This window comes from Pinus tabuliformis, chromosome 9 (genome assembly GCF_031772625.1).
Source record: "Pinus tabuliformis cultivar Carrire ecotype Pingquan chromosome 9, CPIR1, whole genome shotgun sequence".
NCBI classification, from domain to species: Eukaryota; Viridiplantae; Streptophyta; class Pinopsida; order Pinales; family Pinaceae; genus Pinus; species Pinus tabuliformis.
This window is the reverse complement of record NC_142307.1, coordinates 1,417,159,455-1,417,231,543: the sequence shown is the minus strand read 5'-3', so window position 1 is coordinate 1,417,231,543 and position 72,089 is coordinate 1,417,159,455.

Sequence of the window (72,089 nt, the reverse complement as noted above, 5' to 3'; positions counted from 1 at the left end):
AAATATCATTTCATTTCATTATAGATGTCCTACAAGTCTGAGGGCATCGTTGGTCAGGCATGAGCATGTTGAGTATAAGCAAGAGTCGAGTGTGTGTGAGCTTCTTGACTGACTACTCTGTGTTGTTCTAAAAGCCAAGAGAGTGGATCTCGATGCTGGTGGCTAGTGTTGGAATTCGAAAATAGACCCATCAATTAAATTGTTATGGTTTTCACACCTCCAAGGTCCATTTTCATAGTTTCAAGAAAAGATATTTGAAAATTTAACTAATTTTTAAACTGTATTTGATGAGCCATTCACCCCATGACAAAAAATTTGGCTGTCAAATTCCATCTTTCTAGAGAAATTTCTTTGCCATTGTAGACCCGTCGTTGACGTTGAAGATCCCATCGCCTGGAGGTTGCGGACCATGTTGCACAAGTTCATACATTAATAATAGGTGGGGGGTTTCCTAAATTAAGATTAGGTATCATTCTAGGTCTATATTTTTAGGTAGGGAAGTAATGAATATGGAGTAGGGAGGGTAGGTTCTTGGTGCTCCCTACCGAAGAAGAGTAGTAGAAGAGCATTCTTCGTTACTTTTAAGGGGGACCTAGATTGTTGCGTCCCATCATTGTTCCAAACTCTTGTCCTAATATGTTCACTTTCACCTCTTACGGGCGTGCCACATTCGTTATGCCAGTATGTCAATAAACCATTAATGCTATCCATTAGTTGTGAACCTAGTGGTAGTGAAGTGCAAGGGCCTGGGCTTAGGTCCCATTACAAGCTTAAGACTGCTACATAATTTCAAAGTTTCCATACCATATGATGTAACTCATGTAAAATCATATAATATAATATAATTAAAATCTTGACAATGAAATTTGATTTCATGGGAATAAGAGAATTGCTATAAACCAATGAAAGGGAAATGGGGACTTGGGTACGACAATTTAAATATTTAACTCAGTTTTGTTGATCTTTTCCCTGATTTTATGGAAATGTGACCATGTCTAAGACATGTTTGACAACTCTCATATGGAAAGCATAGCTTCACATTTGAGTCATCCCTTCACATTGGATTATTATTTGTTTTAATTTTTTCCCAGGAATTGTTGGTAATGGTTTCTTTAATTTCATTTTTCTTATGGAATGTTATAGTACATAATTTTGAAGTTTTCTATGTAAGTGTTCTAGATATATAATTAATGTTTTTGTATTTTATTGTTAGAATTATATTTTTACTACGAGATCTTGTATATATAAGGATTGGAATATATGAAGTATTAACATTTTGTAATAGGCATATAAGATATTTTAAAAATATTAATTACCCACAAATATATGCATGTTAAAGATTGTTCTTAATAGAATAGAGGTTATCTTTAAGTTGCTAGCCTATAATAACATTGTAGAAGTTTTAAAGTTTTGGGGTGTAGCTTAATATCAATTTTTGGTACTTTGGTAATGTGTCCTTGACTTGTGAGACTAGGATATGGTCTAAGAAACCATGACCTAAGATCATTTAAGCTATCAAAATCACCCAATTTCGCCCAACCTATACCACACCAACTTTTAACATGACTATATTTTTTTTGGGCTCCTCCCGACTACTGCAATTTTCAAGCCTTGACATATAAAGAAAAACCTTCAAAATCTAATAACACTAATAGGATTTGATGGAGTATCTCAATAGTTAAGAAATATCATGGCATCATTTTTAGTTGTGTAAGAACTAATTCATGCTGAATCAATTGATGGTAATATTTTCATGTGGGATATGACTTAACCCTTTGAAGATAATAGAAGATTATTTAAGCACTAACACTATTTAACTTGTAGAAGTGCTTTGAAGTAGAGATTGATGTTGATAGGCATGCTATGGAAGCATTGATTACATGCAATATCAACAATGATTGATTCAATATATAAGTGCATAAAATAAAATAAATGTAACCCCAAACACAAGTTATCACATGCAAATGTTCAATTTTCATTTTTTTTCACAAACACTAGGAAAAGTTTTATTAAATACAAAGATTGTAGCCAAGCCTAACAAAGGTGGAGTACAAAGACGGTTCCCACCAATTAGGAAAATTTCAAATGGCCCATTATGTTTCTCCAATGGAAATAACAACCATGATTTACCAAATAGTGTAGATGTCCATAAAGAAAATTTAGAAAAGCTAGCCTATGATAGAGTATTATTTGCTTCATATGATATACTAAATTGCCTATCTGTAGCTAGTTTTGGGGGGGTTTTTGAATGGTGATGAGTTTCCTTTATGAATCTTTTTCATGGTTCTTGGTGTCATAATGGTCTTCAAATAATCTCCTCAAGGGGAAGTGTAGCCAATTGAAGCTAAAGACAATTTATACCTATTGAGCTTGAAGTTGATAATGGATCTCTTGGTTGTCTTATAGGTGATGGTTTGTGGTCCCATGATTCTTCCTTGACTACATTATATAGCATGTCCAATCTATATTTTTGTTGCATTAGAATGCCCAATGTAACCTTGTACTTGAAATTGTTGTTTTCTTCCTACTTTCCAAGGTGTCGAAGGGAAAGCCCCCAAATAATCAAGGGTTAAAATATTATGTACAGAGAAAAATAGATATAACACATTCTTTGCAATAGATAATAGGGTTCGTTTACTTTTATACCTATCTAAGGTGGTTACTAGAGAAGAACATGAGAACCAAGGTTGAAGGAGACTTTGACGGGGGATTATCGTTAATTGGAATATCAAATCACCCTGCAATCTAATGTGATATCCCCTGACTTGAAACGTTTATTGTGAATTTGTAATTATGGTTAAGTATGACTGTATTTTTAATTTTGAAATACTTATTTGAAAAATAATTTATCAATGTGATAAACTGATAAAGGTTGAATGAAAATTTTGTAATTATAGTGTTAATAAAATAATTATCTGAGACTATTACTGGAATTGTACATGACTGAAAGTGTTATGGTTGCAAGTTAATTGTTGATATTGATTACCACTCATTAAGTCCTAGGAATTTAATCTAAATGATTAAATTATAAATGATCATGGAAGTAATTGATCATTAACTTCCCTAAAATATAGGAAGTTGTCTTGGAAAGTGGGGAAGTGGAGCTCATAAATGAGCTAGTAACTACATGCCACCTGTTGGGTGAGGTGGAGGTAGTTACCAACTACCAACTAAATGGTAGAGAGGGTAATCCACTTTTGGTCACATTGCTACAGAAAGGAATCACAAAGAGGTAATATGTGGAGGAAAAAAAGAAAGGACAAAGTGAACTTGTAGACATATGTGCTTGGGGTGATACTATTAAAGAAAGTATTGAAGGTTGGGAGGAGCCAACTATTTACTATATCAGTTCCACACCTATCTAATCAATTCGGTGTCTTAAGCTTTTATTTCATGAGTAATGTTCCTAATGATAGGAAGGAATATGGCAATCTTTTGTTTTAGTTTTATATGCATTTGTGTATGTTTTAAAATATTTATACAGAAATAAATCCTTGTAGTGTTCGTATAAATGAAATAATTATTTGTTTTGAACAATTTATGCATGCCTATATATTTTATGAATGTATGTACAAAAGTAGATGTACATTTATATTGCAATGAAAGAAAATTGTTACAACACAAAATTTCATTATATTCATATATGCAGATGCAAGTAGCTAAAAATTTTGCTTTGTACATATTGATGTAAAGATAAATTAGGAAATAGTAAATACCTATATTCTGTATTAATATAGAGTGGAAATCATTGTAGCATTAACAATGTTCAGAATTGAAGTATTTTAGACTTAAGAAAGAAAGTAAGTATATATGTATATATATATTTTAGAAATATAAGTGTGAGTTGTATTATGACTTGTAGTATTTGAAAGGAGTAAGTAAAAGAATTACAATTTTTAGAAGAGTGAATGTAAGACCTCGGAGAAAATAATAGATATAAAAATTTGTAAAATGGAAAATTTAATATGGTGAAAATGAATGATTATTTTGTAAATAAAATCTACAAGACAGAGAAATTAACACAAAAAAAGAGCAAAAACAATTATTTTATAAAGAATTTGAGAAAAAAACAATATGAAAGACTGTAATTTAGCTCTATAAACTCAATACATAAACATTCTAAGTATACGTTCATAAGAAGAACAAAAGGTTTTATGTAATAAAAGTGTAGTGTAGGTCGATATGACCTCATTAAGTTACAAATTAACGAAAATTCAGTGTCGGAAGGAACCCATAAATAATTACAATAACAGGTATATAAGCCTGTAACTTAAAATCTTCCAAGAAGAAAGAAAAATAAAATTTAAGATCTATAACATATATAAATCAGAAGACAAATCACTGAGAATCCTATCGGAAATTCTCAAAGGAATAATCATGAACACATAGAGAAAGCAGTCGAGGGTTTCGAAATCCACCGACTTGGAATGACGAATTTGAAAGTTCTATGAGAAAAAAGGAAAAAACCCATGGTATTGCTTTGAAGGAAAAAGTTCCCATAATTTCACTTTAAATGCTTTAGTACCTGTGAAAAATAAAGGATATACAACTACAGTTTGCACATCAACATATAAAGAATTGAATACATTTTAACTAGAATAAAGATAAATTCATAAGGATTGTTACCTAAAAGGACCTCCAATTTGGTGCAAGTTCCAGAAATATGAACATGACGAATAACTTATATTAGGGTCTAGAATAAATTGTTTAAACCTAGTTAATACATAGAAAATGAAATCCAAAAAGGGATACTAGTAATTAATAGATGAACGCATATATTTATATAGAATTAAAATCCCATGAACTGAATAAAAATCCACAAATTGTAACAATAAATATAGGATTATTAATGTTTGCACAGTAACATGCAAATAGCCAAAACCACTAATTGAGAAAATTCCAAGTGTTGGTAAAAGAAAATAAAAATAATATAAATTATACTGGAGGGTTAAGGTTTAATTTAAAAACCATGTATAAATTCTTACATTAGAAACTAAAGGAGGAGGGTAAACACGATAATATGTACATATATAATGCATATACGTAATCAAATGTACATGATGAGAAACCCTCCACAATAACTGTAAATTTTACCTTGCACAAGCCTATGGTGAATAGAGGTATTCTTATTAGAATTGATGTTAATTCAAAGACCCAATTTTATTGGGATTCAAAATATTTGGAATCATTTATTGTCACAATGAAGGGCTAGGGTTTTATAGTTTTAAAACTTGAACCACAAAAATAATATGAAAAGGGAATGTGAATGAAACAAAATGTTAACCCAACAAAAGAATAATTTATTAATTAAATAAGTTACTTGAGAGAATAAAAGATTCACAGATTAATACAAATACAAAATAAGCATGATCTAAAGATTTCGCAAGTAGCCATATGGCAAATTTTAGCCACGAAAGCAGTTGCAAGAATTTTCTACAAAAAATACTTGTAAGGAAGGATAAAAAAAAAACTTAAACCGTGAAGAAAAACAAACCAAGAATAATTCCTGAGTAATGTTGGACCGAAAATGGAATATTAGTGCCTTATTACCTTATATCTAGTAATTAAAATGCTAAGATACTCTCGTAGAGCGAGCATAACCAACACATTTTGTTGGAGGAACAAACCCTAGAATAAACCGGAAAAACCCAATTATATATGCAAATAAGAGAATGATTCAGTCAGTTCTCTAGAGTTGTTCAGTTCAAACTTCAATCTGCATTCTCCCAGTCTCGTATACCAGCCATTCTCTATTAAACACATACCCAATCCACCCGCATTCTAGCATTACCGCTTTTCCCATTCAAGCAATTCTGTCGCATTGACCAGAAGTATTAGGGGGAAAAACTCTACAACATTGACAAGAAGTACCAGGTAGACCAACATTATTCCAAGATACCCATCCACATGGAAAACATAATAACTACTAATACCATAGTGGCTAATATTCTATTTTGACTTATAACTGTTTGCTATATACGTAACATCAAACCGCAACTCCATGTCCCGGCACTACACATTCCCCAATTCTCCCGCCTGGAAATAATGAGCATAAGATAAGTGAGAATACACAGCATTAACACAAGAATGGTCCAATAGGTTAGAATTATCACGCTAACAAGCACCAAGAGAATTGAGAGAATAGTCCTAAGACCAAGCACAACTCTGTAAGAGTATAAACACACTAGATATATAAGAGTCTTCTGATTAACATAGAAATATAACTTACAATGGAAAAAAGATAACCTGAAAAGAGAACTCTTTCTTTGAATGAAATAACTCTATTTATAGTTTGAGTTCACGTCTCTCGGCCTTCCAACTCCCTGAATATTGAGCCACCCTAGATGACGCTTAAGCTTCTAGTTTTTCACTTATTACAAAATTTGACTTATTCTCACTCTTACTATTTCAACAATTGTGAGAATTACTACATGAAATCAAGAAATTACAATATTGCTTACACAAGTGAGGCTTCATTTTAAATTCTTGACCCAGTGACATACACTTCAATCACTCGAATTCCCATCTTTCACTTTTTCTTGCATGTTTTCAGTGCTTGATTCTTGAGATTGCCTTGCGTTTGCAATTGGCTGGAAGTTGCATTGTCTTCACATTCGCTGTTTAGCTAGAAGTGATATCCATCACCTTATTCACTCCATCCTTCTTCAGGTACGAGGCTTTCTTATCAAAAGACTCTTCTTTGAGTCTAGAAATTTCCCCTTGCATCCCTCCTTGTTTGCTTTCTATTTATTGGTCATACCTATTGTGCTTTATACCTACAACATTTCTTAAGTAGGCTATTTAGTGCTTCTTCCCCAACCTTCTTATCCCATCTGTAAGTGTTAATAAGGAAGGTTATGTTCTTAAGGTCCCAATGTAAGCTTATAATAAGGAGGCTTATCCTTTTCTCTTTCTATACTAAGCTAAGAAGGAAGAGCTCTTCTCTTTCCCTACGAAGGCTAGTAAAGCTTCTCTCTTACCCTTTGTAAGCTCCTAATAAGGCTAGTTAGTGAAGCTTCTCTTATTTTATGTAAGCCTCTAAGAAATAAGCTAAGATTCTCCATCCTAATGCCAATAGAGACTTGTTCCTTACGAGACTCTTTCTTAAGAGAAGATCATACCTTTTCGCACCATAGGTGGGTTCTGAGGATACACTCCCGACAGTCAACAAAAGAAATAATTGTTGAACTAACACTCATTCTCATAAAAATCAAAACTCAGTAAGAAATTGGAGGTGGTTGCAGAGCGGCAGAGCTTTTCTTCAGACCTATTGAATGCGTAGAAGAATGAGTGACTAGTTGAAAGTCAATTAAACCTCATAGAAAAACCCTATTTCATCGCCACCGTATATCTTTATGGATTTAATCTACACCATTGATATGAATGAAAGGACTAGGTCAACATCTTAGTATCATATCATAACATGTCCACAGAAAAAGACCATATGTCATCATATAGAAAACTCTAGAATAACTATGTAAATAATAGACCACATGGCATATGTAAACAAATATTTAAAACATATATTAATGAATATGAACCAACAAAAATGTATCTCATGACATAGGTATATGTTATATGATATCGAATGTTGAAGTTTTGTAATGGTATATTGTATTGTAAGCGTGGTCAACATAACATGTCCACAGAAAAAGACCATATGTCATCATATAGAAAACTCTAGAATAACTATGTAAATAATAGACCACATGGCATATGTAAACAAATATTTAAAACATATATTAATGAATATGAACCAACAAAAATGTATCTCATGACATAGGTATATGTTATATGATATCGAATGTTGAAGTTTTGTAATGGTATATTGTATTGTAAGCGTGGTCAACATGTGTGTGTAGGTATGCGCTAGGTGCAATATATTTAAAATAACATAGGTGAAGTATTAATATTATTAATAAAATATTGTATACCATACCTTGAGATAAATCAAGAGGAGGTGTGTGTGGATATATATATATATATATATATATATATATATATATATATATATATATATAAAAGAAGGACTTAATATATTTTTAAGGAAAGATAAAGTCAAATTAATATAGGACATATGTATTATGGTCATAAAATGTATTGATAACAAGAGGTCATTTTGAAAACACTAAATGTAAATTTTTTGGTTGAATCAAGGGTTTAGTAGGTAAGTGTACCAAATTTCATCAATTTCACCATATGGAGAACAATAATTACAAACAGGAACATACAATTCCTTTTTTACTAGAAAGTAAGGGGTATGGATATAAATGTCCAAGTAAGTAATGGTTTAATGAGATAAGAAATTATGCCCAAAATACAATTTTGTGAAGTGAAAATCTCTTTAGGAAAGTAATTCAATCATAGATGACAATCAAATTTTAATTTTGATATAGATAATATAAAAAAAAAGGTAGAACTATTATTATTAGACAAATAAAGAGGACGAGTCCTTAAATATAAAATTACAAGCTAGTAATACAGATCTATTATTACTGATTAAAAAAAATTATGTGTTAAATGGAGTATATTACAAGTGGTATTAGAGTTGTGGGCTAAAACATTGGGCCTCTTATGGGTTCTAAACTGAAATAATTACTTTCTTGTGTCGTGATCAGATAATCAAAGAGCTATTAGGAAAAATTGAAGAATGGTTGAGAAAAAGAATGAATGAACTTCTTCGAGGTCACCTAAAGGTGGTGAGGAACTTGACACTGAAATTGGAATGATGAGATGAGGATCCGGTAATACATATACTCAAGATTTTGAAATCCTACAAGTACTGTGTAGCCTGAAGGCATATTTAGATAATATAGAGGCCAATCAAGAAAAATGGTCCAAACCTAAGGATGAGAAATATGATATTAATGGCTACTTACTATGGAAGATATAAGATAATAGAGTCAATAGGAAAACAAGATAAACTCATAAGAAGATATCTAGGAGTGAATCCACTGATAATGATTCTATAACTTCTAGTGAAAGTAATACCCATGAGTTTGATGATGTGAAATAACATAAATATGATAGTAGTACATCAATGGACAAAAAGAAAAGAACTAAATCTCAATTACAAGGATAATTCACAAAGATTAGATCTCCAAAATTTGATGGAGAAACTAAAGAAGGAGTAGAATCATGGCTTCTAAATATGTCAAAGTATTTTGAGGTCTACAATTATCCAAACAATTTGAAGGATAGATTGGCTACATACCAATTAATTGGTAAAACAACCTTATAGTGCGAGGAGAATAAAGCCATAAAAAGGATCAGAAGAAAAATTATGACATGGAAATTTTTTAAAAAGGAATTTAAAAAGAAATACCTAACACAAATATATTTTTATGAGAAGGCTAGAGATTTCCACGAGTTAATGCCGTCACAATAAACCATGGATGAATTTGTAAATAAATTCATGAGTTTGCTGAGATGTATACCATATTTGAAAGAGGAAAAAGAAAAAATACAAAGGTTCATTAGATGCTTTCCTTTTTCATATAGAGAAAGGACTGAATTTGACAATCCAAAAACAATGGATGAGACTATAAGGAAAGAAATTTTTTGTTTTAACCAAAACTAAAATAAGGGTGACAATTCTAAGGTTTATATGGCCAAGAAGCATAAGAATTTTAGTACTAAGAAAAAATGGTTTAAGAAACCTATCTTTTCTAACCCCTTTAAAAGTAATGAAGGAGGAAATTACAACAAAAGTGTAAATCAACAAAAAATCTAGGACAAAAGGGTGGACAAGGGGCAAGAGATAGAAATAGGAATTTTGGTGAATCAACCAGACCACTGATCAAGTGTTGGAGCTGCAATGAGAACCATTTGTGGAGAGACTTTCGACAAAACCCAATAAACAAAAGAGAAATAATAAATAGTCAATGATATTTCCTACAATATCCCAAGGATTAGTTGTGAGTTGGGTGGAATACAACTAGACCACCAGTCCAATATGGTGGAAATCCAAGGTAAAATTTTTTATACAAATGTTTCAGTACTTCTTGACCTTGGATCTACTTTAAGTTATATTTCCCCTCCTGCAATTGAATTATGGACTAAAAAAGGGAAAAAAAAAGTAAGCCCTGGTTAATACAATTAGCCATAGGAGAAAAAAGAAAAGTTACAGAAATAAGTAAAGACTGTTTATTAAATTTTAATGGAACAAACACTCTTCTAAATGTAAACATTTTATCTTTGGGGTCATATGATGTTCTTGTTGGGATGGATTTCCTAGAACCTCAAAGAGTAATTTTAAACTATTTAGAAAAGTCTTTCACTTGTATTAATGATGAAGGAGAAGACTATATAGTCAAAGGAGTGTTAAGAGTTATTTCTATGAGGAATATTTCTACCTTACAATTAAAGAAATGTGCTCATAAAGGTTGCCAAATTTTTGTAGTCCAGATTGAAGACCTATCTAGTAGAAAACAGAAACCATATTTAAAATATTATTCTATTTTGGAAGAATATAAAGATTTTTTCCCTAAAGAAATACCATGACTTACTCCAAAGAGAGATATAGACTTCACTATTGATCTCATTCCTGGAGCAGTTCTGGTATCCAAAGCCCCATATAGAATGAGTATTCCTGAGCTAATGGAGTTAAAAATTCAGTTGCAAGAGTTGCTAGATAAGAAGTACATAAGGCCTAGTGTATCTCCTTGGGGTGCACCCATTTTATTCATTAAAAAGAAATATGGGACTCTTAGGCTATGTATAATTTATAGGCAACTCAATAAAATGACTATAAAAAAATCCTTTGCCCCATATTGATGACTTGTTTGATCAAGTCCAAAGACCTTAAATCTTCTAAGAAATTGATCTAATATCTAGATACCATTAGATTAGGATCAAGGATGAAAAAATTCACAAAAGAACATTCAAGAAAAGATATAGACACTATGAGTTCATGGTACTCCCATTTGGACTCACTCATGCATCAACCACTTTCATGCGCTTGATGAATAGTGTGCTCAACCCTTTTCTTGACAAATTTGTCATTGTATTCATAGATGATATTCTGGTTTACACAAAAAGTATAGATGAATATGATCAACACTTGCATATTGTTCTTCAAACATTTAAAGAGAATGAGTTGTATGCTAAGTTTAACAAATGATCATTTTACTAGAAACATATTCAGTATTTGGGACATGTAGTATCTGAGGAAGGGATTGCTATGGATCCAAAAATATTAGAGCTATTATTGAATGGCTAGTACCTAATGTTAGGTCCCTATACTATTAGTGTAACCCCTTATTGTTATTAGTACGACCCCCTTATTATACTGTTGTGCCCATGTAGTCCCCATATTATTATTATTGTGCCCCATAGAAGCCCACTATTGTTATTATTGTGCCCTTAAATTATTGTTGTTATGTCGGCTTTGATTATACTATGACCCCTTAGACTCCTATATATAGAAAGGAGGTATTGTCATTTGTATCATCCAAGAATTGTTCATTTGTGTAATGTAAAGGAGGTTTCCCCCTCAAAGATGCTTATTTTGAAGGTGTTTATCTATGGTTTCTATCTTTTTGTGAGCTGGTTTCATAACATTTGGTATCAAAGCTTTGGATTCTAGGGTTTTGCTGCTCCAAACAGGGCATTGTGGCATGTTTTCTATAACGTTTTTTCTGCGATGTTTCAGAAGCTAAAAAAAAACTCATTTGAGACGACATCTCACTGAACCTTGGGTCTGAATTTAAGATCTTGTATTGCTATATTTTCAGAGCTATGATATGAGGAAGTTAGGGTTTGTGCAAGCTCCAAAATTCCATCTCAAACAGGTCATTGTGGAATTTTCACTATAATTGTTTTCCTACAACGTTCCAGACTTTGAACTTAAACCCATTTGAGCCGAAACCTTGGTGAAGCTCGGGCCCAAATTTCAAATCTTGTTTTTTTATATTTTCAGAGATACTATCCAAGACATTTAGGGTTTCTGTAGGCTCCCGAATTACATCCCAAATAGGTGACCTTAGGAAAATTGTCATAACCTTATCTTTGAGCATCAGATTGAAATTTCGTAAGACATTACAGAAAGAGGACAGACTGTAGTTTTCTTTGTATCAGTTTCAGGTCCTAAGGTTGAAATAGTGACACGTGACACTTTGTACAAGTTCGCTCTACTGAACCAGTCTATAATCCAGTCATCGTGGGAGATTTGACATAACTCTTCCTTGCAGAATCCAATCTTGATAAGACTTTAGGGTTAGAAAGAGGACTCAGAGGACTATTGCAGGATGAAATTTCAAAACTTGGAGATTTGAAATTACAGAGTTACAGTCATTATGACCTCTTAGACTCCTATATATAGAAAGGAGGTCTTGTCATTTGTATCATCCAAGAATTGTTCATTTTTGTAATGTAAAGGAGGTTTCCCCTAGAAGAGGCATATTTTGAAGGTGTTTATCTATCTTTTCTATCTTTTCGTGATCTGGTTTCATAATAACTAAAGACGTAACTGATATCATGTCAATTATGGGAATTATAAGTTATTATAAAATATTCATAGAATGTTTATCTAAATTTACATACCCAATTACTTATTTTCAAAAGAAGGGGACAAAGTTTGAGCGGAACTATAAGTGTCAAGATATTTTGGAGAAACTAAAGCAACTCCTAACTACTACTCCAATCCTGAAATTAGCCGAATCCAATAAATATTTTGTTGTATGTACAAATGTATGTAAAGAAGGATTGGGAGATGTTTTAAAGCAAGAAATCCATGTAATCAACTACGAATCGAGCAAGCTAAAGGCTCACGAGAAGAACTATGTCACACATGACTTAGAACTATCAACTATCATTCATGCTCTAAAAATGTGGAGACACTACCTCATAGGAAGAAAATTTTAGCTAAAAATAGATAATGTAGTCTGAAATACATATTTGAACAACCAAATCTAAATTCTAGGCAAACAAGATGGCTATTATTCCTTAGTCAATACAATTTTGAAATCATACACATAAAAAGAAGAAAAAACAAAATTGTTGATGCCTTTAAGACAAATAAGGTAATTTTAATGTATGTTTTATAATGCAATTTTATAGTATGTTTGCATTGAACAACTTTATATTAAAATTTAAGTATCAACCCACATCCCAAGTAGCTCTTCTATACAAGATGATGATCTATTCATGAATGCAAAATTTATATATGTAGCATGTTTTATAATGTGAAATTTTAAGTTATATGATTGTTTTAGACATCTACACCATTATAAGATTCATGAATGCAATTTGTACCATGTTTTGTAATTTATAATTTTACTATTCATTAAACAACTTGAAAAACCTGCTTCACAAAACCTAATAATCGACCCAAATCCTTATTATCGGCTACTAACATTATAAGAATCATCATGCAACATGTACTAACTAAATTAAAATTTATAAACCTTGCTTCATGTTCATGAACTTACATGTAAAACCTTTAAGAATCAAACCATGCATCATGCAAAATGTAACATGTTTTAAATAATGTTTATTCTTGATTAAACTCAGAAACTATAACTTGAAACCTTACGTCAAAAAAAGAGTTGGAAGTTAACTAGAACAACCAAGCAAAGGTTGATCCATGAGAACTTTAGTGGGTAATAATGAAATCGAAAATGGCATGCATTCTACTTATCATTTAACTTGAAACATACATCACTTGAAAAGTTAGTATGGGGAAACTGTAACTATTACAAACGGTATCAAAAGTTGGGTTCTAAAACTCTACATATGTAAGCCATAGAAAGTACCAACTAAATGAAAATTTACTATAGTATGTTTGCTTTGAGAAAATTCATATTAAACATTAAGTATCAATAGCCCTTCTACACAATATCATGATCAATTCATGATTGCAAAATGTATACATGTACTATATGTTTTGTAATGCAATTTTAAGTTATATGATCTTTTTAGATATCTACACCACTATAAGATTAATGAATGCATAATGTACCATGTTTTTGAATTTGCAATTTTTGTAATTTTACAAATTTACAAACATTGCTCCATATTCATGAACTTAAATGTAAAACCTTTAAGCATCAAACCATGCATCATGCAAAATTTAACATGTTTTAAGTAATGTTTATTGTTGATTGAACTCACAAACTATCACTTGAAACCTTACATCAAACAAAATGTTGGAATTTAACTAGAACAACCAAGCAAAGGTTGATCAATGAGAACTTGGTGGGAAATAATCAAATCCAAAATGAAATGCATTATACTTATCATTTAATTTGAAACATACATCACTTGAAAACATGGTATGGGGAAACTATAACTATTACAAAGGGTATCAAAATGTGGGTAGTAACTTTATATTAAAAGTTAAGTATCAACCCGCATCCATATTAGTCGTTCTATACAATATGATGATCTATTAACGAATGCAAAATGATCTATAGTTATATGATTGTTTTAGACATATACATAGTTATAAGATATATTCAAATGCAAAATGTACCATGTTTTGTAATTTTCAATTTTACTATTCATTAAATAACTTTACAAAACAACTTTGAACAAAACCTAAGAATCATATACTAACATTATAAGAAGTATCATGCAAAATGTACAAACTAAATGCAAATTTACTTTCATTGCTTCATATTCATGAACTTAAATATATAAAACCTTTAAGCATCAAACCATGCATCATGCAAATTGTAACATGTTTTATAATGCAATTTTATAATATATTTACATGAACAACTTTATATTAAAATTTAAGTATCAACCCACATCCATAATAGGTCTTCTATACAAGATGATGATCTATTCATGAATGCAAAATTTATACCATGTTTTATAATGCAATTTTAAGTTATGATTGTTTTAGACATCTATACCATGATAAGATTCATGAATGCAAAATGTACCATGTTTTGTAATTTGTAATTTTACTATTCGTTAAACAAATTCACTAAACAACTTCACAAAACCTAAGATTTTGAAGCCAATTCCATATTATCTTCTACTAACATTAGAAGATTCATCATGGAAAATGTACATAAACTCCAAAATTATCATATTAAATATCAATTCATAATAAAGAGTTCTATTTAATATATTTCCAAATTTATATCATTATAAAAGTAAATATATAATAAAAGTTGTCAAATAAAGATATGCATCAAATAGATCAATTCATAATAAAGAGTTTTACTTTAAAAATGTCCAAAATTTATATCATTATAAAAGTAAATATAATAAAAAGACTTTCAAATAAAAAACTGCATCAAAGAGAATCTCACTGAAATATACAATCTATCAATAACCTCATGCTCTCATCAGAATCATGGGTGCCTTGCACAACATGTGTAATATGCATATATACATAATATTTTATACTTTAAAATTAAATTTTAATGTTTTACAATTAAATGAGAATGTAATAATCAAAACAAAATTATAAAAGGTTTCAAATTTCATGCAATACCTCATGGTGTCCCCCCTCCATTGTTCCCTCATGGTGTTCGCCATGCATTGCACCCTCATGGATACCCTGCACAATACATATACATGTATATATTAGAAATTTAAAATTGCACATGAAAATGCATAAACTCGCAATATTAAAAACATCAAGTAACAACTTCAAATTGTCTAGATGATCCAATCCCTGTAACAGACTCAAGTTTCAAATTCCATGCAATACCTCATGGTATTCCCCTTGCATTTCACCCTCATGGATGCCTTGTACAATACATGCACATGTATATATTAAAAAATTAAAATTTCACATAAAAATGCATAAACTCGCAATATTAAAAAAATCAAGTAACAACTTCTTCAAATTGTCTAGACGATTCAATCCCTTTAACTGACTCAAGTTTCGAATTCCATGCAATACCTCGTGGTGTTCCCCATGCATTTCACCCTCATGGATGCCTTGTACAATACATGTACATGTATATATTAAAAAATTAAAATTGCACATGAAAATGCATAAACTCACAACATTAAAAAAATTGTTAAACAACTTTTTCAAATTGTTTAGACATTCCTATCCCCGTAACTGACTCCATCGCTAATGTCCCCGGAGAAGGGAAATCGTCTCCACAAACCTAAAATTCATTTTTTTTTTTAAACCGTAAGATAGACATGTCATTTTTTAATGAAACTTACTTCAATTTATAAGAAAACAAAAGTGTAATATTCAATACTCATGACAAGCGAATATTTGACACATCTCCTAATAGGGAGGAACAGGGTGGCGCTCTATTGAAAACGTCAAATGGAATCGAAATCTATTAACATTTAATTATATATGTAATTATTTATTTTACAAATATGTCTTCACAATACCTATATAATAAAATTAGAATAATAGTATCAACATGAGCTCTTAAAAAAATAACATCTCTCAACATATCTTGATTAGAAACTAAACCCGGGACAGTGATATTATTAAAATTTTTGTTCAACAAACGACTAAAATGCAAATGGTGAACATATGATGCATTCATGTTAGATTATATTTGAAAAAATTTACAAATTGTATGTGAATAAGCATTAGCACATACATTACATTAAAATATCCACCCTAACCATTAACACATACCAGTTGCATGACCTCTTCCTCATGGCCAATTAGGTCTTGCCAACCATCATGAAAACCCTTTGCATATGCTTTAACATCTTCAATATTCATAGTATCTATCTCCTCATATGATTTATATATAAAATTAGCACATGCACCAACTTGTGCTCATTGTCGATTTACACTGACATTAATTCCAGTCAACGTAGTCAGTATGTTGTCTATAATGGCATCCCTGGATTCTCAACCAATCTGAGAAGTGGCATCCATCTCTGAATTCAAATATACCAAATGTGGAGGTTGAAATACCAAACGTGGTGGAGGGTGAGGCAATTCAATATCCCTTAATGCACCCTTATGTTCATATCTCCGACCTCTCCCAATACAATAAAATTTAGATGGAAGCTTAGTATAATCAAGTCTCGTACCAAAAAATAATTCTACATAAAATAATTTAGAAAAATAATGTGGAACCTAGTCATTCCATGGCAGCTTGCCATACACTACAAGGAGCCTATTATACAATTGGTGGGCTATTTCAGGATGCTTGAAATATTGGACCTTGAGCACCTTTCTTTTCGGCCCTTCTTTGAAATTAAACACAAATTTGGCATGTTCTTTTGTAACCTTTCTACTTACCTCAGCCCATTTATCGGGACCCATTACTACTTCCTTTATACACCTCATTATATCGATAAAGCAATCAATTGTTGGCCCAAGGTGCTTGTAAATATCAAGAAATGAGCTTAGAGAGTGCACAATCATTTCTAGGCTTTTTCGACTCTCTACAGGGAGCTCCAAACTTGCAAGATTTTTCTTCAATTTTGAAAAATGACCTATGCACCTCTATAAGGTACATTGTTGGATGTTTGTTTCCCAAGGAAGCTCATCAGAAATATCATATGGATAGGTGGTAGTTAGCGTATGGTCTTCTTCTTGAATTTCCCTGCTTCGCCTATATTTACTTTGATCAACATTTTCACCTCGTGCTTCAATATAGTTACATAAATATAAAAACATATTCAAATGTATTTATGCACATGTAAGATAGACATGTACATGTATATGTACATACAATTCATTTACATATACATATTTTTTATAACATATAATAAAATAAAGTATATAATTTACTAAAATTATGAGGATCATGATGATCTGATTGAGATTGATCACCACTCGGAGATGGTTCAACACCATCACGCCCAAGTACATGAGTTGATTGAGCTTGTTGACCACCAACAGAATGTTGATCACCTTATGCAATGACATAGTGAGAGACGCTTCTATTTTTTTTTTATAAATTATAACAAAATTATTAATTAAGTTAAATTGACAAAAATCTATTTAATATATGTATGTACATATGATTCTACCTATTTATCAGTTAAGTAAATGCACATAAACATATATATACCATACCACGATGATGTGAACGATGGCCCTCCATTGAATTATTTGATAATCTCTTCGACCTAGTGAGAGATGCTTCCAAAAAAGATGAAATTTATTTAAATTAATAAAGCTACATTGAAAAAAACCAATTTCATATGTATGTACATATGATTATAAAAATATATCATGATCATGATGTAAAAAATGATGGCCCTCACCCGGTTCATCTGATAATCTCCTCGATGCATGACCAATCTCGTCAACATGCATAAAAAGTTGCTCTCTAGTCGATGCATGAGACTCAGTTGATGCTCTATCTTAGTTACGCCTCAAATAATCAAGTGGAAACCGATCATGTGATGATCCAGGCCCTTGATATATATATATATATATATATATATATATATATATATATATATATATATATATAATTTAAAAACAAAAACCTTGAAGTTACCTCGTGCATTTAAAAATCTTTAAAATTGCTATTTAAAAAGATCAAGAATTCAAAAAATTAATGTAATTATCCAAGGGTTTCTTCAAAATTATTTTGTGTAAATTCTTAATTTAAAATATACTCAAGACTAAAAACACAAATGTTGAAGTGCACATTTTGAGAATTAAATACAAAATTTTCTAAAACATGTCAGGTTCACCAAGTTGTGCTTACATAGTGGGGGCACACTTAGTATAGTATTGAAAAAAACACATGGTCATTAAAAACACCACATTTATAACTACAAAACAAACACATATCAAAGATATCTTACGATATTCGTCAATAAATTTTGATGGAGAGCTTCTTGATAGCAATTCATCTTTCACACACAGATCTTGAATTGGCATTTCTCTATACAATAGATCACTATACATCCTATTAACATTTGCACAATGTCTTATGCTAAATTATTGAAATTTACTAACAATAGTTTTTTCTTCTCCATGTAGTTGTTTTAACCTCTCCTTTTTGACTTGGTACACGCCTTTCATCTGGTTACACACAAGTTTAGAATTGGTGAAGACTACAATTCCATTGGATCCATACTCCCTAGCTGTTCCTAAGCCTCCTATCAATGCAATATAATATGCTTTATTGATTGTTTTTCTTCTAGGTACACTCATTTTAGTTTGGAGGACTTTGTTCATCATAATATTTCATAGCGCATAATTAATCACTCCTTGCCCTGGATTTGGGATAACAATAACTTCTATGCATAATGTCCATTTTTCAACCATGTTTAATGGGTTTTCTGATCCCTGTAAAAAACAATTCAATAAAATGAATAATATATTTATTTATTGCAAATCCCTTAGATTATGGGAGAATTATGAAAAATAAATATCTATTGTGATTGAATAATGGAATATTACAAGAAGGATAGCCTAGAATTTTATATATGGCACTTGGATATGATTATTAACACCAACAAAGGAATATGATGAGGTCAAAAAATGATGAGGAAGAAATCATTATATGGACTTATGTGGATGCATCGAGTTTGGTATGCAAAATAGATCGTTAGGACTTCTTTCATAAGGTTTCCTTGGATGCATATCAGATCCTAATGTGTATATGTTGAGTCATATTCAATTTTCTAGTTATGCCGATAGGTGTCTCCTCTTGAAAATCGCGAGGGCAACCTTCATATACCCTTTTTTCATTGGGATTACATTTGTTCCATGATATGACAACAACATCTATCCTCTATCGACATCATCACCACACAATTGATATGAAGTGAGGAAATGTTGGAATTTATTACTTTAACATCCAAGACCAATGTTAGTGTGAAAATTCCTGGAAGATGAACAAAAGATCCTCACTTAAGTCACTAGGTGACAAGTGACCCTAACAACAATTTGATGGTTGCTATCATTCTAGATCTGCAATACAAATGGAAAATATGCAGTAAAAGAAAACAAGAGACAAAACAAATAGCAACAAAATAATGTATCCAGAATAATAACCCAATTGGAAAGACAATTTTAAATGAATAAATATTCATTGATAACACCTAGTGAAGGAGATATACAGATTGGTCTGTAAGTCCCCTTTCGTGGGATGGATCCTTTATTATCCTTGATTCTTCAGAAATAGAATCCCCTCTCTCAATTGTGTGAAAAACCCAAACAAAGTGAAGAACTCAAATGGGAGCTCAAGAAAATGACGATAATGTTGACAATGATAATGATCATGGTGAAGAATGGATGAAAACCCTCCTTTATATAGCAAAGTATAGAGTTAATCTCGAAAATGGAGAATAATAAAATATTATTGACCAAATTCAAATCTAACTACTTGGAATACTTAATTATATTTATTGGAGAGGGGAAATGAATTTAAAATGGTTAAATTCCTTTATTTAGAAACAATTAACAAATAAAATGATTTATTAATTATTTCGTGAGAAACAAGAAAGGCGTGAAATCAAAATAATTATTAAATAGTGATTTAATAATTATTCTAATAATAGAAATAAGGAAATTCAAATAAATAATGATTTATTTAAATATTCCTAAGGGATTTAGTCAAATGTGATAAGGAATAATTATTAAATAATGATTTAATAATAATTCCTAGAGAAAATTAAATAAATAATGATTTACTAATTATTCTCATGGGTTTTTTTTATTTCAATCAGAAAATAATCTAATAAAAGTGGTTTATTAAACTATTTTCCACAGTGAAAGTGATTTTACTATGGTAAAATTAAATCCAAATGGTGTATTTCGATCCACCTAGTTAGAAATGGGTAGGTGATCATTTTTTGGTGATATCAAATTGCCCCCACATGTATGAGTGTTAGGAGAAAATCGGGTGACCGAAATACATTGTAGATTATACTTCCACAAGACACCAAAATGTGAGTTAGAGAGAGAGAGAGAGAGAGAGAGAGAGAGAGAGAACTGAAGCAAGTCAAGGATGGACAAATAATGGAGGGGGTGAGACCTACAATACTGATAGAAGTCTCCTTTTATGTGGTAGTACCTGATCTCAAATGAGGCAGGGGAGGCATACCCATACCTATCTAGATAACTGAGTAAAAAGAATAATGGTGAGCCCAACAATGTGGGACTTAGCTACAAAGTACATGATACACTGGTATCAATGGGCCAGAAAATAATATAATGGATCCCATATACATAATGCTCCTAGAAAAACATAGGCCTAGACTGAATACGATAAAATCTGAGTACGTGAGATATAATGCTCTTGAAACTGACATGGGGAGGGGGGATCACAACCAAGGAAGCCTTGCTGAACAGGAAAGGGTTCTGAAAATCTGAATGGATCATCTGGAGGAGACATGCATGCTGTGGGCATTGTAAGTGGCAGAAGCCGAAACCATCAAATCTATGGAACTGCGTCTGAGGCTGGATCAACATGTGTTGTCATTCGGGCATTTGGGGGGCTACCTAAAGGGCCACCCCCTCATGAGGTCTGAAACATCATAAACACACTCGAGAAGCACTTGGATAATCATCTAGATCATCGAACTGTCAAGCGTATGAATCTCAATCGTGTGATAAGGAGTTGATGTTGAGCACATGAGAAACAACCCAGTCAAAGGGAAATAATGAGCCCCTTTTCTTGATCTAAGGCACCAAACAAAGATGAAATGTGGAACCAAGGTACACCACCCTCTAGACTACTCTTCTGGAATAAATGTGCTGAGGTCGACAAAAGAGAGCTCGCCTAAGTTAAGGCAATGAGGAATCCTGAACAAAGGCATGAGGGAATATAACAGAGTGACTGATGGGCTGACACCAGGGATGATGATGGAAGGAAACATGATGGATGGAAGATTACCGACTTCCTTTATCAGAGCATAATAAAAATTGTTGACCTGGCAGCAACTGACTCAAATCCGGAGGGGATTGTCAATGACTCAAATGGGGGTTCAACAAAGATGGAGTAGAAGGAATGAAGGAAAAATATGAGTAAAATGGAAGAAATTTGACATGATGACGAATGAAGCACTATAACAAGACACAATGGGGGCTCAGAACAAACTCCATAAGTACAAGGGTGACACATCTCAAATGCTCTAAACAAGGGTGACTCGATCATGCTGCCACATGGGGAAGGGCCAGTGGGGACCATAAAAGCATGAGTAAATGATGGTTACTCATGACTAAAATTGACATGAGATTCAACCAATGCAAAGGTAAAGTGGTACCAGAGAACAAGTGGCTCAAATGAAGAGATTCGGTTTTAAGAGCAGCAAAGTGAGGCTTCATGGAAAAAAATGGCTTCTGGGTTAATTGTCAAATTATCAAGAAAAAAGAGAGACCCATTATAGAACTTGCTAAGAGCTTTCCAACGGTGCTAATGGTTCATCAAACAGAGCTACGTTTTGGTCGCAATGGGCAACGGAAAAAACTATGGTTTTTCCTATAAAAGGGCTTTTTGCCTCCAATTCCAATTTATTTGAATAGTGAGTTGTGGAGAATTTGGAGAGGAGGAGAAGGCCCTAAATATTCTGTAGATCGTAGCGGACAAACTGACCATTAGAATTAGGATTTGCAACTTTCAGGTAGGTGACCTTACTTGTCTGAAAGTGACCTTAATTCTTCTTGGAAGGATGGTTCCTGGTGAAGGATTAAGGTAAGAGGAACAAAAGAATGAAATACTAGATAAGGTGTAGGATCATCCCCACCCACCAAGTCAAGCATGGGGACTAGGTGGTAAATGAAGCATCACATAGATTAAATTGTTTATATGTGTGGTATCAATGATCTACAATATGCGATGTGAATATGGCTCATCAGAGAGGTTGGTAGGACAAACTATCTAAGAAATGGAAGGATAATCAACCATACCCAGATCATTGGGGTCTAGGTCGAGACTTATGTTGATCAAGTGAGAATATGGCTAAGTGGGGAACCATAATGCCCCTAAGCATAGGATGCTTCCCCCCAACATATGTGATGGAGGGGACTGATCTAGTATGCAAAGGTGGGAATGATGCCCCCTAGTAGGAGGATTTGGTGGAGTTCCATTGTGTTCCAAGTGTTCAAATAAGGGATTCAAGCATCTTGGCCTAGCTAGTATGAGATCCTCCAAAGGATGATGAGAAAATGTAGGGGCATATGTGCCCCCAATCATGTATGGATGAATGGAGTATGCTATGGGAACCCTTGGATGTATTTAGAGTAGTGGACTCAAAACACATTTTGATGATGTGGCTCACCATTTATTTATGGATGGCTTCTTATGGGAAGAATGGATATATACAATTACAGAAAGGAAATGGTAGATTACCAATCTCTTTTTGTACTGCATATACGAATCAAATGGACTGAATTTTTGGGTTCGCATACATGGTGTCATTATACCAAACAATAGCTTCAGAGATAATGAACTGATGCTCACTTAGAAAACATGGTGGTTGAACAACAATGATGTCTAAGGGACTGGGTTGTTAAGGTAATATGGAGGGATGAGTAAGTGTATCATCCCAAGAGTGATCTAAAGTGATAAGAGACTCTACAAATTCTTTTGACCGAGGAAGAATAATGGTACTAGAGTCGACACTAGCAGATGCACTATGAGAGTTAGGGAGAATTTCTTCTCCTAGACTCTCAAAAATGGATGCCCCCTTACCCAAACATTGAGTGGTAATGTAATGGCCATAAGATGGATGTGGTTCGAGTCCATGGGTTTGAAGTAAGGGGTGGTTAAACCAATTGACCTCACTATGGATGAAGTCTTTGCACGGCACAACATATTGGTCATGGGTTTGTTGTAGAAGGAAGTACACACGATGGTGCATATCATCCCAAGGGTAATTGGGAGTGGTCATGGCTTCCATGATGTCTTCATCAGAGTGGAATATGGGAAAACTAGAGGAAGAAATACCACATGACGAGGAAGAGCTACCTGAAGCATATTCATGAGAAACGAGGTTCACATATGCATCGTCACGACTGGGAGACATATGACTAGTAGAGGGGACATCTACTAATGTTGAGACCAATGTGTCTATTGAAGGAGGTTCAACAGAATCATGAGAGGAGATATCTAGGGAGTTCTCAGGGAGCGATCTCATGAATGATGATAGGTAGAGGATGGGAGCAGAATTACTCGTCATCTCGACATCAGGGGGAGGGATCAGGATGGGTGATTGGGAGACCTTCTATTCTAGAGTATGGGTGGGACCAGACTTCGTAGGTAAAGGGGAAGTGGACTGATTATGAGTAGCCTCTATTTCACAAAGTACTTGAAGTGTATCATGAAAATATTCAAGATAGGGACAATGATGGGAATAATGGCCATAGTTATCACACAAAGTGCAAGGGTAGTTTGTGTGTAACGATCAAATTCTCTTAGCTGATGAAGGAAAGGTTACTTGGACCTCGGGGATGTTAGGAGAGAGAAAGGTATCAGTGACAAACTCTTTAATTTGAGGGAGTTCAGGACAATTATTGGTGGCATGACTGAAAAATCATACAAAGTGCAAGGAGGAAGAGGCTTTGGGGGCTTAGGGGTAGCTAGAGTTGCTGGGGGAGTCTTGTCTTGAGATCCATTCTTTCGGGCTTTGCCCCCCTCGCCAGATGCTTTCACAGTAGGAGTGGGTTCCTGCTGAGGTTGTTGTGGAACTGAAGAAAAAGTAGGGGTAGGAATGACCGGTTGGAGTCATGTTAAAGCGGTGTAAGGTTTCAAATGATGATGTGGAGTGTTTGTAGGGGGATCAGTGTACTAGACTGGGATCCCTAGGGTGATATTAGGTAGACTCAATGTAGCCATGACAGGTGTAGAATAAACTCTGGGAGGTGGAAACAAGAACGGTATATGACCAAAAGGGTAATGACCTAGAGGAACAACTCATGCATGGTTAAGGGTTGGGGGAACGAATCCGGGTAGAAAATGATTAGGAGATACACCAGAAAAAGGAGGTAATCCTTGATGATTTCTATTGTTAGGCGTGGTTGAGTCAGGCACAATAGGTTGGGAAGGTGCAGACTATTGTGAAGGCATAGCGACCTATTTGTGGGCGGCCTGGGATGCTTGGAGCATACAAACAGTCAGTGAGCTAGGCTTAGAAAGAGTAGGTAGGAGGCCATAGTAAATTATGAGGCTCATCGATAGGTAGATTATATGACCTTAATTTCACTCTCTAGCTTATTAAAATCAAATTGTCTCACATTTCTTTACATATTTTATTATATTTTGCTTAGTCAGAAGGGTAAAGGTGAGATGTTATGTCATGTCGCCTAATGTGCATTAATTACAGGATTTGGAGCAGTTTTTGGCTAATTTAAGTGCAGAAACTCGAAGTAGACAAGCAAGAGGGATTTTAGGAGATTGGATCTCTCTCCTTAACTCCTCAATCACTTGAAGATTCCTCTACCATATCTCATCATCTCGGAGTTACAAGAAACCAAGCCCACCAACATCATTGGTAGCCAAGCCAGTGATAATTGAAGAAAAGTTAATATCAAGTTTGGGAGTCAAGCCTCCCTAATTTTAAGGAAGATATTGGTAGCTTCAGTTGTATAAATAAGAATGCCTAGGGTCTCATTAGGATTCAAATTTTTTTGGTTGTAGCCAAGACTAATTTTCAAGCTAAAACATTGTGACTGATTACTCTTATGTATTTTTGACATTTTTATGAGAATGAGAAGCATTCCCTTGATCCAACATTTAGTTGACTCAGAGGGCTGAAGCTCTTGGGTTAGGGCCCAACCCTAGCACCAGAGGTTCCTCTTTTTGTATATGTATGCTTATATTACATTCATAGTAAGCTACTGGAGTGATTTTTGTTTCGTTTGATTTGCAAGTATTTGGATGATTATTTATTTCTTCCATTAGCGAAAAGATAGATCAATGGTACAATAGTGAAAGTAAATACTTCAGAAAATCTTGTGGTAGTGGCCTCTACCTCATCTCCCTTATGAGATCATGGTTTGAGGGTCCCACTCTCACAACCAAAAAACAAATTTATTGTTTGATCACTGCATAAATTAGGATTTCTTGTTGAATAGATCACTGTTTCTCAATTCCTAAGAAGTACCTGCAGTTGTCATTTTGGATTCTTGATTTTTCTATGGTTTAGAATCACTTTCATTCATAGACTTATCCATTAGCCATTAATAACTCTACTTTTTCCTAAATTCAACTCATCTTTTCCATATATGAATGAAGTTGTGCATAAATGAAGAAAGAATGTATGGTGTTACAAGAGTTTCTGATGTGCAGGGAGGCCTCATCTCACCAGTCTCATCCAAGTATTCTCCACCTACATTGTTGAAGTCTACCAACCCCTAATCCAAATTTCTATTTTATAGAAAAGTGGACATCTTCCTTGAGAAAATCAAACCATCTTGAAGACTTGGGTTGAGACTTAGGTAGTGTGCACCTCCTCTGTGCCTTATTCCCCCATTAGACACCTTTCCCACACTTTATTCCACCTTTCCTACATTCCTATAGCTTTCAACTTGTTTCCCGTAGTAAAACAGGACATCCTATAGTAGAACTAGGGCATCCTGGAGTACTACAGGAAACCCTGTAGCAACTTGTTTTAAGCTCAAATTGAGTAGAAATGATCATCTAAGCTTAGGTTAGGCCTCCAATTCGCTTCCAAACCCTCAACACCATTCTGGACCTGTTTCCCCATACCTCACTCCCCTATAAAAGATCAAGTTGGTTCAATTAGAATTTACATTCATAAAATTGAAAATCAAAAAGGCTTTTTCTGCAATTTCTATTTAGTACATGCATACAACAGTGACAGTGGTTTTAGGATAATTTCCATGCTTATTTATTCCAGATAACTAGATGTTAGATGCAAGGTTAAGTTAGGTCTGTTTGGCAAGAAATATGTGTAGATGCTTATCTAGATGATTTCATGCCACTTTATAGCACTTTCAAATTCATCACTTTCATTTCCTAGAGTAGGTAGCATTTTCTTTTTGCATTAAGAATAGTTTTCCCTTTGCTATTTGGTAGTCAGAGTCCTTCTAGTCAATAGAAGTCTAGTTTGAAACCCTAGTGTCTATCTCCCCAGTTGAAAAGTGACAATATTAGAACATTTCATCTACTGTGTATACAATAATTTCACCTCCAAGTTTGTATGAACCCCAGGTTGATGAAGTAAATTTGGTAGCCCTAGGAGTTGCAAAATCCTTGCTGCAATACTGGAGCTCATCACTTTTGGCGTCGTTGTTGGGGAGGTGTCTAAGTAGATTGATTTTTGCTTTCCTTTCCACTTAACATTCAGTAAATAGATGCAATTACTACTTTCCTTTTTGTTTTTCATTCAACAGATAGTTGCAATCTTTTCTTTCTTTCCATTCGTCCCATTCAGAAAATAGTTGCAAATCCTGCTTTCTTTCCATTCTGTAGGTAGTTCTGAAAAAACCCTTAAAAAGAAAAAAAAAAATTCCTTTCATGCCTCGTAGGAGTAGAGGCAACTTAGGAAAAAATTTTCCAAATACCCCCACCACATCTAACATTCAACCTTCCCTCTTCTTCGATGGCTATGAGCTAGAGGATCCATTGGGAGAACAACTAGAGATCTTTGAAGAGCCTATTAGGGAAGAAGAAGAAGAAACCATTCCACCAACCTACACCATGGCTGAAAATAGAAATGGGTTTGGAAACAGAAATGGAGCTGAAAACATAACTGAGGGTGTTTTTCCCATAAGAGCAACTAATGGAGATGCTAGGATGAAAAACATAATCCCGTCTGACCTTCCTCACTTCCATGGCTTAACCTCAGAGGACCCGAATACCATTTTTTTTGAGTTTTCTATCATATGCAGAATTTATGATTATACCTCTGGCGACCAGAAGTTGAAATTGTTCCTATCCACCCTCAAAGATGCAGCCTCACGCTGGTTCATGGTTTTACCTAGGGACATCATCACTACTTGGGATTAAATGCAACAAGCATTTAACAATAAGTACAGGGATTATTGTAGGTCCAAAGATACCAAAGAGGAAATCTTTAGAATGACCTTGGGCATGATGAGTCTTTGGAAGATTATGAGGAAAGGTTCCAACTCACTGACAAAAGGTCCAGTTGCACCCTCGATCCTGAATCACTTAAGCTAACCCTTCTTAGAGGGATCGCAGAGGATATCCTACAAACCCTAAACATGTTGTCATGAGGGGACATCTACCAGTTATCCTATGATGATATCAAGATCATTTTCAAAAATCATCCTAGGGAAGCCAGAAAGAGGGGCAGGGCTTGTCAATCTTTGGCTAGTTCATCCTCCTACAACACATCCATCAAAAGTGAAATTGGGAACATGTTGGAAGACTTGAAGAGTGAAATGTTGCATACCCTTGCTCTACAAATGGACACCATGTAGATCAAGAGGAATAAGAAAGATACTTAGCTATCTTTTTCCCTAGATACACCAGAAGGCGCCATAGAAATGAATGTCCATTGGATCTTATAGAGATTTTCTCGATATCTGAGGAGAACCACTCCACAAAATATTTCCCTTCTCTACCTAGATTGAAAGTTGTGTATCAATGAACTAAAGGTGTGATTGAACAACTCACTTATATCAACCAAAGAAGGCCTCAAGGAACTCAACCATACCATCAAGGCATGAAAGGGGTGTCTTATTGATATTAAAACCCTAACCATAATGCATCCATTCCCCCTTGGTGTCCTCTTGCTCATCCTTCATGGTCCACACCTTCTCTCTGATATTTTGCACCTCAATACCATTCCCAACCTATCAATCAATCATTTTAGCCATATGCCCCCTCACAACCTCAGTGGAATACACCATCCCAGGGGTGGAGGCCCCCATACAACCAATCTCTAGCCTTACTACCTCGACCTCCATCTCAACCACAAATCCTTCACCTTGCTCCACCTAAGAAATGTTAGATGCCTACTCAACCAAATCCGAACCCAAACAAAAAATAGGCACAATAGGTCTATAGTGGGGAAACATCTTACCCTTCATATGCTGTGGAAATTCAAGAAATAAACCTCAGGTATGGAAGAGCACTTCTAGATAAACAACCTCCATCTCCACCTAAGGAGATTGAAGACGAAAAGGAGGAGAGTGTTCCTCAAGCCAATCCACCTCCTTTTCCTAAGAGATTAATCCATCCTATCCAACACATCCTAGAAGAGACTGAACTTCTGAGTGAATTGAAAAACCTATGTGTTAAAATTCTGCTCCTACAAACTATCAAGGACGTCCCCATCTACAACAAGTTAATCAAGAAATGCTTCAAACTTTGAGGGAGGTGAAAAAAATACACCCTTACAATTAATGTCATTGGACAACTGTTTGACTTAATGTTGGGGTGATTGATTTGCCTAAAGTATCTACATATTGGAAGTCCTGTGGTAGATGTGCACATCGATGGTATCATTGTCCCCCATACCTTCATCGATCCTGGGGTGGAAATCAATGTGATGAATAAGGAGACTTGTTGTTGGGAAAAGTATCCAATACGGAATGACCCTATCCCACTCTAAGGGTGATAGTACCTCAGCAACAATCGAAGCAAAGCTATCTAAGATTTCTTCTTTATGAAAGTAAAATAAGAGAGAAAGAGATCCACTAACCGATGTCTTCCGCTAATGGTTGATCCAATCTTCTCTCCTTGCTGCTTGTTCCCAGCTCCTTGCTCTTTCACTGGCCCAGCTACACCAAGATCCTGCAAAATGGCAAGAGAGGGAAACTACAAGAAGCATACATTCATAATTGATTCAAGGATTAGAATAAATCAAATACACAAGCATAACAATACATCATTGAGACACATGTATATAGAAGAACCTCAAATGATTTATTAATGGAAGAAGTAAAGTTCAGGAAGTGATACAACCATAACAGGCCCAATCCAGCATCACCTCCCAGCAGAAAGAAATCTCCTCTTCACCTCCTTCAAAGCAAATCACCCAATAGTTCTAAACTCAAACCAACAGCACTTCCTTACATTCACAAGATTCCAGCCTCCCTAGACCTCATGAGAGAGTTCTATATATAGGAGTTTTGGAGAAAGGATGAGTCAGCTTGAGGCTGGCATGAAGCTGACTAGTGTCCTCTCCCACTTTAGTTATTCTTCAGTTCTTGAATCCACTTGGAGGTTCTTGCTTCCACTTGGAGATCTAGACCCTCTTACTCATCACCAGTCGAATTCCTTGATCCAAGTGTCATTTTGGAAGCTTCCTGGGCATTGACACCTTGAGGAATGACTGTGCCACATGTCCCAACTCGCCCAGCGCAGGTAGCCTTCTTTGCAGTTGACATTCAGCGCAGGTAGACAGTGGAGCAGTTGACATTCAACGCAGATGCTCAGTGGAGCAGTTGACATGATCCAGAATTAGCTTGTTTTTGAGTGTTTTCAGGTGGAGAACTGCTATTCAGTGCTGTGGTTTGTTGACCTTGTTCCTCTAGGGGTAGGAACAACATGTTTAGGGACTTTGGATCCCTTAGATTATGGACATTTCATGCTTCATGCTGTAAGGCACAAAAATGTCTATAACAGTTGCCCCCTAAAGTATGAGGTCGTTTATCGGGTGAAATGCTTTATCAGGAGGATCCGAAGTTCATTCAATTGCTGAGAGGTTGTTATCACTCAGAACTAAAAAAGATTTGATGTATATAATCATCTGCCCTAGTCCAATAGCAAAAGTCTGTGTTAGGTTGATTTCATTTTTTTTTTCCTTACTTAGGATTTGAATGTTAAAGTTCTTAACTTAAACCATACTCGACTCCCATTGGTTCTAATTCATCCATCATTGTTCCATAGTCATGTCTTATCCATGTCCGAGTCATCGTGTCTTTTAGTGATTTCGCAGCATAAATCCTATTGGCCAGTTTCGCAGCGCAATTATGGTTTAGCAATTTCGCAGCGCGTCATGATTAGGCCGTTTCGCGGCGCATTATTAGAATTTCAAACTAACAGCGCTGCGAAATCATGGATTCGTGCTTTTTGCAACAAATCTTTCCTGAAAGGTCAAGTCTGTTATCCGAGTCATCAGTTGTGTCCACTCATGTCAGTTTTTGTACCTCTCGTATCACGTTTGAACACTCATTTGCCACTATCCCACTACTAGCTCTGTCAACATGCACAGAAATATCATTCCTAAGGGATTTTACCGTGCATGTACTTAATGATAGTCGTAAGTGCTGCATGAGTGACAAAGAATTTGAATTTCAAGCGAGCCTGATTACAAGCGAGGCTGAATTAAAAAGAACTGAATTACCATTGAAACTGAAGCTATTAGACTCTGTGTGTGTGAAGATTTTGAAAGGAAAATGGAGAGAAAAGAGCACAGATCCGGCAAATGCCAGAGGACTGAACCTGAGGGCTTGGATATAGCGTTGAGGGATGAAGGTGTGAAGAAAGCATTCAAAGATGCTGGCTGCTGGAACTTCTGCAAGAAGCTACAAGGAGGACATGCGCAGGTAACCAAAGAATTTGTGCTTAATTTCACTGGGTTAAATTCAAAGATTGCTATGCTAGAAGTCCAAGTTTCTCCAGAAGCCATAGCTGCTGTGACAGAGATCCCACGAGGATGGGAAGAATGGTTTAAAAATTTTAAGTTTGATATGAACCCTTGTAAAGAGTTTTTAAAAGAGGCATATGTAAATGAAGACTTAACAAAAGCAGTGCCCAGAAATTATGTCAACGAACATTATGCTCTTCTTCTCACCTGCATTCAAAAATACTTGACCTGTGAAGGAAGGTACAATAAGGTCTATTCTTACCATTTCAAACTGCTCTTGCATTTCACGGGAAAAATCTCCATAGACATTCCTTTCTATTTGTTTCGCAGTCTGAGTAAAATGTGTGATAAAGTGCAGCTAAGGAAAGAGGACTGTGAAACCTCTTTGTTTCATCATGGTTTGATTAAGTTGCTAGTGTTAGATGGCCTCCAAAAGATAGGCAGAGACTGGAATTCGTTTATTTTCATGGCTGGATTTCAAAGCAAGACTGGCCTTACACCACAACCAGCCAGAGAATTAACAATAGCTGAGCTCCAAAAGGAAGCAAGAGCTAAAAAGCAAACCAAGACACAGCTAAGCAAACCAGTGAAGCCACCAATCATTCAGGATCAACCTCAGCAATCAACAAAGGGAAAAACTCATGATAAGAAGTCTGTTCCTAAAACAAGTAGAGCTGAAGCAGTTTCAAGAGTAAGGACAAGAAGGCAGATAAACAAAGAAAAGGGAAAAGCCATAGCTGTTGAAGAGAGCCCAACATCCAAGGCAAGCTTGAATGATTTATTACAGGCCATAGAATTCGAGCAGTCTGAACCAGTCCATATTGATTTGACACAGTCATCACCAGAAACTGCCAAGAAATCTAAAGCCTCAAAAAAGCTCAAGTTCGATGAGCCAGGTGAAGAATTCATTGTAAAACCCAGAAGACCTATTACAAGGAAGCAAGTAAAAGAAGCACTGTCAAAGATAGAGGCAATCGAGAGAGTTAGGCAAAATAATGCAAGCAGAACAATCATCACATCTCAAGAAGATAGTATAGCAGTCATGAAGAGCCAATTAGAAGCAGCCCAATATGAGATTGCCAAGTTAAAGCAAGCAGTTAGAAAACATGCAGATGTGTATACAAAATATCGTAAAGCTCTGTGGGGTGAGACTGAAATCTTTCGAAACCAGATGAATTCAGTAGTTGATAGCCATGCACAATTTCACACATGGATAGTACCAGCCATCAAAGAGGCCCAGTTTGTTAGAAAAATAAATATGCAATTAAGGGCTGAGAATAAAGCTCTGAAGAAGAAGATTGAAGACCTGAAGGTACAGCTGTACCAATTATCTGCTAAATGAATTTTCTCTTCAAGAGAGGTTTTGTTCCAAATTTTTGTCAAATCTGCTTAGCCTTATTGTTTTTAAAAGACATATAAATCCCTGCTATACATATGTAAACTCAGAGGAAGTTTTGGCAATCAAATATTTCGGTGATAAAGGTCTCGGGTAAAGGCATGTTGTTTTAAATAATTCAGCAGTTTCGTAGCGCGCTACGAAACTGCTGAAGGTGATGATTTTAACACAGAACAGGCAGTTTTGTATTTTGAGCGGAAATTTTGAAAAGGAAACGCCAAAAGGGTATACAAGATATCAGCGGGAACGACAATAGCCAATCAAAACAAGACAGGTGGAGGATTTAAAAAGGTGGAATATTTCAACCCATTTTTAAAGTTCTGTGATATTCCCGTTGTCACCGTTCAAGAGGTAGCAAATCTTTAGCATACACGGACCTTTTGCTTGCACACATGTCAATCGATGCAGCTCACAACACATCCAGAACGTGGCAGTGTTCCATATTATGGGTTATTAAAGGCTAGAAACATGCTTAGTACATTCGAGCATTTTGAGGAAAACTGGAGCCGAGAAGTAAGGGAAATCTCCTAATACTTCTGAGCAGTTGAAAGGTTCAGTGTTCAAGATCACTATGGAGTATTAAACATCCAGCTCAGCCAAGTCGAAAGAGGACCAGGTGTCAGAGAATAAGAAGAAGTCATTATGCATGCAAAATGGAGTTTGAGTCATAGTTAATTTAGAACTCTTAAACACTACAGTCAGTTCCTTATTGTATTTATTAGTTAGTTCAATAGCTAATAGGTGTCATTAGAGGCTGTTATCGAGTTCCCCTCATGCTGGAGGAGGAAGCTCGAAGTAGTTAGAATAAGGATTCTATATATAGCTGGAACATCTATGTAATGAGGGTTGGAGATTTTATAAAAATAGAGTACTGTTTTGGCTTATGTAGAAAAACAGAGTTCAGTAATATAATAAAACTGCTTTTCTTCTCAGGATTCATAAAGTGTTTCTATGTTCAAGATGTATGGTTTTGCTTTATCCCTGATCTATTTTACAGTTGCATAAATGTGTAATCACTCAGAATTCACTTATGCTGCTCTGATTTCCTGTACACATTCATGAACTGTGGTTTTATAAGAGTTATGTTTTGAACATTTAAATGCCACATGCCCTGACTTCTATGTAAAGGTTGTATCATTATTTGCTGAAGTTTTATTGACTCCATAGGCCCAATGGAAACTTATGTAATGTTTGTCCAACCTTCATATTTGTCACTGTTATTTCACAAGAGTTAGCCCTCTTATTTTTTTTAATCAAAATCAATAACCTTTTTTGAGAGAGCCCTCTCAGGCTAAGGAGGCTAAACCTTAGTCAAAAGATTGGTTTGAAACAGTTACTTGAAGTCTTCCTGGTCAGCAGCCTTCCAGAGTCTGATTTTGAGATAACAGAGGTGACCTGTAATAAAATACAATACAATACATTATTTTTCATTCTGCTTTCTTGATCTAGCTGAGGCGGGCATTCCCATGCTCAGCTTTATAAATTCATTTTGGTACATAGAACAGACAATCGTCTGATGGTAGACTGATAATTCTCTGCTGAAATTATCATCCTTTGAGTAGGATGATCATCTGCTGCAATGATGTACATGTCAAATGTCTTTATATTTCCTGAATATATATCGCAGCCCGGATGGATGAAACTAGATCCGGGGTCTTCAAACTCGTTCGATCTTCACTCTAAGTACAAGTCGATCCATGTGAGAATTGCGCTGAAGTCGAACAGGGAAAGACATCGCTTGATTACCGGTCAATGATGTAAACCGTTAACAAGCGCGAGAGGAATCACCGATAATGATAATGACCCTCAAGGTACTGCAGTACAATTCACGTGGTGTGAATAAAGGACTTGGCGTCGAACACCACGCAAAATCTTCTGGTCGAAGGTCATTGATGTATACCTGTCGCCGGAAGTGAGAAACTTGCCATTGAGGCATGCAAGCTTCAAAGTACTGAAGGGGTTGTTCCTAGATCAACTCCTTGGATAATGAGCTGATGTCGACAAGGAGCGATCCGTCAAAGGAGGGCCTTAATGAATCCCACATCAGTGACACGGAACGGAGCTAATGATTTTAATGGAGGTGAAAACAATCTGTGACATATGATTCAGGGTGGCGGTCATGAATGGATGAAGGATAATGTATGGCAGTGGATGGGACACGGTTGACTCTTTCTGAACAACATCTCTTGAACATATAACGACACTGATGCGATGGATCGGTAGCATTACCCCAAATGTGGATGGTTTGGCGAGACCATGGTGATGAGACCGGTGAATGAAACAACCCAACCCGATGTGGTATGGAGGAAAAGTGTCATGTTCAAGAGCGACTTGCTACCATTAAAGCTTTGAGGTTCTCCCAATTTTTCCCCAGTCATTTCTGACCAGTACCTCTTTATTTTTGTCAAGCTTGAGGAGGATAACATATGCTTGTTCTATAACCTGCCCTTCGGGCAAGCCCATCGCTATGTTTTAACGAGCCTAGCGATAGGGAAACTCGTTCTCGTCTAAAGACAAGTTTGTCGCTATTTAATCATTTTAACGAGTCTAACGACAAGGAAAACTCGGTCCTTTTCATTTTTAGAGAGTCTGAAAAGGTACAGAAAGTTAACTCCAAAATTCCTTTTTCGTCATCTAATCCCTTAAGTCCGAAAAATTATAAAACAATACAGAAGGGATGAGTTTTCGATAACTTTAACGAGCCGAATAAAACAAGCGCTCGACCTTTTTGTGCAATAATCCCTCAGGTCCAAAAGATTAAAATCTAGAGGAGGGATAGCTCTTCCGGTCCCTTTAACGAGCTGGAAGGCCAAAACTCGGCAATCTTTTCATATTTTACGAGTCAGTTGAAAAGAGCTCAAAGAAGACTCGTCTTTTGAGGAATGAGTGATAAACATGGATAGCAACTGATTCCAGGTATAGGTTGGAATTTTCCAATCACGGCAGTGTCACAAGGATGGCTAGGTGAAATCACTCTTCGCAGCTGTTCCTCAAAATGGGTAAACAATCATATGGAGGTGAACGATCGGCCAAATGACGGTGGAGGTGGCAGGTGCAAACACGACCAAGGCTTTTTATGGCTGATAAATTTACGATCACAGAGGTTATTTACCGGAATAGGTTCATTTTTTATTTAAAAATGAGCTTAAACTCTGGGGGAAACATTGCTCATTGCTTTTATTTATTTTTTAACGAGCATGAAGACCACGTTAAAACTGCTCGGATCTTGCGTTTATTTTTAAACGAGCATGAACTTTATGCTAAAACTGCTTGAAATACCAGTCATAAGATAAGAAATGTCCCCTGTGAGATCTCTATTTTTTAAGGAGTTTCATCTTCACTAAGATTTACTCCATATCCTTTCTTTATGCAAGTTCGGAAACGACTAATCCAAAAAACAGATAAATAACCGCTCTTTGCTTGCACTCCAAAAGGTTTGCATGCCCCCAGGTATAAAATACAATTTCAAGGCTGCCCCTCCTCCTTCCCACCTCTGTTTTTCTTTGGGTGTTCACAACTACTTGTCGTCTTGCCAGTCTAATGTTAACAATACTTGTCTTCTCATTATTTTTAACGGGTCTTATGCGATACTTGTCTTCTCGTCAGCCCAACTTTTAACAGATCTTTCGCAAGATCGCAAGAGAACAGCTACTTGCGACAAGAGAGCAGCTACTTGCGACAAGAGAAGAACACTACTCAAAGACAAAACATCAGTGTTATTGAGGGAGGCTTGCCTCTTTCTGGTTACCCAAGGATTGTTTCGTTAACTTTTCTAACAAAACGCTTCCTCGGCAATGTCTACCGAAATAGACAAGGGTGAATGACCTTTGTCAAACACGTAACTTTGACAAAAGAATCTTATTCCAGAACAACCCCTCTTCCATCCACGGACGGGGTACGGACTAGTCATATTCTCTCGCGGAAATTCTACCTTATACCCAAAGTTTTCTCTGCCCGAAGCAGACCAGGATGCATGCCCCCTGGGTTCCAGTCCCATCTTTCCGAATCACTCGCACTCATCGGGAAGGAGGACTGGGGGTGGAGACATTTCTTGATTGAATAGACCATTCAGGGTTGGTATGTGACTATTTGCGATGCGTGATCCCGGAAATGAAAGTTGTTCTACGAGCTTGACCATTCTTCCTTCGTGTGGAAAACACATTACTCTAAAGAGTGAGGAGACTATTGCTCCCATGCAATATATATAGTCTCGTCCAAGGAGTAGGTTATAATCCAAGGGTCCTTGAATGACCATCATGTTCATTTGAACGGTCTTCCCTTTCAATGTAACAGGCACATTGGGGAGGATCCCTAATGGTCGACTGGTTCCTTTATCGAAGCCCGAGAGATTTCTTATCTCAGGCAAAAGCGCTGGGGAACCCAGTGCTTTCCAAGCAATAGAGGAAAGGATACTCACAGATGCCCCTTCATCAATGATAGTGCCAGCCATTACCATTCTGTATATTTGGACTATGATTCTGAATGGTATACTGGCTGGCAACCGGGGTCTGCCTAGTTGATTCCAATCAAAGGATACAACCAGGTTGCTTGGTGGTGGGACCGAATACACGGCCGGATATGACCCTGACGATGTTCCTTCCTGCGATAAAGGAATGGGCGCATTGCCCTGATGCTCATCAGATTCTGTGTTGATGAAAAGAATCTGGATGGTGTCATCCTTATTCTCTTCGGTGAGGGTGTCATTTGAAGATGAATCTTCAGTGATGGTGTCATTTGACGATGAAACTTCTGAAGGAAGAACCGGGTCAACTGCCGTTTCGACCTTTGGACTTTCATCCGGTCTGGATTCAGTAGGTTCATTTTCAATGACTGACGCTTCAGCTGACCACTTGAGCGGGCCAGCTGTATTCTCAACCAACGAAGGACTTGGCACGAGTTTTTTGTATCCAGGAGGAAGTATCAACGGTGAAACCGGACGATCTTCCAAAACTCTCTTCGCTTCGTCTAAGAAGGGACAATGGTGGATGGCATGATCGCCTTCACACAGTCTGCAGGGGGATCTTGCTCCCCCTCTTTGTCTTGAACCTTCACTTTCACTGGCTGACGGTAAGCATTCAACATGGCTATCAGAGGTTGATGCTCCCGAATTGTGCAAATGAGGGGACCAGTCCCTTAGTATCCGGGGAATACAGGGACAATCTCTATGGAATTGGTCTCCTCTACATATGACACATGGCGATTTAGGCCCGGTCTGTGCTATGTGTGGATTTTTGTCAGATGTCTTTTGCTTGCCCCCAGTCGCCTTAGGCTCCTTCTTCTTCTTCTCTCTCTTCTTCTTCTCCTTCTTCTCCATGGGAGCTTGGCTTTTTCCGGCTCTACCTTGCGAAGACGAGGGATTGGAGGAAGAGTTATAGGAAGTAGAAGGCTGGTGGGAAGCTCTAGACTGATCTAACTGTTGACTCGACTGTTCAGGAACCATGGTGTTCTGAACTACATTGGTTGAGAATAGCCAAATTGGTAGGCCAATTGTCAGTCCTGGAAGCGACAATGTGGCCATGTGGGGCGCACCAACTTCTCCCCAAGAGGAGAAAGGACTAGGATTTCCATCATAGGGAATTCCTTGGTTGGGGCGTTCCATGTTCTCAACCTACAGATCAACGCAGGAATAGGAGGTGATTATGTTCCGTTTAAAATAAATTTTATAACGACGCTTTAGACACAACTTGCTTTTTCACTTTTTAAGAGTCGAGAAAAAGCTAAAGATGACTCTAGTCTCCTTCGATGTTTTAACGAGCCCGAAGTGACAAATGCTCGGATGGACTTTTTCAGTTATAGAGTTTGAAAAAGGCCAAAAGAAACTGCTCTGGAGATCTAGGCAGAGGGTGTGCCAAACTTTTCGCAAAACCACAGAATACGTTTTACGGTACGGGTGGTCGATCTTCGTGAATGCTGTGTTCACTGCATTGCGATCAGTAGGGCGGCCGACACGGCTTCCTATGGATAAAGGCTTTGTTCCTATAGGGGTCTCCCAATATATACGCGACGGTACGTGGGAGCACAAGTCCGTATTGATACTTATCGCTTCACCGTGGATGAATCACCCAACCACTCAACGCTAAGATATCACATTTAACGACGTCGGAACACGTCTCTAGCTTAGACCTCTATGTGTTTGCGTTATGTTTCAAAGCGTTGTTATGTAAATTCAATTCATTTTAAGTTGATCTTGTTTAGCAGTTTGCCTTTATGGATCACCACGAGATGTATAATACAACTTCCTAAATGCAGTCTAAGATGATAAGCAAGCTTTTCAATCTTTCAACTTTGAAAATCTTAACTACTGAGGGAAAAGAAAGACATCATCTTTTCACACAGATCATAGAGCACACACTAATGCACTTTTCCCTAAATCAACATACAAGCTGTCAAAATGCACATGCACAATGCAAGTATTTCTTTTCTCTTTCTTAATGTTGATGTATTACAAAAAGAAAGCTGTTGTATAATTTTGAATTCAATTTTAAGTGAAAGCAAACAAGCTTTGTCCAAAATCAAAAGACACCTTAAGATTTACTTGTTTCGACACTAGAAATACATAAATTCAAACCATATGACGAAAGCAAAAGCTCAATCAGCTATGAACAACAAACAAACTAACTCTTAAGATCAAAACGACACTTATCACAGGTCTAGATCTAAGAGGCCACAACAAGACTAGTTCACTTTCGTTATGGGAAACTGCAAATGATGTAAGAAATACACAAAGAACAAATACAGTTTCTTTATACAACTGAGGCGGAATAGTGGCAAGGAAAGGTGGTTTCAGATAGGTACATTGACTGATAACAAGCTGCAAAAACAAGGATGAAAACAGGGCAATAAACAGCAGGGAACCCCAGTTGCACAAGGCAAAACTGGTTCAGCGCAGGTAGTACACTGTCAGTTTGACATTCAGCGCAGGTAGCCCCTTCGGGACCTGTGATGAAATGTAGACTGCCTTCACAGTGCCTACAATGAAGAGATAAACTTTCGTTTTTCTCAGTTTCCGGGTTACAGATTTCTCAAAAATTCACAGTTTTTGGCCAAATCAAAACCTATCAATCAAGTACACACTAAAGGATGAAAAGGAGGATGAAAAGCTATCACTAAGAGTTGTTCAGAGTCCTTGTGGATCAGCTCTTCAAATCATAAACATGCCCAGAAACTGAGCTAGAGTAGCTGCCCTCTACTTTGCATTTGAAAGATCCAAATGCAGTTCGATTCGGTACTCCCTGTGTTTAGGAAATGAATAGCAAAAAACACAAACAACCAACAAGATACGTTCCCCAGTGGAGTCACCAATTTGTTGTTGGGAAAAGTATCCAATACGGAATGACCCTATCCCACTCTAAGGGTGATAATACCTCAGCAACAATCGAAGCGAAGCTATCTAAGATTTCTTCTTTATGAAAGTAAAATAAGAGAGAAAGAGATCCACTAACCGATGTCTTCCGCTAATAGTTGATCCAATCTTCTCTCCTTGCTGCTTATTCCCAGCTCCTTGCTCTTTCACTGGTCCAGCTACACCAAGATCTTGCAAAATGGCAAGAGAGGGAAACTACAAGAAGCATACATTCATAATTGATTCAAGGATTAGAATAAATCAAATACACAAGCATAACAATACATCATTGAGACACATGTATATAGAAGAACCTCAAATGCTTTATTAATGGAAGAAGTAAAGTTTAGGAAGTGATACAACCATAACAGGCCCAATCCAGCATCACCTCCCAGCAGAAAGAAATCTCCTCTTCACCTCCTTCAAAGCAAATCACCCAATAGTTCTAAACTCAAACCAACAGCACTTCCTTACATTCAAAAGATTCCAGCCTCCCTAGACCTCATGAGAGAGTTCTATATATAGGAGTTTTGGAGAAAGGATGAGTCAGCTTGAGGCTGGCATGAAGCTGACTAGTGTCCTCTCCCACTTCAGTTATTCTTCAGTTCTTGAATCCACTTGGAGGTTCTTGCTTCCACTTGGAGATCTAGACCCTCTTACTCATCACCAGTCGAATTCCTTGATCCAAGTGTCATTTTGGAAGCTTCCTAGGCATTGACACCTTGAGGAATGACTGTGCCACATGTCCCAACTCGCCCAGCGCAGGTAGCCTTCTTTGCAGTTGACATTCAGCGTAGGTAGACAGTGAAGCAGTTGACATTCAGCGCAGATGCTCAGTGGAGCAGTTGACATGATCCAGAATTAGCTTGTTTTTGAGTGTTTTCAGGTGGAGAACTGTTATTCAGTGCTGTGGTTTGCTGACCTTGTTCCTCTAGGGGTAGGAACAACATGTTTAGGGACTTTGGATCCCTTAGATTATGGACATTTCATGCTTCATGCTGTAAGGCACAAAAATGTCTATAACAAGACTATGCTTAAACTGAATACCCAAGGATCATTAAGGAAGACCACAACAATCTTGCAGCTTGCAGATCGATCCACAGTAGCTCTTGAGGGAGTTGTTGAGGATGTGATGGTTTCCATTGATTCCTGGGAATACCCTAATACCAAGTTCAATGGTTATCCTCTCATCCTTGGAATGTCATGGCTAACCACTTCTGATGCTTACATAAGTTGCAGGGATGGGAATATGACCATTAAGAATGGGAATTTGTCCAAACAATTGGCCTCATACCTTTCTACTCAACCATCTCTAGAGCATGACTTACCTTTATGGTTAGAAGAGGAGGATGAAGATGAAGCATACTCTTCCCTAATCCATACCCTAGATGCTACTATAGGAGGAGGGAAACTTGATGAAGATGACCTGATTGAGAAAATCCTCTAGAACCAGCCCCCCAACACCATGTCTCTTGAGGAGTTGGTAAAGAAAGCTGAAGATAACCCTTGGACTGATTTGTGCCTAGCTGACTCAAGTCCTACTCATTTCAAGATGATAGAATTTTTTCTATAAAGAACATTGAAAATCAATCCCTCTCTCTATGCACATCAAGAAAAGGAGTTATGTGACATGATAAGAGAGCATCTGGATGCCTTTTCCTAGAGTTATAAGGAAATGAAGGGAGTGCACCCTTCGGTGTGTACTCACCACATTTACATCAAGGAAGGTTGCAAGCCAGTGCACCAACCTTAGAGGAGAATGAACCCAACCCTCAAAGATATAGTTAAAGAAGAACTGCATAAGTTGTTGGATGCAAGGTTCATTTACCCCATCTCAGATAGTGAGTGGGTGTCTCCTCTAGTTCTGGTCCCAAAGAAGAATGGGAAGTGGAGGATTTGTGTGGACTACAGAGAGCTAAATAAAGCCACAAAAAAGGACAATTTCCCTCTACCTTTAACTAACCAAGTATTAGATGGTCTTGCAGGAAATAAGTTATTCTCTTTCTTGGATGGATTCAATGGTTACAATCAGCTCCAAATCAACCCAGAGGACTAAGATAAAACCACCTTCACTTGTCCTTGGGGTACCTTTTCTTATAGGGTCATTCCTTTCGGATTATGCAATGCCCTTGCCACATTTCAGAGGGTAGTCCTGAGTATCTTTTCAGAGCTACTCTATGACTCTATGGAAATTTATATGGATGATTTCACCCCCTATGGTGTGATTTCCTGGAGGCTCTCTCTAACTTGGGGAAAGTATTAAACAATTGCATTGAAATGAACTTATCCCTTATTCATGCAAAGTGTGATTTCTTGATGAATGTAGGGATTGTTCTAGGTCACTCAATATCCCAGGAAGGACTGCAAGTGGACCCAAATAAAATTGCTATCATAAAGAGGGTCCCTACTCCTCAGAAGCAGAGGGATGTTAGAAGTTTCTTGGGCTTAGATGGATACTATAGGATATTCATAAAGGACTTCAACAAGGTAGCCTCAAATTTGTTTGGAAAATTGGCCAGGGACTCTAATTTTTTATGGTCATAAAGCTACCAAGAGGCCCTAGAAACCCTAAAGGACAAGTTGACTACTGCACCTATACTCCAAGGCCCAAATTGGGCTCTTCCTTTCCACATCCATGTTGATGCCTCTAACAAATCTATAGGAGCAGCTCTAGGCTATATAAATGACAAGTTACCTTATGCCATTTACTTCATCAACAAAAATATGTCCAAGGTTGAATTGAACTATACTATGACTAAAAAAGAACTCCTAGCTATTATTCATTCCTTGAATAAATTTAGACATTACATCATTAGTTACCAGACCTTTGTACATATTAACCATGCTGCTATTAAATATTTGATGAACAAGCTTGAGGTGAATGCAAGAATTATAAGATGGCTTCTTTTGTTACAACAGTTTGATCTAACTATCATTGATAAGCCTGGTAGAGAAAATGTAGTTGCATATTTTTTTGTCTAGACTGGCTTTGCCTACATGTGAGGAAGGAATGGTTGATGATCAATTGCTAGATGAGAATTTATTCACTATTTCAGTTCTCTCCCCCTTGTTTTCTAACATAGCCAACTACTTATTGGCTGCATAGTTCCCGCCAAATCTTTCCTCCAAGGAAAAGAGCCGAATTATAAGAAAAATTGCACTATTCACTTGGATTGGGGGAAATCTCTTCATGCTAGGCCCAGATCAAACTCTGAGAAGATGTGTCAAGGAGGAGGAATTTTTTGACATCCTTCTAGCTTGTCATGATGGGCCTTCTTGAGGTCACTTTGTAGCCAAGAGAACAACCTTCAAGGTAATACAAGTTGGCTACTACTGGCCCACTCTCCATCAAGATGCAAGAAGATATACCACTCGATGTGACCAGTGCCAAAGAATGGAGAAACCTACTCCTAGGTATGAAATTCCTTTGCAACCTCAAGTGACTCTTGAGCCATTTGACAAGTGGGGCACGGATTTCATTGGGCCCATTGATCCACCATCAGGGTAGAAAAAGTACATAATTGTGTGCACTTATTACTTGACAAAGTGGGTTGAAACCAAGGATGTCAAGGTATCAACGGAGGAGAAAGTGGCTGAGTTCTTATGGGAGAATGTGTTTTACAAGTTTGGGTACCCTAGAGAGCTAGTCACTGATCAGGGCACTCAATTCACCTCACACCTAATTGAGAATATGTTGATTCAGCATGAGATCAAGTACAGGAAGTCAACTTCTTACCATCATCAAGCTAATGGACAAGTAGAGGTTACCAACAGAGCATTGGAAAGCATTCTCATAAAGGTGGTGAGAAGCAACAGGAAATTTTTTTTTGATAGACTAATGGAGGCCACTTGGACCTATAATACAACTTGGAAGACAACCATTGGCTTCACCCCTTATGATTTGGTCTATGGGAAGAAGGCTCTACTCTCCATTGAGTTTGAGTACAACACTTTGAGAATGGCAACACAATTCAATTTGGATGTTACAAGGACACAAAAAGAGAGGCTGCTCTAGCTCAATGGGTTAGATGAATTCAGGATGTAGGCCCTCCGACACACAGAGGTGACTTGAGTACAAAGAAAGGTTTGGCATGACAAAAACATCAAAGACAAAGTTTTTCAAGAGGGTGATTGGGCTCTGCTATATTAATCCAGGTTCAAGGACTTCAAAGGAAAATTGATGGCCAGATGGATTGGTCCAGATGGATTGGGGTTGTTCATATCATAACCATTGATGAAGAAGGTATCCCCTTGCTTGTCCATAAATACAGATTGAAGGCCTACAAAAGACCCATGTCAAAGGAAGAGTTTATTAGTATTATCAGTAAGGAAGTGAATGTGATTGGAAGTGTCTCAACTTCCAACTCGCCGAATTCTTGAAGAATGTTTTATTTTTGAAGAAAAAATGGAAAAAGAGAAAAAAACAATAAGGGACCTAGGTGAAAACCTCCATGAGGTGTCTAAGGCCAACTTTTGGGCTGCAAACCTCCTTGAGGCAACTCAAGAGTGGTAAAAAGGAAAATAAAATATCCTTGGGTGAAAACCTCCCTTGAGGTGCCTAGGGTAGGAAAATAGGTTGAAAACCTCCTTTGAGGTGACCTGTGTGCCTTTCAAAAAAAAAAAAGAGAAAAAAAAAATGCTATGGCAGGGACCTCAAACTTGCCCACTAATAAAATTCTGTGATTTTTTGCAGGTTTTCAAGGCAACAAAGGACACCAAGTTCAGAGGGAAGCAAGCCAAGAAACACCAAATTATTCCTTCATTCACTTCATATCTCTGATTCCTACCATGTCTGCATCATCCATCCTCATTTCCAAGCATTAAAAACCCATTTGCAAGCAATTTTAGGATTTACTATAGTTACTATAGGAGTTTCCTGTAGTACTACATGATGTCCTGAAACTCCATAGGAATGGAATTTTGGTTGAGAAATGATGATGAAGGCATTTTTTGAGTTGAAAGAGGGGACCATTCACCTTACCACATCTCACCCAACACCAATTATTGACCATGCCACCCTCCATGTCCATAAAAAAAAACACTCAAAAAGAAAAGAAAAGAAAAAAACAGAAAGTCCAAGGGCCATACCATCATTGGTCAAACTCACCTACCACTCCATATCCCTCATTTCCACCCCTTCCACTCCTACCTTGCCACTTATTCCTCCAAGTGAAAAAAAAATAAAAGAATTATGAAAGAGGCAGTTATAGGATTTCCTTTAGTACTATAGTGTAGGATTTCCTTTATGACAGCAACAGTCTCCATGCCTCCTCTTTCAGCATCCATGCAGAAAACGAGTATCAATGTTGGTGTCCCAAATTTCTCTATTTTTACCCTATTCCCATAAGCCTTAACCTCTATTTTATCTCTATTTAACCCTCTCATTCCTGCACTAGTCCAAGATAATCATCTATTCCTACTTATACTTCATATTTCATAATTAATATTTATTAAGTGCTTTATTAATTACTTTACATATATTTCATACCTTTTAGTATCTCTTGTAACTTATGTTTAACTTTCCTAAAAGTAATTGAAGAATTAAGTGTTAATCATTATTTAGCGTGATCAGTGCAGGCAGATTCCTACACCGCCAACGATGTTGCTCCATGATCTCTGTGATAGTTCAAATCCTTCCACATGGGCGTTTTTGATCCACGACTCCTAGTTCGGTTGTGGACTATTTGAGGTTGGCTATTGGCATCAGGGATACTTGGCAAGAATATGGTCTACGACTAGCAAAGTTTTTGCTTTATTATAACCATTAGCTGGTTTTGCAATGTTGTTTGTTAGTTCATTCGACCGAAAGGCTTGAATAGGAAATGACTGTAATTAGCATAATATGGCTAAGGCCGAGAGACTGTATATAATGTATACCGTAGGTAGAGCCAAGTCAGCGATCTCTGAGTTTGTAATTTCATTTACTTTATAATTTTGTATCGCCCTCGGTTCTGGGTTGGACTCACATTATCATGTATATTTGTTGATCAAGTTTAATACAAGGAACACGCCATGTTTTCTTCATGCTATGTCTAATTTTTATTTCATGCGTGAATAAGTGTTGAACCGTTTCGTTTCCTAAATGGGAAATGAGCTAGTTGGCTAGGGCCCAGCCAACCCAGCTTGTTTACCCTTGTGCTTTCGCCATTTAAAAGGTTTGTGTGAACATTTATTCATTTGCAGTTGCGTGGCTTGGATTGTTCTTATGTTTATTTCAGAAGTTCTGAGTTAAATTCATTTCATAGTCAAGCGTGAACGGATCCGTAGTTTGGAAGTTTAATTAAGTTTATTTCTTTCTTGCAATTTCTTTCTTGTAATTCTTTTCCTGCAATTTTTGTCTTAGTTTTCTTCCGCTTAGGTCATGCAGGAAGATTCTTCCTGTACTAGTGCATGTAGTTTCCTGCACTCTGGTTTATTCATTTACTTCACAACAAGTGTTACGTTCCTTTTCCTGCTTATAATTTCATTTATTCAGCAAGCAAAATTATTGTTAATTCAAGTAATCATTCTTAATGTTAAGAGTTATACTTCTAAAGGATCTAAGAATGTTTACGTGAATTAAGGAAGGACGTTATTACAAACACCATACTTTACACTTGCATTTTATGACTTAAGAAAAAGGAACAAAAACGTTATAAGTGAATTGCTGAAAGTTAGTTTGATGCATGAAAATTACTTTGACTACTGCTTTGATTATTCCGAATTGTTTTTGCTTTATGAAGTTTACTTTTATTACAAAGTTCAATTAATTAAAGCATTCTTTTTCACGTGTAATTTATCTCAGAATCTAGCTTGCAATTGCAATTCTTTTCAATGCGTCTTTTAATTCTTTTGAAAGTAAATTGGAAAATTTTGGTGAAGGAAGCTCTATCTTGGTGCAAGAGCTAGTCTCTTGTCATAGGAGCAGAGTGCTCTAAGCCTTGAGGCTTAGAGCAGCACCACAAAGACATAAGTCTTCAGTAAAGAAGGTAAAATATACTTTTTCACATAAGTATTATACCTGCACTAGTGCAAGTAGATTGCAATAGTACAAGAACAGGTTGCTTGGTGTAGAAGAAAGATCAATTGGGAAACAGATCTTTGCAAGGGACCACTTGTTAAGCTGTTAGCCATCTATAATGAAGATAAAAATAGTATTTCATTTCAGCATTTAAGATTGCTTCTAGTTGTATGAAAGTTCCTTTACTTGATTTCCTCGCAAATTATTCTTTTACATTCCAGCACTAGAATTGATTTGGTGTCGATTTCCTTTAAGATTGTTTTCTATATGATTCTGAAACATTTCATTTAAGAAGTAGGATTAGGAATAGGAAAAGATCATACCAATTATGGAATTGCCTATGCTTCGTCTCTAAGTTTACGAAACCCTCGGGTTGACAATTAAGTGTTGAAGGAGCTTGCTTAAGTGCAATTTCTGCACCCAATATTTTGGCGCCATTGCCGAGGAGGCGATTTGAATTGGTAAGAATTTTCCATTTTTTGCAATAGGGTAAGTCTGCTATTATTTTTTCCTGTAGTGTGCTTCTATTGTTTGAAGGAATTTATAGGTGTTGAATTATTTCTGAATTTGCAACTTTTATTTGAATTTTGTTTTGTCATTTTTTGAGATGAATGCCTAAAAGAGGTAGGGGTCCGAAGCCCACTAAGGGTCGAGGAAATACTGGTCAATCTGAAATCAAATCTCATATTGGGCCTTCTTTTGTAGGCATAAAGTCCAAACAAACCCAGAATCATCATGCAGGAACAGTCTACTTGTGCTCTGGTAGTAGTGGTCCAGGTGTGACACAACCCACAAAGGGGAAGAAGGGGACTATTAGAGCCCATAGTCAACTTTCTTATCCTGTTGAGAGCGGTTCACGTGGAAGAAAAACGATGGAAAATAATGAAGACCATGCAGAGGGAACTAGTTAAAATTAGGTAAATGAGGAGCAGCCCACTTTTGGATTCCCAATTGTGGATCCTGATACACAAGTACAAATGAAAAATATTTCACCATAAGCTCTTCCTCATTTCTATGGTAAGGTACATGAAGACCTAGACTCTTTCCTATTTGAGTTTGATATTTTGTGTAGAATTTATGATTATTCATTTGATGCCTAGAAGTTAAAGTTGTTTCCTGCAACTCTCAAGGACATAGCACTCCGCTGGTTCATGGGACTAGGAGGAAACACTATATCTTCTTGGAACAAATGAAGGGTGTGTTCTTGTCAAAATATCAGGAATATTATAAGACTAGAGATATTCAAGATAAAATCTTTACTATTGTGCAAAATGATGATGAGGCTCTAGAGGACTACTTGGAGAGATTCCTGTACATCCTCCAAAGGTCAAAGCAAAAATTTTATCTAAGTACCATTAGAACGTTGCTCTTAAGTGGGCTTATTGATGATGCTAGGAATAATCTAAATCTATTAGGACAAGGGGATATTGCTCAAAAATCTTTTGATCAAATCTGTGACTTATGCAGGAAATTCTTGAGGAACCAATATAGATCCGGTAAAGGAATTCAGAATAGAAATAAGAAAACTGAATCTACTGATTCTATGATTATTAGATTAGAAAACAAAATGGACAATATGAAAATTGAAATAATGAATACTATTAGTAAACAAAGAGACTCTTTGAAGTTTCAGCAAAAAATTGTATAGGAGCAAGAGTCATTGTCTATTTTCTGTCCAAAATGTAGAAGAAAGCATCTTTTAAGAGAATGCCCTCTCGATATTAAAGAAACTAATAAATGTGCAATTTGTATAGAGAACCATGACACAAAAAAATGTCCCTCCATACCTGGGCTGAAAGCTGTACCTGAAGGAGGACAACCTAAAGCCAAATCACTACATGTTATGGGAGCACGAAGAAACTGGCCTCAAGTAAGTGCAGGTATGGCTCCTGAACCTCCACCACATTTTTTTGGTTATAATGCACATTCATATTCCTATCCTAACACTAGTCACTCTCAACATTGGTAGCATGGGAACCAATATCATTATGGACAACCCTCCCAATCTTGGAAACAAGGATGGAGAGGGCCAAACCATTCACATCATTCACACCATTCCTATCCTACACCTATGCAGTCATACCCTCCTACATATGCACCTTACCCAATGCCACAACCATCATTACCTCATTTGAGTCAGCTAATGCCACCATTGCCTTTACCTCCACTGTTTCAACCTTCTTAGCTGCCTGCCCAACCTTTACCCAACCCCAATAACAAAGTGGTACAAATGATCCATTCTATGAACCCACTTTCTTCATCCAGATATCAGTCCATGCCAGTTGGAGTCAATGACCTCCAATTGAGATTGGGGAAGATAGTAACCTTAGAAAATCAAAAGAAGCCTATGGTGACTATCAACAAGAAAGGTGAGGAGGAAACTCCTAACCATTCTAAAAAAGATGACACCATCCAACCTATCCTCATACCTTCTAGGACTTTTCCATCTTCTTCCAACCAACCTCCCTATCTAGAGAGGTTAGTTGTGGAGAAGAAAGACCCCATTCCTGAGTCGAGCCTGGCTTATGAGCTTAGGAACCTTTTCATAAAGGTACCTTTTCTCCAAGCTATTAAAGAGATCCCCATTTGCACCAAAATCATTAGGGAACTCTGTCTCAAGAAGCCAGGAAGGAGAAGATTAGAACCTCAAACTATTCAACTTATTGGTAGAGCCACAGAGTTAATGACGAGATGTATGCACATGGAGAAATATACCGACCCCATAAACCCTATTGTCTCTATTCAGATAGGTGATGTCCTTGTCTCCAATGCACTTATAGACCTAGGGGCAACCATTAATGTTATGACCAAACAAACCATGGGTCAACTTGGATTGGTCCATATTCATCCTACTCCCACTATGCTTGAACTAGCAGATAGATCTAAAATCATGCTGGAAGGGGTGTTGGATGATGTGGTCGTTTGTCTAGACTTTTGGGAATACCCCAGAAACTTAATTATGCTTCAGGCAAAGAATCCTATGGGAGGAAATCCCTTGATCTTGGGATGACCATGGCTTGCTACAGTTGATGCTTATATCGGATGCCGTTTTTGTGACATGTATATTTCCCATGGAGATTCCAGGAAGGTCACCTTGTATCCACCCACTAGATCCATTCAGGAGCTCCGAGACACTTTATGGTTAGACTACAATAGTGATGAGGAGACTCAGCCTATTTCCTTGATACATCAAAATGCTGAGTTCTCATAGGAGGATGAGATTCAAGACTTCCTAAACAATATAGACACCATGGCCAATTTTGAGTCATTGAGTCAGATTTTTAGTCTAGATTTTCAGGAAAGTCATGACTCTCTACCTCCCTCGCCACCATCTCTAGTGACACCTCTGTGTACTCTTGAGCCTGATACCACTCTTGTTGAGATTAGTCCAGGTAAATCCTTGCATATCAGTTCAAACTTGCATTCTTCCCAGCAAAAGTAGCTTGTGAATTTGTTGCGAAACCATCTTAATGCCTTTGCATGGGGCTATGAAGATATGAAAGGCATCCCTCTTGGAACTTGTACTCACCATATCTATATTTAGGATGGAGCCCGATCTGTCCGACAACCCCAAAGGCGTATGAACCCAGCTCTAAGAGATGTTGTAAAAGAAGAATTGCAAAAACTATTAGATGTTGATTTTATCTATCCCATTTTTGATAGCTAGTGGGTCTCTCCATTGGTATTAGTCCCACAAAAATATGGGAGATGGCACATTTGTATTGATTATAGAGAATTTAACAAAGCCACTCTCAAATATTACGTCCCCCTTCCTTTGATTGATTAGGTACTCGATACCCTTGCTGGTAAGAAGTACTTTTCTTTTCTAGATGGCTTTAGCGGGTATAACCAGATACAAATTGCACCCAAGGATCAAGACAAAACCAATTTTACATGTCCATGGGGTACATTTTCTTACTGAGTGCTTCTCTTTGGGCTATGTAATGCTCCAACTACCTTTCAAAGGGTAGTCTTGGCAATTTTTGCTGACCTTGAGTGTGTGGAAATCTATATGGATGACTTTCTGTGTTTGGTGATTCATTACAGGAAGCCCTCAAAGATCTAGAAAAATTACTTCTTCACTGCCAAGAAGCTCATCTTGCCTTGAGTGACAAAAAATGCAGATTAATGTGCAAGGTAGGGGTGGTTCTTGGCCATCTTATTTCTGGCAAAGGTATCCAAGTTGACCTTGCAAAAATAGAAATTATTTTGAGTCTTCCGACACCCAAAACTCAAAGGGAAATGAGAGGTTTTCTAGGAAATGCGGGATAGTATAGGAGATTGATTGAGAATTTCTTAAGGATAGCTACCTCGCTTTTCCGACTTTTGGCTAAAGATAGTGATTTTTCTTGGTCCACAGCTTGCCAATGATTCTTTGAGACATTGAAGGAAAAACTAGTCCAAGCACTAGTTTTGAGAGGACCAAACTAGTCCTTGCCATTTCATATTTCCTCTAATGCCTGAGATACTGTTATTGGCATAGCTTTAGGAAAGAAAGAAGACAAACAATCTTATGCTATTTATTTCATTAGTAAAAACTTATCACCCATTGAACTCAATTATATGGTTACTAAGAAAGAGTTTTAGCCTGTAATTTTTTCCGTTAATAAATTCAAACATTATATTACAGGATATGAAGTATTTGTGCATAATGACCATTCCACAATAAGATATTTGATGAATAAACCATTAACTAGTGGTAGAGTGACTAGGTAGTTATTATTGTTACATGAATTTAATATTATTAATGATAGACTGGGAAATTCTAATGTAGTACCAGATTATATTTCAAGATTAAATAATCTCGATGAAGCAATTCCTGTTGATGATGATTTTCCTGATGAACATATTTTTGTTGTGTCAACAAAATCCCCATGGTTTGCTGACATAACTAACTATTTAGTCACTGGAAAATTACCACCTCACTTATCTGCTCGCGAAAAGAGAAATATCATACAGAAAAGCACTACATATTCTTGGATTCAAGGATACCTATTTTACATCAGAGCAGATCCCATTATTCGTAGATGTGTAAGAGAGGAAGAAGTGTTTGACATTTTAAAATCTTCCCATGATTAACCTTGCGGGGGTCACTTCACTAATAAGTGGACTTCATACAAAGTGTTACGAGATGGCTATTTTTTGCCCTCTTTGTTTAAGGATGTTGAATAGTACGTCAAGTGATGTGACACCTATCAGCCAATTGGACAATCTAATCAAACCAATGAAATGCATTTACGTCCTCATGTTATGATTGAGAATTTTAAAAAATGGGCCATTGATTTTGTAGGATTAATGAATCCAACATCATTAAATAAAAAGCATATTTTTGTTTGTACATATTTCGTTACAAAATGGGTAGAAGCTAAAGCTATTTCTTTTGCTACTGAAAGATTTGTTCTTGATTTTCTTTTTACTGAAATCTTTACTAGATTTGGTGTGCCTAGAGAAATTGTTTCTGACAATGGACCGCAGTTTATTTCTAATCTGGTACAGGGTGTGATGGAGCAGTACAAAATACAACATAGAAAATATACATTGTATCACCTGAAAGAAAATGGTCAGGTGGAGTCCACAAACAAGGTTATTGAGTCCATCCTCACAAAGACAGTAAATATTCACAGAAAGGATTGGGCTGACAAATTACCAGAAGCATTGTGGGAATACCGAACCAATTGGAGGAACAACATAGGACACACACCATATGAGCTGGTGTACGGGAAACAAGTCTTCTTTCTAATAGAATTCCAGATCAAGACTTTCATGACTATAGTCCAATTGGGGCTAGATCTCTCTGAAGCACAACAGCAGTGTCTTCTATAGTTGAATGAGTTAGATGAATTCTAAAGGGATGTTGTTTAGCATAACATATTGGTTCAACAACAGTGCAAGAAGTGGCTTGACAAGTCCATCCAAAAGAAGCAATTCCAACCAGGTGATTGGGTGCTCCTTTACGATTCTAGATTTAAATATTTTAAAGGGAAATTCCATACACGTGGATGGGACCCTATGAGGTGGTCAAAGTGTTTGAAAATGGAGTGGTAGAGATTAGAACTATTGATGGATGGAATTTTGTGTTCTTGGTAAATGGGCATAGATTGAAGGTATATTTTTAGCCCCTTACTAAAGGATATTTTATGCAACAAGTCCAACAACAATCTAAAAAGGAGTTGGTAGGTGGTAAGACCAACCTGTTGAAGATTTGATTCTTTCTTTTCCTCATTTGAAAAAAATAATAAAAGAAAAAAATAATAAAAGAAAAAAATGACAAAAATAAAAAGTGAAAACAAAAAAATTCCCTGTAATTATGAAAATCAGTTCACTGACATGATTGCAGAATGATCAACCTAAAAACTAGCATGCTGGAAAGAAGATCAAAATTTCAATAAAAAGGGAATGTTACTTGATATTTTAGATATGCTAGTTGCCACCAAGAAGAAGCAGGTTCAAGGAACCCAACCCTTACCCAAGTTTGGGGTAATAGCATGGAAATTTGTATCCATGTAAATGCTTAATTCCCACTGTAATTACTTTTTCTGGAACCAGTGCAGGCAGACCTTGTAGATAAAATGTTGCCTTTCTTCTTTTTTCCCGTTTTGTAATTCCCACTATTTTTCTTTTCTGAATCCCATAATGAATTACCCTCCTCTTTCTTCTAAGAAAACTACCCTTACCCAATTTCGTAAAATCCCTCTTTTTCCCCTGAATTGTTTCCACATCCCATTCTCATTTATCCCCCTTGGTGATATTATTCTTGGAATCCCTGCTGTAATGTTTATTCCCATTCTGAAAATTACCCCCTTCCCACTTCTTTATTCCCTCATAAATTGATTGTAGAATTTGATGCAACCAATCCAGATGGCATGCTCATGAAACACCAAAGGATGGCGAATAAAACTTTTCTTGTATATTGAGGCAATTTTTTTTTAAAAGTCCAACTACAGATTATTATTTTGGTAAAATCACTGGTGCAAGATGCGCAGTGTAAGCACGGTGCAATGTAAGCAAGATCAGTGTAGGAGTGCGACCGACTGTGGAAGTAAGTGCAAAACAAATTTCACATAGTCTAGGAGCATCTTATGAAGAATGTTTATGGAATTTTGTACCTCTGCACATGAGTGATTCCTGCACTAATAGATCATAGCATTATATATTTTAATTAATACTTTGTTTTATCATTTACTGACTTAGGAAATTTTTTGAAGTGCAAGATATATTGGGTTTTGAAATCTAATTTTTTTTAAAGAGTACTGAAATATGTCTTAATTGAATTATGAGGTAGACCGTGGGATAGTACAAATTGTTCGAAAACTCATAATCACCTCCTTTGAAACAATTTCCCACCACTTTTTCATCATTATCTTACCTCATAACTCGATCATTATGACCATTACACCACCACCGCATAAGCCTCTGCCACATCCAATCATTATTTCTCACTCGTAGTAGGATGATACGTGTCTGCATCTCATCCAAGGAGTCGTTCTTTTATCATTAAACATGATCGGTTGGATGAAACTGAAAAGATGGAGGATGGATGAAACTCTAGCATAAAATTCTCAGGAACCATTGGCATCGCTCACTGAAATCCTTTTGAGGTTGTGATAGGGAATTGTGACAAATTAAAACATGGCACCCATAAAGAATGAGCCATCATCCTTGAAGGAGATAGAGCAAACTACGGAATACCGGAACAGTCTTGCACTATTGAAAGAATCCAGAATCCTTTCGTTTTTGCAAAATTTCGATGGCTTCGACATGGCTGTGGTTTTGGACTTTGCAAAGACATCTGAAGGAGGCTGAGCTAGGATCAGATCATTAGAATTTGAAGTCACAAAGGATTCCATTACGCGAGCTACATGCTTTCCAACTACAGGAGAGCAGTGGTTCAAAAAGGAGCAGCTTGAAAAGAAATGATGGTGTCAGTTTTTGATTGATAGAAAGCTCAAAGTTGACTGGAAGAAAGGGCTTTCACAGAGCGCCATGCTCGGAAAATGGTGAGACCTCCTATACATACTACAGAAATTTTTGACCTGTGAGGGACGTTACACATTAGTGCTCGAGTACCATATCAAGTTGTTGTTGCAATTTGAGTCGAGGAAACTTATTAATTTTCCTTACTACCTGCTTCAAAGTCTTGAGAAAATTGAGAAATGTGTGCAGAGTGGGGATGCAAGCCAAGTCACATATAAGCTATATCATCATGGGCTTATCACAATCCTCGTCAAGAAAGTGCTGGAAGAGAAGGGAGTGACCTGGAAGGCATTCCTGAAGGAGTTTCGGGTGAGGAGTGCAGGGAATTCTACTGGCATGAGTGCAAGCAAGAAAAGGAAGGCAGAGACACCGTCCCCTGCCAAGAAAAATGGTAAAAGCATGCCGGTGCAAGCAGAAAATAAGTCTGTCGAAGACACTCCGCCCTCAGCAAAGAAAAGAAAAATCAGAACCTCGACAAAGAAGAAGATTGTCTCTCCAGGGACGAATTAGTATTGGTCAAGCTCTCTGATTGTGATTGATGAATCACCTTAGGTTTCACCTAAAGACCATAACCTTTCAGTGCTTGCAGATGCAATGGCCCACACCGTGGTAAACAAAGAAAATGTGGAAAAGGAAGATGACATATTGTTGTCTACCTTTGTTCATAGATTAAGAAAGAAGAAGATGACACTGAGTGCAGGTAAAGTTCAGGCAGAGGGTCATGAGGATGATGAGGCATATCACATGGAGACCCTTGACAATTTCGATGAACAAGACATCGAAACCCTCAATGTTTTTTATTAACAGGGAATTGAATCCCCTGTTGGTTTAAATGAATAGGGTACTGAATACCCTAAAGAATTGGAAGAACAGGGCATTAAAAACCCTGTGGAGTTAAGTGTGCAAGGTACTGAAACCCTTGGCATGAAGGCTATGGAGGGCACCAAAATCCTTCGTGATAAGGAAAACTCGGGCCCAGAAACTCTTGGCGATGTCATAATGCAAATGTTGGACGACCTTAATCTTGACAATGACGGGACTTTCTTTGAGTCTATTGCAGAGAAGGTATTTACACCAGAGGATATGAGCACAGAGCCCTCTACCCTCTATCTCAACAACCGAATAGTGGAATTGGAGCAACAAGTTCATGATTTGGAGGCTTTGAACCAGGTCATGAAAGAGAAAAATTAGCAAAAGCAAGGTGAGGTAGAGCTGCTCAAAGAGGTCAAGAAGTAGAAACAACAAGTGAAAGTATGGAAGTAGCGGGCTTCCAAGTGCTACAAATTCCTCAAGAAGGTGATTAATTAGCTTAAAGGAGCCCGAGGTAAAAAGCCAAAGGTAGTGAAAGCAGGGATAAGTATTGGAGTACAAGATTGAGAGCTGGCATCCCATTTTTGAAGATTTTTTGCAGAAGGTAAAATGTTGTGTGAGGACACACAATAGCTTAGGGATGGGAGGATTCTAATGTCCCAAATTGTTCTATTTTTACCCTATTCTCATAAGCCTTAACCTCTATTTTATCTCTATTTAACCCTCTCATTCCTACACTAGTCCAAGATAATAATCTATTCCTACATATACTTCGTATTTCATAATTAAGATTTATTAAGTGCTTTATTAGTTACTTTACATAGAGTTCATACCTTTTAATATCTCTTGTAACTTATATTTAACTTTCCTAAAAGTAATTGAAGAACTAAGTGTTAATCATTATTTAGCGTGACTAATGCAGGCAGATTCCTACACCGCCAACGATGTTGCTTTGTGATCTCCATGATAGTTTGAATCCTTTCATGGGGTATTTTTGATCCATGACTCCTAGTTCGGTTGCGGACTATCTGAGGTTGGATATTGGCGGCATATAGTCAAGGATACTTGCCAAGAATATCGTCTATGGCCAACAAAGTTCGTGCTTTATTATAACCATTAGCCAGTTTTGCAATGTTGTTTGTTAGTCCGTTCGACCGAAAGGCTTGAATAGGAAATGACTGTAATTAGCAAAATATGGCTAAGGCCAAGAGACTGTATATAATGTAGACCGTAGGTAGTGCCAAGCTAGCGATGTCTGAGTTTTTAATTTCATTTACTTTTTAATTTTGTATCACCCTCTGTTCTAGGCTGGACTCGCATTTTCATGTATATTTGTTGATCAAGTTTAATACAAGGAACACGCAATGTTTTCTTCATGTTGTGTCTAATTTTTATTTCATGTGTGAATAAGTGCTGAACCATTTCATTTCCTAAATGGGAAATGAGATGGTTGGCTAGGGCCCAGCAAAACCAACTCGTTTACCCTTGTGCTTTTGTCATTTAAAAGGTTTGTGTGAACATTTATTCATTTGAACTTGCATGGCTTGGATTGTTATTATGTTTATTTCAAAAGTCTTGAGTTAAATTCATTTCATAGTCAAGTGTGAACGGATTCGTAGTTTGGAAGTTTAATTAAGTTTATTTCTTTCTTGCAATTTCTTTCCTGTAATTCTTTTCTTGCAATTTTTGTCTTAGTTTGCTTCTGCTCGGGTCGTGTAAGAAGATTCTTCCTGTACCAATGCATGTCGTTTCTTACACTCCGGTTTATTCATTTACTTCACAACAAGTGTTACGTTCCTTTCCCTGCAAGCAAAAGTATTGTTAATTCAAGTAATCATTCTTAATGTTAAGAGTTATACTTATGAAGGATCTAAGAATGTGTATGTGAACTAAGGAAGGACGTTATTACAAACACCATACTTTACACTTGTAGTTTATGACTCAAGAAAAAGGAATAGAAAAGTTATAAGTGAATTGCCAAAAGTTAGTTTAATGGATGCAAATTACTTTGATTGTTGCTTTGATTATTCCGAAATTTTTTTTCTTTATGAAGTTTAATTTCATTGCAAAGTTTAGTTAATTAAAGCATTCTTTTTCATGTGTAATTTATCTCAGAATCTAGCTTGCAATTGCAATTATTTTCAACACGTCTTTTAATTCTTTCGAAAGTAAATTGGAAACTTTGGTGAAGGAAGCTTGTCTCAGTGCAAGAGATGGTTTCTTGTCACATGAACAGAGTGCTCTAATCCTTGAGGCTTAGAGAACCTACACAAAGACATAAGTCTTTGACAAAGAAGGTAAAATATGCTTTTTTTCACATAAGTACTGTACCTGCACTAGTGCAAGCAGATTGCAATTGTACAAGAATAGATTGCTTGGTGTAGAAGAAAGATCAACTTGGAAACAGATCTTTGCAAGGGCCCACTTGTTAAGTTGTTAGCCATCTATACTAAAGATAAACATAATATTTCATTTTATCATTTAAGATTTCTTCCAGTTGTGTGAAAGTTCCTTTACTTGATTTCCTCGCAAATTATTCTCTTACATTCCAACACTAGAATTGCTTTGGTGTCGATTTCCTTTAAGATTGTTTTCTATCTAATTCTGCAACATTTCATTTAAGAAGTAGGATTAGGAATAGGAAAATTTCATACCACTTTTAGCATTTCTTGTGCTTCGTCTCTAAGTTGATGAAACCCCTGGGTGGACAATTAAGTGTTGAAGGAGCTTGCTTAAGTGAAATTCCTACACCCAACAATCAACACCCCTTCTGGCACTATGGAACCTATCCAGTGCTTAGAAACAACAGAATAGCTCAAGCACTTGCACATCACAATAAATAAGACAAATATATCAGCTGGGTGAAATCAGCAAAACAAGAGCCAAGGAAAACATGTACCTGAACAAGAAGAAGAAAAACAGAGCCACCCTTTATAATGCATCGATCAAGCGAAGGAAGGCACAAGTATGGCACCTCATCCAAATTCTATCCTAAGTATGAATATGATAAAAATGTAGGAATATGAAAAAGTTGATTTTATAAGCTGAAGGTGGCCAGTTAACTTGGCCACCCTCAGCTCAAAAAGAAAAAGTAAACTCCTCATTAGGAGACATGGCAAGGTCACATCAAAACAAATGAGTCGAAAATGTGGTCGAGTTAAGTTGTATAAGAGTGGGTGATGATTATGAGGGAAGTGTGCATGATAACTAACGGTGGGCCAACGATCCAAAAGGCGAAATCACGTGCATTGCCAACCAACATAGCGCTCCAAGGAATCAACCATAAATAGCAAAAATTCCTAACTTTCATGCACACATCGTTTATTTCGAGATTAAGAGAACTTGGACTACCTTGAAGAGCCATTGAAGAAGAAAACCAGTTTCCTCCATCCTACAGGGAACACCTACATGAAACATAGAGAACTACATGAAACAATGGGAATTGTCAAAAAACTCTACAAGGGGTTGCCTAGGGCTTAGCTATTCAGAAATTCTCCTCACCTAGGGCATCACAGTGAAAGGTAGGTGGCCCATATCCTCTGTGTTTTGAATTGATAGCTACAAAATAAAAAATAAAATGAAATTTGCATTTTTCTCTAGTAATTACAGTGGGCCTGGGGATAGACAAAATTGTGTGAAGGAATTGTGTGGGGATAAAGAGAGAATTGCAGTCACCCTCCTAAACTCTAAACCCATAGTCACCTTGGAAATCTCTAGAGCTAGGCCACCAAACTCCCTACAGTCATCTTTCCAAAGAGGAGAAAATGACAGGAGGTTTCAACAGAAGGGAGCCCACAAGGACATCTAGAATACACCTCCATCCCCCTATGGTAGAGATATTTAGAAGGCATCAATGGTTGGGATTCTTCGAGATGCTTAGAGGATATGATGATGATGTAGCTCGAGAATTTTCCATGTCACTCACCCCTCATGCTAGAGTCAATGCTACTTCTGTGGTAAGAGGATTGTTAGTAACAATTACCCCTGAAATCATTAGTAGAATCACTACACTTCCTCTAGGCATGCAATGGAGAAAGGAGGATAAAACTAGCAACACTTTTTCTAAGAAGAAATTTTTCTTAAGAGATGAAGAGCCAATTGAGGAAAAAAATGGGATTAGAAGGGAGATCCTTCCCTATCCTTGGGATGAAGTAAGCTATCACATTCTCAAATATATTTCTTGTGAAGGAAGGCTCAATATAATCTATGGTTACCAATTTAGACTCCTCCATGAGTTGAGATTTGGAGAGGAGTTACCCATTAATAGAAGACTTAGTGAACCCTACTTCTTGTTGCAATCAGTAATAGACATGAGAATAAAGGTATAGGAAGGGAAACATCAACAACTAGCAAATCATAGATGCATCAAGCTCATACTAGAAGATGCCTTGAGCCAGTTAAGAGTCCCTATTCTATGGTCCACATTTAGGGACATGGACATGGAGGTTGTAATTGAAGAAATTGAATATGAGAGGGACCCAACCTATAGTGGTGAGGAGGAAGAAGAAGAATTTGAGGAGGAAGAAGAAGAACTTGAGGAAGAATAAGAGGAAGAACCTGAAGAAGAAGAGGAAGAATCCCAAAGAAGAAGAGGAATAACTTGAAGAAGAATAATAAGAACTAGAGGAAGAAGAGGATGTAGAGACAAATAAAAAAGAGGAAGAATAGAAAGGAAAAGAAGAAAGTGGGGAGGAAGAATATAAGGATGAGGCAAGCCCTGAAAAACATACCAAGGAAGGGGAGGAATCTCCAAGAGTGTCTCCTGAACCCACAGAGAAGGAGTTAGCTACTTCCTTAACTGCCCTAAGCACACCCATAAAGTCAACGGGAAAAAGACAAAGGTAGACTCCCCTATATTTCAAAACAAGAAGGAGCACTAGGATCAAACAGGGGATACCACAAACACCCACCAAGACTCCTATCATTATTGAAGACTCACCAAAAAGACAAGAAAAACTAGTATCCCCAGAAATGAAAGGTGAAGAAGGCACATGAAAACAGGCTTCCCCAAAGTCACCAATCACCTATGTTAGGAGGATTGTCGCCAGGTCAACACTTGCAAAGAAAATCAAAGAACCTTTGGCCCCATTTCAAAAGGGAAAAATCCTCCTATAGGAAACACAAATAGTCCTATAGGAAACCCTGTCAGCACTATAGGAAACACAGAAAAAGTAGCAGGAAGGAAAATAAGGATATAGGAAAGGCAAGGAAGCACCAACACAAGTACAGGAGGAGGTAGAGGATCCAAATACATTAAAGGGGGAATCCCAAGAGCCGTAGTAACCTAGCCCACAATTGAATCTAAGCTCTTATTACAGATTCATTGAGGGAGGCAGAGTAATACCACAGAAATTTTCCATCCCTCTCTTCTTTGAGCTTGAGAAGGAGAGAGGAAGGACACATCGCTGGATGAAAATTGCTAAATCAAAGAATGTAGAGGATGTGGGCCATATGGAAGAGAAGCTACTGGAGATGGGCAAAGAGTTGAGTAGGATAAGAGACAGGGAACGAGTTATGAAATCTCAACTAGAGGCTGAAAACACATGGCTGAGGAGGTAGGTACAGGAAAAAGAGAGCCAATTGGCCACTATGGCAAGCCTCTCTATGGAGGCACTCTAGTGCAGGATGCCACCAAATTCATATGCATTGTACCTAAAAGTAAATGATTGTAATTTTAGATAAAGTCACTAGCACAATGAGGGGCTATGCCTTTCTAAGACTATAGGCAGTTCATTGAACTATGTGACCAAAGAACCCTAGAGGATAAGGCCAAAATATCTGAATTCTACTTACACAGCTTGGTCTTAATAGGATTGAATGTGTGGGACCCCAATTTAAAGATGGGGGACTTACAACTAATGGCCCTTGCACCATGGATGAATCATGAGGAGGCTAGGGCTAAGGAAGTAAAGAGGGTGGTTGAAAGAGAAGAAAAAGAGCGCATTTACATAAGAGAAGAATGGATCAATTCCATGGTTTTCATTAGCACCCACAACATCATCGCCAATGATCCACAACTTGCACCAAGATACCTAGCTACATAAGAGAAAGCAACCACTCATTTTGAAGACACCTTGAGATTGCTAGGGGATGAAAACTAACAAGCATGCCAAAGGAGATGGGGCACCCTACCATACAGCCTAAGGATCAGGGAGTATCATTCCCCTAAAAGAATGAGAGATGCACTAGATAGGACCCCATTGTATAAGAAGGCAATATAGAGACTCAAAATGAACTGTATTGGTTTGAAACTCAGTCCACCATTGCTATTGGGTATGCTAGAAGGAAGAAAGGAGGAAGAGGAAAGAAAGCAGTGGGAGGAAATAGAGAAGCATGGAGGATTTTATCCACAAGAGGAGACTACATCAACAGAAGCTTGGGATGTCAGAGAGGCAATAAGAGAAATAAAAGACATGGACATATATTAAGTTGCCAAGAGGATGAGCAACACTTTCAGTAGGGGGGTGTTGATGAGGCTTATCAATTGGTAAATTATATGGACCTTAATGCCACTCTCCATCTTAAAAAATAAGATTTCCTCACATTTCTTTACATATTTTATTATATTTTGTTTAGTGAGAAGGGTAAAGGTGAGATGTTATGTCATGTGGCCTAATGTGTATTAATTATAGGATTTGGAGCAGTTTTTGGCTAATTTAGGCTTAGGAATTTGAAGTAGACAAGAAAGAGGTATTTTAGGAGATTGGGTCTCCCTCCTTAGCTCCTCAATCACTCGAAGATTCCTCCACCAGATCTCATCATCTCGAAGTTACAAGCAACCAAGCCCACTGAGGTCATTGGCAGCCAAGGCAGTGATAGTTGAAGACAAGTTAATCTCAAGTTTGGGAGCCAAGTCTCCTTAATTTTAAGGAAGTTGTTGGTAGTTTCAGTTGTACAAATAAGAAGGCCTAGCGCCTCATTAGGATTCGACTTGTTTTTGTTGTAGCCAAGAGGAATTTTCGAGCTAAAACATTGTGACTGATTACTCTTATGTATTTTTGACATTTTGATGAGAATGAGAAGCATTCCCTTGATCCAACACTGAGTTGCTCAGAGGGATAAATCTCTTGGGTTAGGGCCCAATCCTAGCCTTAGAGGTTCCTCTTTTTGTATATGTATCTTAGATTACATTCGTAGTTAGCTGCTGAAGTGATTTTTGTTTTGTTTAATCTGTAAGTATTTGGATGATTACTTAGTTTTCTTCCATTAGTGAAAAGTTAGATCAGTGGTACAATAGTGAAATTAAATACTTCAGAAAATATTGTGGTACTGGCCTCTACCTCATCTCCCTTATGGGATCATGGTTTGAGTGTCCCACTCTCACTGTTAGGCCCCTATACTACTAGTGTAGCCCCTTATTGTTATTAGTACAACCCCCTTATTATATTGTTGTACCCATGTAGTCCCCGTATTGTTATTATTATGCCCCATAGAAGCCCACTATTGTTATTATGGTGCCCTTACTTTATTATTGTTATGTTGGCTCTGATTATATTATGAACCCTTAGACTCCTATATATATAAAGGATGTCTTGTCATTTGTATCATCCAAGAATTGTTCATTTGTGTAATGTAAAGGAGGTTGCCCTCTCCAAGAGGCTTATTTATTCATCTATAATTTCTATCATTGTGTGAGCTAATTGCCTAACATTTTGTATCAGATCTTTGGATTATAGGGTTTCCCTGCTCCAAACAGGTCATTGAGTCATTTTTTCTATAACTTTGTCGCTACGAAGTTTCAGAAGCTAAAATAGAAACCCATTTGAGAAGAAATCATTCTGAACCTCGGGTCTGAATTTCAGATCTTGTCTCGCTATATTTTAGGAGATATCATTTGAGGAAGTTAGGGTTTTTCCAACCTCCAGAATTCCATCTCAAACAGGTCATCGTGTCATTTTCGCTATAACATTTTCGCTACAAAGTTTCAGAATCTAAAAACAAAACCCATTTGAGAAGAAATCGTTCTGAACCTCAGATCCGAATTTTAGATCTTGTCTTGCTATGTTTTCGGAGATATGATCTGAGGAAATTAGGTTTTTGCAGACTCCCGAATTACATTCCAAACAGGTGACCTTGGAAAATGTGTCATAACTTTCTCTATGAGCATCATATTGAAATTTCGTAAGAAGTTACATAAATACGACGAACTTTAGTTTTCTATGTATCGGTTTCAGCCCCTAAGGTTGAAATGGTGGCACATGGAAATTCGTACAAGTTCTCTCTATTGAACCAGTCTATAATCAAGTCATTGTGGGAGATTTGACATAACTCTTCCTTGCATAATCCAATCTTGATCAGACTTGAGGGGTTAAAAAGAGGACTCAAACGGATATTGCAGGATGAAATTTTAGAACTTGGAGATCTTAAAGTATAGAGTTACAGTCGTTGTAAGATCGAGCTCCTAAAATCAAGAAAAGGCGATATGAGGAAGTTTGATGGCAAGGATCCGTTAAATTGGATACTACAGATGGAGAAATATTTTGATCTACATGAGGTGCAAATGTTACAAAAGGTACGTATTGCATCTTCATATTTAGAACCTGATCAATTTTTATGGTATAAAGGACTTTTTTCTCGTAAAGCACTTGTCACTTGGTCAATTTTCACGAAAGAATTGATAGGACATTATGAGGATACAAAGAGTAACACCTTCTTTAGCCAATTGATAAATCTTGAACAAAAGTGTTCAATGGCAGAGCACATTGAGGAATTTCAAAAATTGAATATAAGAGTAAATGATATTCTAGAGAAGCAAAGGATTGATGTCTTCATAGGTACTTTAAAGGATAACATTCAACATGAGGTTCATCTTTGGGAACCTGATTCATTAGAGAAGGCATTCAGGTGGGCAAGAAAAATTGAAAGAAAAATTATGGAAATAAGGAATCCCACCACTCATGACTATAATTATGGAAGTGCTTCTTCTCCTAGCCTTCCACAACCTACAAGGTTTAAACCACAATAATTGGAAGAAACAGGAGAAAAAGGGCTTTGTTACAATTGTGATAGCAACTGTACTAAAGGTCATAAGTGTGTTGAGAAGAAATTATTTTACATAAAGGATGAAGAGGAGGAAGAAAAGGATCAAGAAACATCAAAAGAAGAGGATATACACCAAGACCCAACCCCAGAGAAAGAAGAAATGAATCCGACCATATCTTGTAAAGCATTGGCGAGAATTATCACTCCTCAAACTCTCAAGATAGAAGGACATATCAAGAAGAAAAAGGTTCAAGAAGTGAAAGATAACATCAAGAAAGAAGAAATGAATCCAACCATATCTTGTAATGCATTGGCTGGAATTACCACTCCTCAAACTATCAAGATAGAAGGACATATCAAAAAGAAAAATGCTCAAAAAGTGAAAGATCACATCGAGCATCAAGAAATGAATCCGACCATATCTTGTAAAGCATTGGAAGAAATTACCACTCCTCAAACTCTCAAGATAGAAGGACATATCAAGAAGAAAAAGTTTCAAGCAGTGAAATATCACATCGAGAATCAACAACAAGTTCTCCAACTTTTAAAAGATAATGCCACTTTGGTGCAGAATGGAATGAAACAACAGGTAGATCAACATTGTAGTGAAAAAAAATTTGATGTAGGTGATTGGGTATTTTTACACCTACATCTCAAGCAAGCTATTATGAGAAGGAAATGTTGGCAATACTACATGCACTTAAGAAATGGCGACCTTATCCAATGGGAAGACACTTCAAGGTAGAAATGGATCATGATAGTCTTAAATACTTTTTAGAACAAATACTATCTTTAGAAGAACGGAAGAAATGGGTCACAAATATGTTGGGTTATGACTTTGACATCATCTACAGAAAACATAATTTTTTTTTGTTGCAGATGCACTCTCAAGAAAGGATGAGGATGTGGAAGCATTGTTTTGTGCTATTTCTATTATCCAACCAGATTGGATAAACGAAGCAAGGGATGAATGGAAGAAGGACAAAGAAGTGTGGCCACTCATTCAAAAGTTGCAGAATATCCAAATTCAAACAATATTGCCAGAACTTGAAGAGGAAGGAAAAATCATATTGGAACTTGGAATAGTCACAGAAACAAGAAACCGATAGCTACGAAATCGATCAATTTCATAGTATCTCATCAAGTGAAAGAACTTACCTGCTGAAGATTCCACATGGGAGGACAAGAATTTTATACAGAAGCATCAAGAACTACTCGAGCGTTGAGGACAACACTTTTTGAAGGAGAGGGGCGTGTTAGGCCCCTATACTACTAGTGTAACCCCTTATTGTTATTAGTACAACCCCTTATTATATTGTTGTACCCATGTAGTCCCCATATTGTTATTATTATGCCCCATAGAAGCCCACTATTGTTATTATTATGCCCTTACATTATTATTGTTATGTCGGCTCTGATTATATTATGAACCCTTAGACTCCTATATATAGAAAGGAGGTCTTGTCATTTGTATCATCCAAGAATTGTTCTTTTGTGTAATGTAAAGGAGGTTGCTCGCTCGAAGAGGCTTATTTCTAAGGCATTCATCTATCTTTTCTATCTTTGTGTGAGCTGATTTCCTAAATCTCACAGCCCAAAAATAGATTTGTTGTTTAATCACTGCATCACTTAAGATTTCTTGTTGAATAGATCATTGTTTCTCAATTCCTTAGAAGTACCTACAATTGTCATTTTGGATTCTTGAGTTTTCTATGGTTTAGAATTACTTCCACTCATAGACTTAGGCATTAGCCATTAATAAATCTGTTTTTCCTAAATTCAACTCATCTTTTTCATATATAAATGAATTTGTGCATAAATTAAGAAAATAATGTATGTTTTTGTAGGAGTTTCTGATCTGTAGGGAGACCTCATCTCACCAGCCTCATCCAAGTCTTCTCCACCTATGTTGCTGAAGTCTACCAACCCCTTATCTGAATTTCTATTTTATAGCAAAGTGGACATCTTCCTTGAGCAAATCCAACCATCTTGAAGACTTGGGTTGAGCCTTGGGTAGTGTGCACCTCCTCTATGCCTTATTCTCCCATCAAAAACCTTTCCCACACTTTATTCCACCTTTTCTAACTTCCTATAGCTTTCAGCTTGTTTCCAGGACATCCTGTAGTACTAAAGGAAACCCTGTAGTAGCCCGTTTTCAGCCTGAATTGAGAAGAAATGATCATCTGAGCTTAGGTTAGGCCTTCGCTTGGCTTCCATACCCTCAACACCATTCTGGACCTTTTTCCCCATACCTCTCTCCCCTGCTAAATCAAGTTGGCTCAAATAGAATTTACATTCATAAAATTGAAAATCAAAAAGGATTTTCGGCAATTTCTATTTAGTACATGCATACAACAATCCCAATAGCTTTAGGATAATTTCCATGCTCATTTAATCCAGATAACTAGATTTTAGATGCAAGGTTAAGTTAGGTCTCTTTTGCAAGAAATATGTGTATATGCTTAGCTAGATGATTTCATGTCACTTTATAGCACTTTCCATTTCAACACTTTCATTTCCTAGAGTAGGCAGCATTTCCTTTCTGCATTAAGAATAATTTTCCCTTTGATATTTGGTATTCAGACTCCTAGTCAATAGAAGACTAGTTTTAAACCCTAGTGGTCTATCACCCCAGTTGAAAAGTGACCAGAGTAGGCCATTACATCTATGGTGTATACACCACTCTCACCTCCAAGTTTGTATGAACCTCGGGTTGATGAAGTAAAGTTGGTAGCCCTAGGAGTTGCAACATCCTTACTGTAATATTAGAGCTCATCAGTAAGCATCAAGTAAAGATGAATCTTTATAGACTCTTGGTGAAAGAGATGAGACAATCTTATTGTGAGCCACAAAATAAATGTTTTCCTCAGGTGAAGTCTGGCCTGTTTTATTGTAATACAATTGATCGATTGTGATGATCTTTCCATTATGGGGGAAACACATCTTACGGTGCACTGAAGATGTGAAAGTTGACATGGAATAAGTATAAATAGGACCCAAAAAGATTTTATATTCAAGGGAAGCATCAATGACTTCGATGTCAATATAGACGGTCTTGCCAACAATTGTGACTAGGAAATTGTGATATAAACCAAGGGGCTGTGAGGGTGACCATCCCATCCACACAAAGTGATGGTGGATGAAGATAGGTTAGGGGAACCAAGTTGTTTCCAAACACTGGCGAGCATCACACAGGTGGATGTGCCTTCGTCAATGATACACTGTTGGACAGTGGCATTTCGAATGGACATTGGAATTTGGAAAGCAACAGATGAAGGTAAAGGAGGGTTATCCGACTTGTCAACATGGAAGAAAATCATCTTATCATCTTGAGGATCTACGAAACCTAGAGTAGATAGTAGATATTTTTTTGTGATGTGCATGTCTAGAGGAATTCCAACGTTGACATGGCAGCAGGAGATTGCGCCAACTCATCTACTATGCTATATGTGTGGGTGACTTTGGTGGAAGCAACATTTCAATGTAGCATACCTTTGGGGATCTTGGATATGACCTCAACCTTAGGTTGAGGGATCTGTAGGGTACTATCAGGTGACAATAGAGGCTCGGTATACACTTTGGGTTGGGACTCAGTCGCAGATTTAGCAGATGGTTTGTCATACTAACGCGATTGAGTCTCGAGGTTGACTTGTTCGGTGTTTACCTCATCATAATGCATCATGAGAATCTGATAATAGTGGTGACCAGATGGAGGAGTTGGTTGAGCATCTTGACCTTGTGAAGATTGGGAAAATATATACCCTTAGTGAGGAAAAGGGTTGGTAAGCATAGCGGGTTGAGATGAAGTAGGAGGGGAGGAGGAGCAGAGGGTTGCGATCCTAGAGAAGCTACTTGAGCTTCCCATGCTTGCCGCATATGAGGTAACATGGGACACTCGTGAGTATAATGACCATAGACTCCACAACAAGGATAAGGTTTGTTCATACGAAGACCCTTGTTCTACTTGGGTTGACCGCCCTGTTGTTGGGTTGCGGGGTTAGGCGGAGAACCGTGAGAGGCATTGGGTGGAGCACCCTAGTTGCCTTGATTACCTTGCTATTGTTGGTTCCTATTTCCCTTCCCCTTATTCCTTTTCTTGGTATTCAGGGGATTGGGACCACTCTGCTGAGTGTACACTTGTCCTTGTGGAGGAGGTGCTTGATGTGGTGGAGGGGAGCAGGCATGGGGGGATGGGATGCTTGTGTTGGGTCCCTATAATAATAGTGATTACCCCATTACTATTGTAGCTATACCCCTTATTTATATTGTTGTGCCCCTATTACCCCCATATTGTTATTTCTGTGCCCCATAGAATCCCTCTATTATTATTTTTGTGGCTTTATATTATTATTGTTAGGTCGGCTGGATTATATTGTGACTCCTTAGACTCCTATATATAGAAAGGAGGTTTTGTCATTTGTATCATCCAAGAATTTTTCATTTATGTAATGTAAAGGAGGTTTCCCCCTCGAAGAGGCTGAATTCTAAGGCATGAATTTATCTTTTCTATCTTTTCTTGAGCTGGTTTCATAACATTTGGTATCAGAGCTTTGGATTCTAGGGTTTCGCTGCTCCAAACAGGTCATCGTGGAATTTTCGCTATAACTTTTTTTCTGTGACGTTCAGAAGTCGAAAAAAAAACCCATTTGAGAATAAATCGCGTTGAACCTTGGTTTCAAATTTCAGATCTGTTCGTGCGATATTTGGGGAGATATGATCTGAGGAAGTTGGTCTTTCTGCAGACTCCTGAATTACATTCAAAACAGGTGACTTGGATAAAATCGTCATAACTTTCTCTCTGGGGATCGGATTGAAATTTCGTCAGAAGGTACAGAAAGAGGACCAATGGTAGTTTCTTGCAGGCATTTTTCAGATCCATAGGTTGAAACAATGACTCGTGGCACGTCGTACAAGTTTGCTCTACTGAACTAGTCTATAATCAAGTCACTGTGGGAGATTTCGCATAACTCTTCCTTGGAGAAACCAATTTGGATCAGACTTGTGGCATTGGAAAGAGGACACAGAAGGATACCACAAGTTTCAATTTCAGAACTGGATGATCCAAAATTACAGAGATACATTAGATTCAATATCAGGCTTCTACAAAGTGAAAAAAGATGTGTAGTTTTTTATTTTTATTTTTGCGTAAGCTTGGTTTGAAGGAATTCAAAGGGCATAGTAAAGCATTATTATCAGTAACTGATGCCCCAAGGAAAGAAAATGAAAACACCTAGTAAGGAACCTGAAAACTCTAGCATGACTCATGAAGAAGAGGAAGAAATGCTACATGATATATCAAAATTACAAGAACAAGTGCAACAAATGTCACGCTCACAAAATCTAACAGAAGCTAAGATAAATGGCGTTGAATCTAAGATAAATGGTGTGGAATCTAAGATAAAGGGCATGGAAGCTAATATGGATGATTTGAAGACATATTTGAAGACAGACATGGCAGATTTGAAGACAGATTTGACAAATTTTCTACAAGAAATACATACTTATGGTGAAAAGGTTGTAAAGGAAACTCATGATGTGAACCAAAGAAATGTTAATCATGATTCCATAGACTCTAATGTTGGATCGAAGACCCACCATATTCCAAAACTCGATATGAGGAAGTTTGATGGCAAGGATCCCACCACATGGATATTACAGATGGAGCAGTTCTTCGATCTCAATAATGTGCAAAACACACAAAAGGTACATATGGCAACTGTATATTTGGAACCAAATCAGTTGTATGGTATCAATGGCTTTGTTCTCGTAAACAATTTATCACTTGGGAAATTTTTACGGAAGAATTGATAGCACATTATGAGGATACAAAAAGCAACACTTTTTTTAGCCAATTGATATGTCTCAAACAAAAGGGTTCAATAATGGAGCACATTGAGTAGTTCCAAAAATTGAACATAAGGGTAAAAGATATTCCAGAGGAGCATAGCATTGATGTGTTCATAGGGTCCTTAAAGGATAATATCCAACATGATGTTCACCTTTGGGAACCTGATTCATTAGAGAAGGCATTCAGGTTAACAAGAAAAATGGAAAAAAAAAATATGGCAACCAGGAAGCATACCACTCACAACTATAATGACGGAAGTGTTGTTGCCCCTAGTCCTCCACAACCTATAAGGTTGACACCACAAAAATTGGAAGAAAAAAGAGAAAAAGGGCTTTGTTACAGTTGTGATAGCAAATACACTAATGGTCATAACTGTGCTGAGAAGAAATTATTCTACATAGATTGTGAAGAGGAAGAAGAAAAGGAGCAAGAAAGGTCAAAAGAAGAGGATATACTCTAGGAACAAAGCCTAGATGAAGAACAAATAAGTCTGACCATATCTTGTAATGCATTGGTGGGAATTACCACTCCTCAAACCATCAAGATAGAAGGACAAATCAAGAAGAAAAAGGTAATAGTGTTGATTGATTCAGGAAGCACCCACAATTTTATTCATTGTAGGGTAGCAAAAGAATTGAATTGCTTCCTATATCCAGCACCAGAGTGTCAAGTGATGATTGCAAATGGAGGAACAATAAATTGCTCTGGAAAATGCCATAATATCAAGCTATCCATGGGAGAATATGTATTGACTAGCCCAATGCTTTCCATTCCAATGGGAGGTGCTGATGTTGTATTAGGAGTCCAATGGCTACAATCCTTGGGTACAATAGCTTTTAATTTTCAAGAACTTTTCATCAAATTTTCTATGGAAGGAAAGGAAGTTGAATTAAGGGGTATTGCAGGGAAACCAGGAAAGATAATCAGCTCTAATGGTATGACAAAGCTTCTAAAAAAGGAGCAAAGAGGTGTAATTGCACAATTATGTTTGCTAGATGTTTCCACATCGGAATCATCTATTTCTCCAAATCTCCAAAAATTCCTGGACAATCATTCCAAGGTATTTGAGACTCCCAAAGGTCTCCCACCTATGCGTGATCATGATCATGCTATTTATCTGATTCCAGGAAGTGTTCCTCCAAACAGTAGGCCATACAGATATCCCTATGTCCAAAAAAGTGAAATTGAACGTATGGTTGCAGAAATGCTAGAGGCTGGTATAATTCAACCGAGTCAAAGTTCTTTCTCTGCTCCAGTAGTATTGGTGCACAAGAAGGATGGATCATGGTGCATGTGTCCAGATTATAGGGAGCTCAACAAGCTCACTATTAAAGATAAGTTCCCCATTCCT